Below are 70,543 nucleotides of genomic sequence, written 5' to 3' on the forward strand. Positions count from 1 at the left end.
TGTCACCAACAGCAGACCAACATCGCTAATAGCAAGTAGAATGTCATCCACATACAGGATTAGGAAAATAAATTTTCCATTTCTGAACTTTGCATAAATGCAATTGTCGTCCTCATTTTCTTTAAACCCAAATTTCCTTATGGTTTCATCAAACTTTAAATACCACTGCCTAGAGGCTTGCTTTAATCCATAAATGGATTTCTTTAAGCGACACCCCATATGTTCTTTTCCTTTCACGACAAAACCTTTCAGTTGTGCCATGTAAACATTTTCGTACAAATCCCCGTTAAGGAATGCCGTCTTTACATCCATCTGATGTAACTCTAAGTCATAATGTGCCACCAATGCCATTATAATCCTGAAGGAATCTTTACACGAAACCGGAGAAAAGGTTTCGTTATAGTCTATCCCTTCTCTTTGCGTAAAGCCTTTTGCCACGAGTCATGCTTTGAACCTTTCTACATTCCCTTTGGAGTCATGTTTTATCTTGTAAACCCATTTACAGCCTACTGTTTTGGCTTCTTTAGGAATTTCCTCTAAGTCCCAAACACCATTGGAACTCATTGATTTCATCTCATCCTTCATAGCTTCCAGCCATTTAGATGAGTGAACACTTCTCATGGATTCTTCATATGAAGTGGGATCACCCTCTATATAAATTTCTTCTGTATTATAAACTTCATAGTCACTAGAAATAGCCGACCTTCTTTCTCTTTGTGACCTTCTAAGGGCCACTGCCTGTGGCACATTTTGTGCCTCAACTTCTTGCACATTTTCCATAGGGGGCTGCAGCTCCTCCTCCTCATGTCCAACCGCGGGTTCAGGCGGTTCCTGGATGACAGGTTCCAAACCTTCGCTCACTGTTGGTATGGGTGGAGTTGCGACAGGTGTTGTCACCGTAATATCTGGAATAGTTGGCGCAACAACAACCGAAGAAGGTACTGGCATCACTATTTCAGAAACTTTTGGTGTAGCATCAACAGGTAGTGAGAAAAATGGCTCTTGAATCATAGGAGTAGGCACATACACCCTCTTCTCCTCAAGGTCAATATCTCTATGTACCATGCTCCCCCTTATCATTTCATTTTCTAGAAAGACAGCATGTCTCGTTTCTACAAACTTTGTATGTCTGTCTGGACAGTAGAAACGAAAACCTTTCGACTTTTCAGGATAGCCTATAAAATGGCAGCTTACAGTTTTGGGATCCAGTTTTCCAATATTTGGATTAAACACTTTAGCCTCAGCTGAGCTTCCCTAGACCCGTAGGTGAGTCAGTGAGGGTTCTCTTCCCGTCCATAGCTCATACGACGTTTTGGGCACTAATTTGCTTGGCACTCTGTTGAGAATATGGATGGCGGTTTTTAACGCCTCCATCCACAGACTCAATGGCAATGTGGAATAACTCATCATACTGCGCACCATATCCATTAGTGTACGGTTGCGCCTTTCAGCTACTCCATTTTGCTGAGTCTCCCCCGGTGTAGAGTATTGGGCAACTATACCATTTTTCTGTAAAAACCTCACAAAAGGTCCAAAAACTTGTACATAAGGGGTATGTCGACCATAGTACTCCCCTCCACGGTCTGATCTTACTGTTTTAATTCTTTTGTCAAGCTGATTTTCAACCTCAGCTTTGAATATTTTAAATTTATCCAATGCTTCAGATCTTTCTTTAATTGGATAAATGTAACCAAAGCGGGAGTAATCGTCTGTGAATGTTATGAACGAATCATAGCCATCCACACTTTTCACAGGAAACGGTCCACATATATCAGTGTGGATTATTTCTAATGTTCCTGCGCTTTGTTTGGCACCCTTTTTTATTTGCTTTACAAATTTTCCTTTAATGCATTCGACGCATTGTTCAAGATCAGAGAACTCTACCTGAGGAAGAATTTCACACTTCACTAATCTTTCAATTCTCCCCCTCGAAATATGGCCTAAACGACAGTGCCATAATTTCGATGAAATATCTTGAGTTCTCTTTCTTTTCTTTGTTTCTTTCTCTGACAAGGATTCATTTACATTAACATCACATACAGAATGCACTTTATCACGCATAAATAATAAATAAAGATCATTATAAAGGAAAGCATCACCAATACAATTATTATCAAACCATAGTTCACATTTGCCATTCGCAAAATGACAACCAAAACCATCTGTGTCTAAGCGTGATACACTGATCAAGTTTCTTTGAAGCGAAGGAACAAATAAAACATCTTTTAATACAAGCATGAAACCATTAACTAGCTCGAGGGAGACATCGCCAACAGCTTCCACATCTGCTTGTACTCCGTTCGCGACTTTAATTTGTCTTTCGCTTCTTAGCGTAGTCCTTGTCGAACTGAATCCCTGTAAAGAATTTGCAACATGCACAGTTGCACCAGAATCAATCCACCAAGTAGATTTAGAAAACTATATATACAAATTCATTAACAAATGAAATTATATTCTCACTATTCTTTGCCATTATCATCTTTAAGTAGGCGGGACAATCTGCTTTACGATGCCCCTTGTCATAGCAGTGGAAGCACTCATCTTGAGCTGGAGGGCGCTTCTGTTGCTGATACTTCTGTGGCATAGGGGCTTTGTCTTTGGCTTTAGAGGAAGAAGCAGCATGGAAAGGCATTTTCTTGTTATTATGCACAAAATTGATAGACCCATTATTTTGTTTCTTGAGTCTATCTTCCTCTTGCGCACACATGGCAATTGCCTTTTCCATATTCCACTTCTCTGGCTGTGAGTTATAGTTTACAACGAATGTTGCAAACTCTTTTGGCAGAGAGGCGAATACCAGGTGCACCATAAACTCTTCCTTGAGATCCAAGTTCATTGGTTTGAGCTTGGAGTTCAAGGCGCACATCCCCATGATATGATCTCTTATAGTACCGACATTGCCATAGTACCTCTTTGTGACCAACTGCTCTATGATCTGTGTGGCATATGTCTTTGAAGAACCAGTAAACTAGTTCTTTATCTTTTCAAGGTACTCTGCAGCTGAATCACACTCTCCAATTGAACCCAGAATGTTAGGATCAATTGTTCTTTATCACTGCCACACATTTCTTGTTGGCATTATTCCACTTTATCTTTTGGAGATCATAAGCCATCTTTAAAGGGGCATAGTCCCTTTGCTTTTCCTGCCACTCAGCATCAGTATCAGATTCCCCTCTCACTGGAGCCGGTGGCTCAGTGGGCTTTGGAGTGGTGATCATCTCATCCACCTCTCCACAGACGAAAGCAAGATCAACCTTCCTGATCCATTCGCCATAGTTGTCTCCTTTTAGAGTTGGGATGTGATTGATGAATCCTATCAAGTTCATCCCCGCTGAAAATTTCAATAAATAGTGAGAACATAATAACAACAATTGCATGTAATAATTCCAACGTTGGTCAAAAATAGAACATACAACTGTTTATGCAATTAAATCTATATCACCGTTGGGCAGAAATAGAAATAAATGCACAAGAACTATGAAATTACAGTATTGTAATTAACAACGTTGGTCAGAAAATTAACAATACCATAATCCTCAAAAAATAACCTTTTAATCATGCTCTTAAACTTTAATTGTCTCGTTGGTTCTAATTAAAGTATAAAAGCACCTATATAAACTTAGCAGCGGAAACATGTAGGAATTTCTATTTCCCGAAGCAAAACTATAAACTTTTATCTCTAAACAATAAACACGTTGATGCAAAATTGAATAGAGATCAAACTATAAGCAAAACCATTCAAAAAAAATTATTGAAATTGCTTCTGGAAAATAGAAAAAAAATAAAACAAAACACTGATCAGGCGGCCCAGAAGCAAAATCGGCCCGCGGCCTGCTCGGCCGCCTCCTCTTGGGCCCGAGGCCCAACAGCCAACGGCCAGGCCGCCGAATCGGCCCGCCGCGGTATCCCCTCCCCCGCCCGCATGGGCCGGCTGCCGGCCCAAAAGGCGAGGCGCTTTCTCAGCCGTCGATCTTGATCGGACGGTCGTCCGCATGTTTCGCCGGATCAAAACCGACGACGCGGTCATCCCCAAAACCCGAGTTCATTCGCCCCCCTCCTTCTCTCTCTCCACTGCGCAGCGGTGACGACCACTGGCCATGGTGGCCGGGCGGAGCGGGCGGGACGGCGCCGCCGCGGCTTGCTGGCCGGCGCGCGCACTCGCCAGAGGGTGAGCGCGCCGTGGACGGAGCCACGCTCTCGAGCCCCGCACGCGCGACCCCGGCATCCCGGAGCGGCGAGCCGGCAGCTCCACTGTGCCGTGAAGTCCGGCGAGCGGCGGCGCAAGCGCGTCACGTGCACCGGCGACGGCAGTGGCGCGCGGACCAGGTAGGTCCCGCGCCCTTTGATCTCTAGGGTTAGGGTTAGGGTTAGGGTTTCACTTTTGAGTTTGATTTGCCATCGATTCTTTCTTTTTTCTTTGATTGCTTTCGGTTCACAGACGAATCCAACTTTCCCGATCTCGATCTACACGTGTGTAGGCGACTAATACCATTGATAGACTTCTAGGATCACACAGTGCATGAATCGAGTAGGATTTCTCTCTCTTTCTTGATCTGAGTACAACAAAGTCCTAGATCTACAACGATGACACAGAGAAAAGTGAGAGAGGAGCAAGATAGAGGACCTTCAGTGCCTGCAGAAGAGCTTGGTCCGGCCATCACGGGTTCGTTGATGGAGATCCGCTCAAAGGCGGCGACGATTGGTGCAGTGAAGTCGATGCCGGAGCGATGGCGTTAGGGTTGAAAATAGGACGGGAAAATCCCGTCCCGACCGGCTCCGTTTACCGTTTAAACCGACCGTAAACCGTTTCCGCGAAAAAATGGGAAAATGGGAAAACAAAACGGGAAAACGGGCTGGAACGGGAACGGGAACGGTTGGGGTGTTTTCCCGACCGTTTTCACGGTTCTCGTTTTCAGCCGGGAAAATTCCCGCGGGAATTCCCGTATTTGTCGTAGTCGGCTGTGTTACCTGTGTTGGAAACGTGAATTGTTGTTTGCATGTGTTCCAACGTGAATTGTGAATTCGTGATTCACTTTACCTGTGTTTCTTAGTTATACGAGTCTTGTTTCCATGTTATTTATGCATAGTTGTAATTATTTTATCGAGTTAAATGTTTGAAGTGGTTGTATGTATTTTCCCGTTTTGAGTTATCGATTCCCGATCGTAATCGGCATGCTCCTGACCGATTGATTCCGTTCCCGATATCCCGTAATACCGATTTCGTTTTCCCGTCCGATTTTCCCGTTCCCGTTTCCGTTCCCGACCAAAAAATACAGTTGCGGGAACGGTTGAGGGGTTTTCCCGACCGTTCCCGACCGTTTTCATCCCTAGATGGCGTCGTGGACGATGGCGGCGACCACGGGACAGAGCTGGCGGCGGTGAATGAGATGAAGGTGAGGCTTCCCGCTGCTCCAGCGCTCCCTCTAGATCGGCTAGGGTTTAGGGATGTGGGTGAGGGTGCTGGCGGCGCGGCGAACCTCGTACTGTGTGCCCGGCCCCTCACCCCTTTTTAATCTAGCGCTGTACAGCGGGGGCCCACCAACCATTAAGGGTTGGACGCCCCCGATCAGGGCGCGGATCAAGAGCCTAAAAGGCCGTTGGGCTTATTCAGTAGGAGATCAACCTAACACCACTAGCAAGCGTAGCATATTACGTAGAAGCGCCGTGCCGCCATCTGCAGAAAGAAGTGAAAAAAAAGAGGAACACAATGCATGCCAAAAAAAAAAACAAATTGTGTACAAGACCCTGCCACTGCAAGTCTCGCCATCGTAAACAACACAACAAAACAAACACACCCATGCATCCGAGTGGAAAGAGTTCAGGCGTGTTTGGCAGCATTGACTCCAGAAAATCAGCTCCAGGGTCAACAAACCCCGGAGCTCTAGGAAAATCCTGTAGTTGGCCTCCAACTCTAGGATTTTTTAGGTTTAAATTTTTTGTAGCTGGACACAATTGGCAAAAAAAAAACCTTGGAGCGGAGTTGTAGCAACGCCCTTATATTATAAAATCTGGTTTAGAAGAAAAATATATTATATAAAATTACATCTCACTATCTTCATTAGTCATTTCATGAAAAACAATAGTCACTCCGTGTACTTTTCGTGGGTGCATTTCCAAGAAGCACAGAGACAATTGTAAGAGCATTTCCAAGAAGCACAGAGACAATTGTAAGAGCATGGCTAATAGATTTCGGCTGCTGCCGGCGGATAGCAGCGCCTTGTCATCAGTGTTTTTTTATTCATTAGAACTTACGCCATTTATTACTTATCAGCACGATAGACTAATAGGAGTAGCAGGAATCCATACTCGCCCGCTAGAAGCTGGCGTTTTCCGAACCGCCCGCTCCATTCTCTCTCATCTATTCTCACTCCTCCACGTAGAATTTCGACTTATCATAATACTTGCTCTAACTGTCTCATTACCTCAAACATCGTCCCTGTCCTTTTATTTCACGTTTTAAAGTTCGTTCCATTGGCTGCATTGTCACACTTTGCTTTTCGTTTGCATGTCAGGTCCGTAAGACATGCAAACAAAATTTGGGACGAAGAGCCACGCAACAATAACTTATATCCAGGTCAACAACTATACATACTTGTCCGCAACTATTTCTTTTTTGTCAACCTCAAAGCCTCCTTCACCATATTATTGCTCACGCTCAACACATGGATCTCATCCTAATCAAGAAGTCAAGAAAAACCATAGATCTCATCTCAATCAAGAGGCCACGAAAAAACCATACTTAAACAATGAACCAATCCCACGGCTTAGTTTTGTTGACTCTAGAACTCTATTATGAAAAAATAACTTATACTCAGGTTCAACAACTATGCATACCATGTCTGCAACTATATCTTTTAGTTATTTTTCAGTCTCAAGCCTCCTTCGTCATATTATTGTTCATGCTCAACAAGTAGATCTCATCTTAATCAATGAATCAAGAAAAATCATAGATCCCAGCACAAACAAGAAGCCACAAAAAAAAACTATACATCAACAATGAACCAATCACAAGGTTTTAGTTTCGTTGACTCTAGAACTACATTACGGCACCCTTCCAGATGCTGTTGGGGTCTTGGCCCTTTGGGGGACATGAGAAATATTAAATATAAGGACACGACAACAATTTGAGAAGAGAGGGAGTATACAAAATTCAGAACGGTCATATGCATCTTCAAATAAATACAATAAGGCCATGAGCACCCTGCAGGTCTTTGGGTGCCAGTATGGGTGTTCATATTCAATGCCAGTAGCATTTTATGGCATGTATATATGGTCAGTTTCGTAGTAGTATAGCTTATCCAAAGGAGTACTGCTCTGCTCTTGATTACTGTTGACTCTCCTTGAAGCAAAATATTTGTTCAAAATATGTAAAATTATAAGTTGTGTTAAAATTTTCTTTAATGATGAAACAAACTATAAAATATATGATAATTTCTAAAATCTTTTGAACAAGACGAATGGTCAAATGTAGCAAAAAAATCAATGGCGACGGGAATTTAAGAACGGAGGGGGTACTCTATAAAGTGCAACAAAGAGTAAATGCCACTTCATCTGAAAAAAAAAGAGTAAATGCCACTTTGATATTATCAATCTGGTTGTGTTTGGCACTGCTTATGGAAGTGCTTATGCTTCAATAAGCACTTTGGGTTGCCAAACACCGAAACAAAAAAAGTTCTTATGAGGTATAAGCACTTTTCAATTTTGTACTAGCATAAGCACTTTGGGCAAAACACCAAAAGGTAGCTTTTAGTGCTTATAGGTGCGAATAAGCATAAGCATAAGCAGTTTTGCCAAACATCTAAAGTGCTTATGGTTACATAAGTAGAATAAGCACTATAAGCAATTTTGACCCATAAGCACTTCAATAAGCACTTGTTTTTTTTTTTGCGAAAACAGAGTATGAATGAAACACTGCACAACTGTGTGCTCTATACAACAAAGAACAAAAAGAATGTTGATTTCCATAGTTGTGATTCCTGAGTAAAGTCTCAACTGAATCTCAAGATCAGGCCTAGTAAACGTGAATCGAGGCGTTGTGAGAGACAGGATGCTCATCGCGTAGCTGGTTGACATTTGTTTTTAGAATTCTAGTACTATGTACTTAAATTCCATCGTCTCCAGAGGGCCCCTTGCGACCTTGGGGCATAGTTGACCATGGGGTTATCTCTAAAACAATTGCTGCGAATCCCGGAAGAACTCACACAGTTGCATAGTACAAAACAGGCACGTTTAGACCAAACAACAAGCAAAGCAAGCCTGTGTAGAAGGAGCAAACATGGCGTTGAGAGGCTTGGCAACAGCGCTGCTCCTAATCAACTCCTCCTCTTGTTATCTCTCTACTCCATCCTTGGCCACCTCCGATGGCTTCATCCAGTGCCTGACACAGAAGATACCCAGCGAGCTGATCGTCACTGCACGCCGGGCTCCAGTAACTTCACCAGCGTGCTTGTCTCAACGAGCAAGAACTCCAACTTCTTAACCAACACCACGGTGAAGCCGATTTGCATCGTCACCGTGACAGACGCCTCCCACGCGCAGGCCGCCGTGGTGTGCGGGCGTCGGAACGGCGTGCGCCTCCGCGTGCGCAGCGGCGGGCACGACTACGAGGGCCTGTCCTACCGGTCGGCGCGGGCCGAGGTGTTCGCGGTGGTCGACCTCGCCAACCTCCGCGCCATCACCGTGTCCACCGACGAGGAGTGTGGGCCGACTGCGTGGGTCGACTCCGGCGCCACCGTCGGCCAGCTCTACTACACCGTCGCCAAGACCAACCCGGAGCTCGGTTTCCCGGCCGGCGAGTGCCCGACTCTCGGCGTCGGCGGCCACTTCAGCGGCGGCGGGATCGGCATGATGATGCGCAGGTACGGGCTCGCCGTCGACCACGTCGTCGACGCCAAGCTGGTCAACGCCGACGGCGAGCTTCTCGACAGGGCAACCATGGGAGAGGATCTGTTCTGGGCCATCCGAGGAGGCGGCGGGGAGAACTTCGGCATTGTCCTGTCATGGAAGGTGGGCCTCGTGAAGGTCCCACCGACAGTGACGATGTTTCGCATCCCCAGGACGCTTGAGCAGGGCGCCGTGGACATCGTGACCAAGTGGCAAGACGTCGGGGCAACCCTGCTGCCCAGGGACATGAACATGATGGTCATTCTGCAGGGTCGACAAGCCGTGTTCCAGGCCCTGTACCTGGGCAGGTGCGATGAGATCCTGCCGACCATCGCGTCCCGTCTCCCGGAGCTAAACGCGACGAAATCCGACTGCAAGGAGATGACCTGGCTTGAATCGATGGCGTTCATCGGCTTCGCCGGCAACACCAACACATCGGCGCTCCTGGACCGGAACATCGGCTTCCATGCCTTCTTCAAGGTCAAGTCCGACTACGTTCGACATGCCATCGACAAGGAGGTCTGGCACAAGATCTTCAGTTGGTTGTCCATGAACGGCTCCGGGTTCCTGATGTTGGAACCCCACGGCGGGTTCATCGGCACCATCCCCACCGGGGCGACTCCGTACCCGCACCGCAGCGGTGTGTTGTATATCATCCAGTACATCACTTCCTGGCCTACTGGCAATGAGGGCTCGACTGCGAGAAACTGGGTCAGAAACTTGTACAACTTCATGGGGCAGTACGTGACCAAGAGCCCCAGAGAGGCGTACATTAACTTCCGGGACCTAGATATCGGCGAGAACACGGTGGTGAGTGACGTCAGCACGTTCGATAGCGGTAAGGTGTGGGGTAGAAAGTACTTTGGTGGCAACTTCAGAAGGCTCGCGACGGTGAAGGGGATGGTGGATCCGACCGATTACTTCAGGAATGAGCAGAGCATCCCGCCACTGCTCCAAGGCTATTGAATCTAGTGAAGTGTGTTTCCCGTATGCGTTATACTATTAGTGGCGCGAGTGCTTGCCTTGGTATTTATGTCTTGTGATTGTGCCAACACTCCAATAAGCGCGTTGGATTCTTGATGTGTACTTATATGTTGAAATTTCAAAATTTAAAAAAAAAAAAAAACTCAAAGCTCCTTCGGTATGTTTTCATCGGTCTCCTGCTCCTTCGCTTTCGCCCTTCCCGTTCCTTCTCTGCTTGAGCCAATCGGTCCAGCAGCTCCTGGCAGCCATACAAGATGAAGCCGGCAATGCGGCAATTGGGTCGCTGCAGGAGCTGGTGGCAATTGGCGTTCCTTTGTACCGCGACAAGTCACCTAATTTCTTTTGCCCGCCTGGCTCGCCTCGCCAGACCGGGATTGTTGTAATTTGCGCCTCTTGCACATGTAAGAGCCTGTTTAATTTGTTCGCGCCTCTCTTCTTGCTTATTAATATATGCCGGGCAAGTCCCGGGTCTTTCCAAAAAAATGTACATATCTTTACTTTTTTCGCAAATTCTATAGTATAACGCAGACACTCGCATATTTATATATAGTTACCTATTCACAAGACAATTGAATATTAATGTAAAATATTGGTGTAACAGTAACTACTGCACGAAAAGCACATAAATACATATTAACTTACTTCATTAGTTAGTTAATACTACAAATATAATTGAAATGTAGCAATTCATGTTGAGAAAAATAAAAAATACTAATCAAGAAAAAGTGTACGTTAGAAACTAGAACCGATTGCTTATCGACTGTTCTTTGTTCACTGTATCAGCAGTAAAACAACTGTGGAGAGGAGCTGTTTTCACATGAGCGGGCCAAGCTGAAATTTCTGGCTTGTCGCTGCTTACTGGACTGTAGCTACTAAAGTTGTTTTCAGTGAATCCGCACCAAACACGGCCTGAAGCTCAAGCTGTTCAAGATATTGACATAGTACATTCAAGATTGAATACACTTTCATACATCTACCAATGCTCTGCTCAAAGGAATTCCATAATACACTATTACAAGTGCAGGCGACGGTTCTGCAGAATAGACAAGTGTTCCACAGAAGATTACTGGAGCAAAGTAATTTGATATAGAGCAACAATAGACCATTGTTGTATTTACATGCCCATTTACATAAATGGCTACCTAGTGGCAGGCAACCATTTTGTCAAGCAGGAACAACTTCACCTTGATAAGTCAAGAAAATATATTCTCGTAACAAAAAGAATACAGAGTAGTAGTATATCACATTTTCTGAAGTTTACCTTGGGTACTCTATAAAAGTAACAACCAGCTTTAAACCTTGAAGTGTCTTTTTATGGATGGAGGCCAATGCTGATTTTTGAAGGCCCTGATACACAACTCCACACTCGGGACTGCATGCTACTTGACACGCCTTTCCCCAACTTGGTACATCAACTCCTCCTGTTTGACTGGATGCTACTTGACACACCTTTCCCCAACTTGGGCACAACACCACCTCCAGAAATCTGGCTTGCATAACCAATGACATCCCTGACCAAACCTCTGACGATAGTCATCGTGTAATACCTTGCCGATTCAAGGGTCATATTGCTCGGAAAACCTATTATGACGAAGAAGGCAGTTAGGCAAATATGTTATCAAGTAGTATATTTCGTAAGACCCGGGGAATAGCAGCGTACCCATGTTACATAACTGTTGGCATCAAAGGCTGAATCAGATGCATGCCTTTGCTATATGTTCGCTGCAATACCAGCAGCATGGCCATTTGGAAATGTCAATGTGCTTTCCCTATGCCACTGTGCTTTTCATTTTTTATATGTGACAAAAATCAAGCATGTCACATTTGCAGGCACAATAGTATCAAGTAGTAGCTAATTAGGTATCACTGGTCATGTCATGTTACTCAAAGGAGTAGGTTTTATCTGATCCTATCAACTAGCTTCTTTTTACATGAATTAATATTAGCAACTTGACATTTCATTTTTCATGATGATGTTAACACTATACAAACACAAGCCCAAGCTCCCACCAATGGAAGAATTCACCCAAAGCGTTACAGCAAGAAGAGTTGAGGGCATGAGAACAGAGCAGCACTCACCCCCGCTTTGGTCGTTGCTCCTAACGAGGACGTGCTGCGGCAGGCCGATGCCTACGCCGGCGAGCGTGACACCGACGCTGAACCCCACGCCGCAGCCGGCGCCGACGTACCCAATCACCTCGGGGCCGAACCCGGGGCCCCAGCCGACTCCGCAACCGAGGCCGAGCCCCATGCCCCAGAACGCGCCGGCCGTCGGGTGGACGGGGTTCCACCGCTCGTACCGCCCAAGAACCCCCTTGATGATCATCTTCGGCTTCAACGGAACCTGAAGAATGACAGAACAACAGCCTCAGCAAGATTCTGTTTTTTTCCAGGCAAACATGAGAAAGAAAGGAGAAACCAGAAATTTTCTGGTGGAGGTACCAGGTTAGGCAAGGCATTTGCTGCTGCTAGCGCGACGCTTTTTTGGTCGGTAGGAGGCGGCGGCGGCGGCTGGTCGAGTTGTGGGGAATCGGTCATTCGCAGTGGCTGCTGTGAAGAAGCCTCTGGGTTGGTCTTGGCACTGCCTTGTGCCTTCTGCCTTCGCCGCCGTCCGTGCAACAGGCATTGTTGCACAGTATCGTCAAATCTTATCCTATCTCCTCGTCGCCGGAGTTTTGTCCGAGCCCAACCCGTCGCCGTCGTGGGGGCCTTTTCCGGCTAACGCTAGTAGACAAGTGTAAGGCCGAGCACTTTACCTTCTCCGTTTGGGCTGACAGGATCTGGCTCGCTTGCTTGTTGGTGCAACTTTCAGCCTGCCTCGCTCATATTGTCTTGTCTGTAAACTGTAGCTGTCCTGGAACTGGAAAGAGTTTTAATCTGAAATTAACAATTTCACGTCATGGAGATCGTCAGATCGAAGAACATCATCTAATCTATGATGTTTTCAGAATCCTATGATGATCTTGAGATCAAACATATCTCTAAGCACCGTACAGGTACACAGCAAAGAAGGTTTCTACTCCGTACATTTTAGGAGAACAGGGACAAGCACAGATAGTCAGGTCCACAACACACACAGGCCGCCCCGCACGCGCATACACACAACTATATATATACAAAAAGTTTCAAACAAAGCTACTACAAACCAGCTACACGTATTTAGGCCAAGTGCAACCAAAATGGAGAAAACAGCTGGTGTTACAAGAGCTGTACAAAAGAAACTTCCGTGACTCTCTTATCATCTGGGGTCCCTAAAGTTGCCTGGGTTGCCAAAATCTCAATTGCCAAAACCTATCAGAGCTCCTAGAGTGCTGAAAGTCAAGTCACCGCGGCTGCTGAAATCATCTTCCCCAAAGTCGCTGAATCCATTAGAACCACTGAAACTAGACCTGCCAAAGTTTTTGGCAGGTCGTCAAAAACCACCAGACCTGTCACGATATCTCGAACCAGAGTCACGGGATCCACTGAAGCTGTCAAAGTCGCCAAAGCCACGCAAGCGCTGATCATCAAAACCACCATAACCTTCACGGCTGAAAGACGACCCGCCCATCCTTCTGTTTCCAACTGATCTGGAGCGAGTATCTCTCATGACATTAAACATATCTGCAGCCTCGTCTACCACTGGCATCTTTGGAAGCTGCATGTAGTTAACACAAATGAGTTGACTGATTCCTTCAGTTAGACCAAAAAAAAAACCTGGGTACTTCCTCATGATTCAAGATGCATGATCCCTAATCTACTTTACCTCTGTGAACCTGCATCCTATATCCTGCTCAATGACTCTTGCAGCTCTAGTCTGCTCATGAGTGTATATCAAAATTGCACTGCCTTTCTTCCCCGCTCAGCTGTTCGTCCAGATCTATGAACAAATAACTCTAAGGTGTTTGGGATTTCAAAATGTACCACCTGAACAGATAGGGGGCGCAACATATAGTTAAGACTTAAATCCATGCACATCAATAGTCACTGCAGACATATTTCTCGAGCAATGAAAAAGTTTATGTCTTAGGTATCACGCCGGCCCTGTTTAGATCCCAAGTTTTTACACCCAAAAACATCACATCAAATATTTGGACACATGCATGGAGTACTAAATGAAGTCTATTTACAAAACTGTTTGTACGGATGGGCTGTAAATCGCGAGTCGAATCTAATGAACCTACTTAATCTATGATTTACAACAGTGATGCTACAGTAACCATCCGTTAATTATGGATTAATCAGACTCATTAGATTCGTCTCGCGATTTACAATTCATCCATACGAAAAGTTTTGTAAATAGACATTATTTAGTACTCCGAAATAGTAAGATTCCGGTTCAAAAAAATTTGGCCAAAAGAACTAAACAAAGCATTTCAAAGGAAAACTTTGATGCTCAAGTACTGTTTTCAGCTTTGATGTTCATTTCAAAGGAAAACTTTGATGCTCACACAACAGTTCAATAATTGTTTCTGATACCAGGAAGACCTATTCCAGTCAACAATTCATATACCAATATGAGTTTTGTTTTCCGATGTGCTCTGATCAATTAACATGACTCCAATCCGTTGGTATAATGGGTGTGTTTAGTTTGCTACTATGGATTACCTTTCCAAATTTTGGCATGCAGATGAATTTTGGTCTGAGTTTAGCTCGTTGACAAAATTTGGTCTGCCAATGAAATATTGGCGTTACCAACACTGTCTCCATTACCAACGCGGGCGAATCCATTGGCGAGCAAAACGATCGCCCGCGTTTTTGGCTGCTTGGCCAAAAGTTGCCAAGCTACGTGGCAGAAGCCTAATAGTTGCACGTATCCCAATATTCTTTGCTTAATGATTTTCAAATGACAATAACTCATCATCTGTTACTCGAAATTCGGATATGATTTCACCATCTTGTTTCTTACAATTTAATATATAAAATAGAGTAAATTGTACCCTAAGTCCTCAAACTTGTCCCAAGATTTCAGTTTTTTTTATAAAGGATGAAACATCCGGACTCTACGTCCACAGATGTACACAACCAATTATTACAGAGTTTGCCAAAACACAAAAAGAGCAAGACCAGTCTCTAAGACGGACAAAAGAACTAAAGCAAACGATATATATGCTTCCATCCTCCATTGGACAGCTCCAAAGCAATCATCTCAATACTTTTGCTCATCAAGGAGAGTGTGTTCTTGGCTTGGTCATCACGCTGCAGCTGCGCCCAGAAACGTAACCAGTACGTTCCCCTGAAGATAACCTGCAACATCGAATTAACTTTGATTTTGTTAAAAATAGTATCATTTCGACATCGCCAAATGGCCCAGCATACAGCAGCAACCCCAACCCAAATCAAATTTCTAGTCTTTTTATGTTGATTAGTAAGCCAGGTGCCAAACATATGGGTTATTGATCTAGGTGGATTCAGACCAGTAGCAAAAAAGATAATCCTCCAAACCATACTCGCATAAGGACAATCAAGGAAGAGATGTTGGATAGTCTCATCACTATTACAGCCACAATATTTTTGGCTTCCTTTCCAGTTTTTTCTAGCGAGATTATCTTTAGTTAAAACAACTCCCCTTTGTAGATACCAAAGGAAAATCTTAATCTTTAGAGGAATCTTTAACTTCCAGATCATCTTATGTTGAAATGGTGGTTGTGTGTCAATAAGATGCAAATACAGCGATCGAACAGAATATAACCCAGATTTGGTTAAGTTCCATCTAAAAGTATCTGAACCCTCCACCAATTCAACATGATTAATCTGTGCTACCAGATTATGCCATTCCACAAGTTTGTTATCCACCAAAGCCCTCTGAAAGAAACATTGAGGGGACTCGTGGCCATTACTTTTGCCACCGTTGCATGAGGATCACGCATAATATTATAAATGGATGGATATTTAACTTTAAAAGGCAAATCCCCTACCCAAGTATCATCCCAGAACCGGGTTTTGCTCCCATCTTTAATATCAAAGGAACCTTTGGCCAACACCTCATCTTTGATATGCATAAGACCCCTCCAAAAATGGGAGTCAAAAGGTTTGGCCTTTACTTGAGTGAGAGACTTAGATCTTAGATATTTATTTGTTAGTAAAGTTTGCCACATGCCATCCGTGTTAAGTAAATCTACCAACCATTTAGCCAATAGGCATTTATTTTGCAATTGTAAATCTAAGATACCTAGTCCCCCTTGGTCTTTAGGACGACATAAAATGTCCCATTTTGCAAGTCTATACTTATGTTTCTCAGAAGATCTTTGCCAAAAAAATCTTGACCTGAAATGGTCAAGATTTTTAAGTACCCCTTTAGGGATTTCAAAAGAGGACATCATAAACATGGGTAGGTTGCTAAGTACCGAGTTTAGCAAGACAAGACGTCCACCATAAGAAAGGTACTTAGCTTTCCAGCAAGGGAGTTTTTTTTTGAAAATATTCTTCAACTTTTCTCCATTCAGAATTAAGGAGTTGCCTATGGTGCATTGGAATCCCTAGATATCTAAAAGGGTATTCACCTGCATTACAACCAAAGAGATCAGTATAAGACTCTTCCATCTCTTTAGCCACACCATAGCAGAAAATTTCACTCTTGTGAAAATTGATATTTAGCCCTGATAATTGCTCAAAAGCACAAAGCAAAAGTTTTAGATTCTTTACTTGTTCCAGGTCATGATCAAGAAAGATAATGGTGTCATCAGCATATTGCAAAATTGACAAACCATCATCTAAAAGATGAGGGATGACGCCTCTTATTTGACCATCGGCTTTTGCTCTGTTAATAAGGAGAGCCTATGATACGCGGATACTTCGCAAAACTCACGTACCGGTATCGGATACCGTATCGGATACCCGTACTCCACGGATACTCTCGGATATGTATCCCGTAAGTATCGGACTATTTAGGTATTTTCAAATAATAAAAATAAATCGGATACTCATGGGATACTTGTGGATACCTGTCTGATACCTTCAAACCCTAACAACACTACTCAATCGCTTCGTATAAAGGTCCTCCGTTCAGCTGTGCCACCTTCTCATCCCCACTCGCGCAGCCGCAGGCCCGCAGCAGCCTCGCATGGCTCCCTTGCTGTCACCGCCGCTCGGCCACCCGCCCATGCCTCCTCCTGCTCCTTCCCCGCTGCTCATCGCTCCCTTGCCGTCACCGCCGCCCGGCCACCCGCCCGTGCCTCCTCCTGCTCCTTCCCCATCGCTCGTCGCTCCCTTGCCGTCACCTTCGCCCGCCCACCCATCCGTGCCTCCTACTGCTCCAGCGGCTGCGCGGCCTGTCCAGACAGAGGCCCGCACATCTGTTAAAGCACTATTTAGGGTGGTGCTGCGCTGCTGGAGCTCGCCGCTGGCGGGCCGCCACGGCCGCCGGAGCGCGCCTCTGGACGGCCCACGTGGCCGCTAGAGAGGGAGAGGATGAGCCGCGGCCTCCGGAGAGAGAGGAGGAGCCGCGGCCGCCGGAGTTGGCCGCTACATAGAGAAAGAGAGAGAGAGAGAGAGAGCCGATGTTGGGGAAGAAGACGACCGACATCCATTCGTGGAACAGATGAACATGTAAAATAAGGTTGGTTCTTTTTTCCTTTGCCCCTTCCCTTTTTCTAATAATTATAGAACATATGAATATATGAGTTTATGACGCATTATAGTCCCTGGAACTTCTATTTTCTCACATTCTAGTTCCTGAAACTTTTATTTATTTTTATTTTTTATATATATATTGGCGTATCCCCGTATCCTTGTTTTTGGAAAAATGGCGTATCGGAGTATCCCCGTATCGCGTACCGGTATCCATATCCGCGTATCCGGGCAACATAGAGGAGAGCTAGCATATCAGCAACAATGTTAAATAAGATAGGCGATATAGGATCTCCCTGACAGAGCCCTCTCTTAGTTGGAAGTAAAGACCAATTTCGTCATTAACTTTGATCCCCACACTTCCACCGGTCACCATTCCTTCAATCCATCTACACCATTTCGGAGACAAACCTTTCATGCGTAGAGTTTGCCGAAGGAAGGACCATTTCACTTTATCATAGGCCTTTTCAAAATCAATTTTGAAAATGACCCCATTTTGCTTTTTATATGTAACTCATGGATAGTTTCGTGTAGTATAACTACTCCTTCCATGATATTCCTGCCTGGCATAAAGCCAGTCTGCGTTGGACTCACCATAGTCTTAGCTACTTTATTCAGTCCATTCGTGGCAACTTTGGTAAAAATTTTAAAGCTGACATTAAGGACACAAATTGGTCTATATTGTTGAATTTTGATACCATCTTGGATTCTAGGAATTAGAGTAATAATCCCAAAATTCAAACTGTAGAGGTTTAAATCCTCTATGTGAAAATCTGAGAAGAGAGCCATAAGGCCGTTCTTAATTACATTTCAAAAGACTTGGTAAAATTCAACTGGGAATCCATCAGGACCTGGAGCCTTGTTATGCTCCATTCGAAAAACAGCATCCCTCACTTCAGATTCAGTGAACTCACTGATGAGCACATTATTTTCCTTTGGGACACTTGTGGAATATCCAAGATTTGATCTTCCATAAGTGTAATCTCCGAAGTATCTGGAGTCCCAAAGAGGTTTTTATAAAACTGAGTGATATGGCTTTTGAGTTGGTCATCTCCAACAACAGCGCCTTGGTCATTTTCAAGTTTATATATATATATATATATATATATATATATATATATATGTGTGTGTGTGTGTGTGTGTGTGTGTGTGTTATTTTCGATGCTTCCCATTAGCCACTAGATGGATGAACCTTGTGTTAACGTCTCCCTCTAAAAGAGTCTTGACCTTAGCTCTCTCATACCACTTGATTTCTTCTCTCAAAAGAAGCACTAAATGCTCTTTTAGATAATGTTTAAGATTAATGTCCTGATCGGACAGAGGGGCATTCTCAGCCTTCTTATCTAGATCGTCTAAAAGAGCTAAAAGTATCTTCTTCTCTTTTCTATAAGCCCCTGCTGTATGCTTGGCCCAACCTCTGAGATGTTGTCGGAGCCTACGAATCTTATTCTGCCACCGCTCTAGTGGAGAACGTCCAGAGTTCTCTGATTGCCAAATATTTGCAACCACATCATAGAAACCATCCCGTATTAACCAACCTCTCTCAAATTTGAAAGGTCGTTGTTCGGTTTGGTGAGTTGACGCCCCCGTGTTGAGAACTAGAGGGGTATGGTCAGAAATATTCCTATCTCTTGCTTCAACCGTCGATAGAGGGAACTTATCTTCCCAGTCCGTACTTACAAGAACTCTATCAAGCTTCTCAAATGTCGGATTGTCTCCAGGTCCCGCCCAAGTATATTGGCGGCCTGACATAACAATCTTCTTGAGATCAAGAGATTCGATAGCAGCATAAAACAAAGTTGGCTATTTAAACTCAAATTCCCTGGAGCTCTTATCCTCTGGTCTTCTCATTATATTAAAATCCCCCCCCCCCTATGAGATAAGGGAGCGATTCCTTTGAGCAAGTATTAACCAACTCTGCTAAAAGGGCTTGTTTGTTATGATATTGTGCTGGTCCATAAACTGAATAAAGCACAAATTTGAATCCATCAGCTTTACATCTTAAGGTAAATTTCACATAGAAATCTCTCTGAACTATAGCTCCAATATCAAAAACATTTAAATCGACACCAAGAAGGATGCCTCCAGATCTACCGTGCGGTGCCATACTATGCCAAAGGAACTCATGTCCCCCACACAAGTTTTTAAGGATGTGATCTGGGAAGTCATCGCGACCTGTTTCGGAAAGAGCTATAAAATTAATTTGCTCCTTCTTAACTAATTCAGCCAAAAATCTGTGTTTAGCCAAGTCTGCAAGACCTCTGCTATTCCAGAATACCCCTTTCATTTGAGAAATTTGAGAACAATTTTTGAAGGGGTTTTTGGCTTTTTGGGAAGTCTGCCTTTGTTAGGATTTTTGGCAGTGTTATACTTTTTCTTACGGCGGACAGGAGAAAGATCAATAATGTGATCATTCTTCGTATCCTGCATATTCTCATTTAGAATACCACAAGCGTGGCTGAGAAATGCATCCAATCTATCTTTCCTCTCAACGTCACTCTCAACTTGTAGATTATTAGAATTTAACTTACTCTTTTTTTGATTAGCAACAACCACGAACCTATCAACCTCTAGATTTTTTATAGTAACTGTAGAAGCCTTAACAACATTATCAGTTGACCCTAGGTTGATGCCTACCCTACCAAGGTTTGAAACAATGCGCGAATCAGGAAAGCTGGTAAAAGAAGTACCTGGAGATTCGAGGTCCTTTTTCGCAGCCATCCGCGCTGTTTTCTGCAGAGTATGTTCATCAGCCTTTGCTTTGGATCGAGTGCTTCTACGAACTGTGGTTTGCTTGAGAGTCTCATCCTCCAACTTATTCCCGCCCTTGGCCTTTGGCCTAGTAGCGGGCAGCTTCTTAGCAGCTACATCAGTCGCCTCTGAACCTGTAAAATAGGCTTCTTGTACAGAATCTGCTTGCACCTCCAGCTCCTTTACCTCCTAGTCCTGCAACGAGAAAAGGGGAACAGGCCCCCCCCCCCCCCGCCTGCGCCGTGTAGCAAGGACACCATGGAGTTGGCGCCGGACACCACCGAAATGCCAGGGGGAGCGGGCGACGAGCCACCCCCCCGGACACGGATTCAGTGCCGTGGCTCCTTCAAGGCACGTTATGCCTTCTCGTTCCATATCTACCGTGAGTTAGACATCCAACGGCCAGACTAACATACAGCCCAAAACATTATCCATCCACCGATGGCGCGAGGCAGGGAGGTCCGCGCGCTTTCTTCCCGCGCGCTGCGTCGGTCTCCCGCGCGCCCGGGCGCTGCGCAGCCGCCCTCCTCGGCGTCCCCCGCGCGCTGCGCGGCGTCCGTCCTCCTCGACGCCCCCCACGCGCTGGTCCGCGGCCACCCTCTGCTCCGCGCGCTCCTCCGAGGAAAGGCTGCCCTCTGCGCCGCGCGCTCCGACAGGACGCCAGGAGGAGAGGAGGAGAGGAACGCGGCTACCGATAGGACGCCATTGCCAGGTATACTAGCAAGCTATTTTCCTTTTCGTGACCTAAGTATATGCGTAAGACAGCTAATTTGCTATAGAAGGTTAATTTTTCAATTGTATGGTAGGAAAATCATGTGCTCTAGTTGATTTTGGATCATATTTGTGCAATTGTGAGTTCTGTGAAAGGCAATGGCGGAATTTGAGAAGGGGACACCTCGAGTTGGTTTAAGATTCAGAAATCCAGATGAGGCTTGTAAGTTTTGGGTTGCATATGGGGGTTGATAGGCTTTGATGTGAGGAAAAGATATGCAAATGTAAGCAGCTATGATGGCAAAGTGACTTCAGCCAGATTTGTTTGTTCTAATGAGGGTCATCGAAGAAAAGGACAAATAAATAATGTGACCAAATGTTTTAGAGCTGAAACAAGAACTGATTGTAAAGCTCGGATGTCTCTTATGTTGAACCGAGGTTCAGATGATTATGAAGTCAGTGATGTTGTGCTTGAACACAATCACTTTCTTCACTTACCAGAAACTCGCCATTTGATGGCAACACAAAGAAAAATTTCAGAAATACAAGCTTTTGAAATCGAGGCTGCTGATGATTCTGGAATTAGACCAAAAGATGCTCATGAGATGGCTGCTCGTCAAGTTGGTGGACTATTTAACCTTAGCTACACTTGTCGTGATCGCAAAAATTATTTGCGTACCAAAAGACAAAGGGAGTTGGCTTTTGGACAAGCTGGAAGTATGTTGAAGTATTTTCATGACAAAATAGCTGAAAACCCATCATTTCAGTATGCTTTGCAACTCGATGTGGAGGAACATATAACCAATATTTTTTAGGGTTGATGCTAAAATGATCCTTGACTATGCATATTTTGGTGATGTGGTCACATTTGATACTACTTTTGGCACAAACAAAGAATATAGGCCTTTTGGTGTATTTCTTGGGCTCAATCAGTTTAGAGAGACCACTATTTTTGGTGCTGCCATCTTGTTTGATGAAACAGAGGAAACTTTGTACATGTTGTTGCCACTCATAGCTAATTAATGATATTTTCATTGGCAGAAACGAAAGCAAGATGATGGTGTACAGCCCCCAAAGGAAGTGAAGAATAATGCCAGCAACAAAGGAGCAATTATACAAGTTGAAGAGTACAATGTTATTGGCAATTTTACCCAACTTGTAACGGCTCCAATTTGTGATGATGATATTCTTCATGTTGGGGATCTGTTCTAGTATGTGCAAGGTGGTTAGGTGGTATTTTGCTAACCATAGTATTTTGTGGGCTAACTATAGCATTTTGTGGCTAAATTGTACATGTGAATGGCCAAGTACTACAATATCAATTTGAGTGACTCAAGTGCCATGTATCGGTGCTGAACTATGAACGTCACTTACAATGAATTAAAATTAAGCTTTGTTTTATGTTGTGTGTTTGTTAATTTTGTGTGCTTAATTTTCTATTTGTATGCTAAATAAATACGTCATATGGCTGAAAAATATTAAGATATATTTCATTTGCCTTTGGGAGCCGTCTAAGCAAGGGGACCAGGCATAGATGGGTGGGAGAGAAAAGATTGGTGAAGCAAAGGTACATTGTGCCTTTGCCAAGCAAAGGCACTGAATCCACGTCCCCCCCCAGCGCAGCAGCAATCAGCTGCTGGGAGCCAAAGGTCGGAGATGAGGCATCCTGCAGCGAGGCTAGCGCCCCCTCTCCTGCCGAACTCGAGACCCGAAGAACAGAGCCTCCGGAGGGGCTCGACTCCACAGCAGATCGGTCCGAATCGGCCGACACCTGGAACTCCTCTGCCGCGACAAGGCCTCCGGAAGAAGCCACCTCGGTAGCAGCGGAGTCTGGACCTGGGCATGGGCTGCCCGACCCGACGGACCCGACCCAATCCGCCCGAAAATAGCCTGACCCAACTCGACCCGAAGAGTTTGATGGACGGGTTTGGGTCAAAAATTTTGACCCGGTATGACTGACGGGCCGGACACGGGCTAAAAATTCTGACCCGAAACCCGAAGAAATCCGACATTTTACATAGGCTCGGCCCGACCCGACCCGAACCCGACCCGACCGGCTGTCGGGTCGGGTGCGGGCTCAATTTTACGGCCCGGCCACCGGGTCAGATCGGGCACGGGCCGCTAAAAAAACACCGGATTTTTTTTGACCCGACCCGAACCGGTCCGGAGGATGCCCCGGTGTAGCGGAGTCAGATGGCGGTGAAGAAGCCCCCGCGCAGATAGACTGAACCCGAGGCGAGCCAGACACAGAAGGGGTCCCTTCACCCGCACTGGTGCCGTGCGCGTCAGCCGAGGTCTCCACCTCTGGTATCTCCGTCCTGGACTGGAAAAAAACAGTAGAAGAGTGTACCTTAGGCCCTGTTTAGTTCCACGAGGTGTGAACGTAAATTTTTTTCGACGGAATCTTACCAATTTGAAGTATTAAATGAAGTCAATTTACAAAACTTTTTCACAGATGGATTGTAAATCGCGAGACGAATCTAATGATGCTAATTAATCACTGTAGCAAAGCATCAATTAATTACCGTCATTAGATTCGTCTCGAAAAATTACACCCATCTCTGAAAAGATTTTACAAATAGACTTCATTTAGTACTCTATGCATACAAGATTCTCTTATCGAAAAACATGTGCGAAAAATTTTCTCGCTAACCAAACACGGCCGAAGGCTCCGCAGCGGCATCCAAGTTGACAGCCCCTGCCCGGAGGACGCGTACCTCCTCCCGAAGCCTGTCCATTGCCAGGAACAGCACAGGTTGAGCGCCGGATGGAGCCCCATGATTCCCTGCGCCGCTGCCTCTGGACGCTTGAGCACCTCCCTGGCCGGCGCCCGAGTTACCTCCCCTGGGAACGGCACCACCCGAGCCCCGACCACCTTGGCCATTGCCAGAGCCTCCCGCACCAGCGGCCGCAGATCTACCTCCTCCTCCTGGGCCGCCGCGACCACGCTGACAGCGGCCAGGAGCCACACCACGGCCAGGCGGGCCATGGCCCCGATTTCTTCCCCGATGTCCACCTGCCATGAGCGCAGCGAGGTATGATCTCAAAGATGAAATTGGGAGAGTTGAATTGGGTACCAACGTAGGATTGACGAGGCGGCGCTTAGGTTTTCCAATGACAGGTTCAGTTGCGGCACGGAGCGGCCCAACCCGAGGCGTGTGGCGAGTCGACCCCGAGTCTGGTCGGCCTGACCGATTCCAAAATTGAATCCGCAGAGATTTCGGATCAGCGCAATCACCACCCCTCTAACCAGAAGCTCCGCCGCTAGCCATCTTCAATGCCGGGATGAGGAAATCCCCCAAAGTCCTCGCCGGCGTGGTCCTCAGTGGAGGTAGCGGCCCTTTCCACATCTTTTTCCATGGTGGCTAAACCCTGCCAGGAGAGGGCAGTGAGGATCCATGCTCCTTCCTCCTCGCCTGAGATGGAGGAGACGGCGCAGTATCCTTGCCTGAATGCGCCGCAGCGGGTGGCCGCGAAGCCGGAGAAGGAACCGAACGCCGGTGCGACTGAGCCAAGACGTCAGCATCACCAAGGTGGCCGCGAAGCCGGAGAAGGAACCGAACGCCGGTGCGACTGAGCCAAGACGTCAGCATCACCAAGGCCCTCACAATCAGAATCGGAGTCAGAATCCCAAAACTTCCCTGTTCGTGCGCAAAGAGGCGCACTCGAACAGAGCAAAATCTCCTCTCTAGCCAAGAGCATCTTCTGCTTGTCGAACTCAAGATCGAGTTGTCGCGATGGTTCCTTCGCCGTGACTTGTCGCAGCGCCTTCCGAACCGACGGGGCAACCGGCATCACCGCGGACACCTACGCTCGCCCCGGCGCCCTTCGGTTGATCTTCGCCACTGCGCTCTCGACAGGGCCGCCGGTTCCAAGATTGTCCCTAAACTTTCAAATCGTGCATAACTCTGGTAAGTGTTTCATCGGAGGCCCCAAAAACGCCACGCAAGCGTTTGAAGACAACATGACATACCACGTGGCGCCATGGTGGTAAAAATTTACAAAAATCCTCCCCAATTTCATGGCATTAAAACACATGGCACATCATCAGTTTTTGCTGAGTTGGCGAGGTAATTAAGAGGAGAGAGAGGTGAGAAGCGTTTCATGGTGATGAAACAATGTTGGCCCGATTACCAAGCCACATGAAACCGAACGAAACTCCCACCGAGACCCTCTTCGTTTCATCGCCGGATCTCCTACTCCGGCTGCGTGCGCTCGCGCCGTCTCCACCTCCGACCAGTCCACGCCAAATCCCACCCTCCCCGCTTCCAAATCGCCGGGCAAATCACGCCCTACCCGCTCCCCTTGCTCACAGATCCCCTTTCCTTGCTGCAAGTGCTCGCCGACTGGCCAAGTTCAGCAACGGTCGTCCCTCACCTCGAGCTTGGCGTAGGGGATATGTCTTTCCATTGCCAAGGCAAACGACCTTCCCTGCTCGGACATGGCTCGGCAAAGCGTGGCGCCGCCACTTATTCTCCGACGGCTCCAACACTGGCGGCGGCAGAGCCACCGCAGCCCACCTCCCAACTGGTCCATGGTGGCCTGGATGTGGAGTTAGCAGCGCCAACTCGTCATCCCCACATGAAAACCATCCCTCAAATCCATGGTAATCTCTAGAAACGTAGATTTGCTTTCCATTTTAATTTAGCCTCGTGCTAGTAGTTGTATTGTGCTCGTTAGCTGTTGGCTGAAATGCCTCCGTGAATGCCTCTGTAGTCTGTACTAGGCTAGTTAGCTGTTGTACTGAATGTGTGTTGGTTTAGTTTTCTCCCAATCTTATGAATGTCTTGTAGATCATACAAATGTTCTGCCTTAAAATTGTCTCTTTTTCCCCAATCTTTACAATGATGATCCTGTCCTGCTCATCTGAATGCTACTCACGCCGGACCCCCACCGGGAAATTGATCACCTGTACATTGTTTACTTGATTTCATATGATGGTGTTTCTTTATAGTTCACTAAAATGTAGTGGCACAGATGACCAAACATTGCAACTTAGTAGTAATAGACATCTATATTTTGATGTATCAATTGTATTCACATTGTAGCAAAAACATTGTTTCAGCTTCAATGTTTGGCACTTCGGAGCATCAAGTGGTTTGTGTTTTTAGGGAACAAAATGGCAAGAAAAATGAAGATGGAAGGCTTGAGGAGATGGACAAAATTCTGAATGCCATTTGGTCCATATCCAAATGTGAAACAGACTTTAGCTATTTAGTTCAATACTTCGTATCAATGCGAAATTGATCCATATCCAAATGTCAAACTGCTCTGAACCTTGGTAGTGCATCTTGTCAGACACGTTAAACTGCTCCACTTATGAATTGTGAGTTGCCTGACATGGTGATAGTTTTATCCGAGGAACATGAAGACGAAAATCCAGCATGCAACACTATTGATCACATAAATCACATGGCACAGTTGATCACATCACTATATAAGAATTAAATGTTGCTTTGTATCTATAAAACTGTGTAATGAAACTATGCACTGAGAAAAATCGTTTCATCCTAGTGTCAAGCTAACATAGCACTCTTGGTAACAGTGCGATGAAATCAAGCACTGAGAATGGCCTTAATGTCTTCTCCCTCCTCTCCTCCCCCTCCGCAATCTCATGCTCCTGCCCGAGCTTCCCGAGGGTAAGACAAGCGCGCCTGTTGCTCATCCTCCGCTCGACATGGTCTGCCTCCGTTGCCGGCTCGTCATCCTCCTTCATGACGCTCATCCTCGTTTCTTCTCCGTCGATGGGCTCGCGTGCCGCAAGCATAGCTCCATCATCCAGCATGCCCCCGACACGGCAAGGCCGCCGCCCTCCTCCCATTCATTCCATCCTGCCGACACACTCCCACAGGCACAGCCGCACGGCATCCCGCCCCAATCTCGCCCATGTGGCCGTCTTGGGTGAAGACACGCAGCTCCGACTCTGCCGCGGCGTCCACCTCCAGGCCCTCGTCACCGCCGGCTTGTCCCCGCGCCTCTCCTTCGCCTCCTCGTCCCTCAAGGACCTCCGAACGCTACTCACGCCGGACCCCCACCGGGAATCCTCCACCTCCCCGTCGCCTCGCGTGTTCCATCGCATTCGCGTCGCGGCCTCCGCGCTCCGAGGGCTCTGCACGCTCCATCTCGCTTCGAGTGGCCTCGAAGAAGCAGCGCGCAGGCCGCCGCCACGCCGGCAGTGCGGGCCGCAGGCGCTGCGCAGGCTACCGCTGCCGATTGTGTGGGCCGTCGCCGCTGCCGCGCGCAAGCCGTGCGGGCCGCCGTCGCTGCGCCAGCTGCCGCTGCGTCTGTCGTGCGGGCCTCCACCGTGCGCAGGCTGCCGCCGTGACGGTCGCAGCTAGAGCGCTAGCACGAGCTTCGCCATGGCCGCCGGGCAGAGGTGCTCCACGGAAAGGAGGTAGAGAGAGAGAGAGAGAGAGAGAGAGAGAGAGAGAGAGAGAGAGAGAGAGAGAGAGAGAGAGAGAGAGAGAGAGAGAGAGGGAGGGAGTGAGGAGGAGCAGCAGGTGGGCGGCGCGGAGCTCGACGAGCGGCTTCGGTAGGTGGGCGCGGAGGGCCAGGCATGGTGGGGCATCGCCAGCGGGCATGAGGCCGCCGCCGCGGGCCTGCACACCGTGCTCGAGTAGCTCCTCCTCCCGGCGCGCAGATGCGAGGCCGCGGACCTCCGCGCCGAGTTCCGGGAGCACACTGCACACCCATGGCTGTCGCCGGTGCCAGAGAGAGAGAGAGATTGGAGAGCGAGGAAGAAATTTTGCAGGGGGATTTTTGCAGATGCTTTCCACCGTGGCGTCACATGGCCCGTCGTCTTCGGACGTTTGTGTGACATGTGTTTGGGACCTCAGATGAAACAATTAACCGAGTTTAGAAATCTAGATGCACGATTTGAGAGCTCAGGGACCTAACCGTAATCTCAGGACAAGTTTGGGGACTTGCGGTGCAATTTACTCTACAAAATAAGATTTCACTTGAGTATATTTCATTAAAAAAAGTATTTATGACATACAGGTCCCACATGTCATACATGCAATGTTGGCAAGTTTTGGTATAGTTATAATCCAAACATCCTTTTCTTCACATTTGCCCATGAATTGGTATGGTTACAAACCAAACTCTATTCTTTTGCCCGTGATTTGGTAACACCCACGTTTTGGCAACACCAAATTTTGGTAAGGCTCATACGCGTAACAAACCAAAGAAGCCCAATATGCATGTTTGTCATGAGAGAAGCTAGGATAAGTAAGGAAAGGGAAATAAAATCACTCACAAGGTCAACCACAACCGGATCTTTTAAGTACTCGCTGGAAATTTTTCTTATCCAAGAAGGCATTGTTGCAGAAAACAGCATACTCTGACGGTTCTGTGGCAAATGCTCCATGATCACCTCAACATCTTCATCAAAACCCACAGCCAGCATCTGGTCAACTTCATCTAGAACCACAAACAGGATCTTTGAAAGGTTCAGAACACCTCTTCTCAAAAGATCGATAAGCCGACCTGGTGTTCCAACTACAATGTCCACACCGTAGTTAAGACTTCTCATTTGCTGATTGACGGGAACACCTCCATAGACACAGAGAGTGTCCGATGGAGCAGATTCTCTAAATTCCTTCTCAACCTGTCGGGCGAGCTCTCTTGTCGGTGCCAACACTATGGCTAAAGGGTTCCTGCCCCTTCTGCGAGCACCTCACTATGTAATTATTACCATAAATCCGACCCTTTACCTGGAAGGCAAATGAAAAGGATTGTGGAATATGAAAGAGAAACTAACCCATGCTTATCATTTTGTCTGATAATTCTGTCCATGATAGGAATACCAAAGGCCAAGGTCTTTCCGGTCCCAGTTCGAGCGCGGCCAATCATGTCTTTTCCTTGCATAGCCGGCTCAAGAACAGCCCTCTGGACAGCAAAGTAGCATGCTAAGAATCATACTGCAAGTCCAACATCATGACATTTAAACCATCTCTATAAATAAGATGGCGGGTAGATGTTCAGCACTTGCTAGTCTGGTTTTTTGCACATTACTTACAAATCAGACTAGTTATATTTTGCACAATATTCGACAAACACGTACCAATGGAATGGAAATAGTGCAGGGTAGAATAGAACCTAATGATTCCAACCTAACAGTTCCAAACAGTTGGACAGCCTAGAATTTCCAACGAAAACAGCTTCTGAGACCAAATTAGACATTTTCTTTTTTTCTTATTCATTTTTTTTCAGATGAATCGGTCGCTTGCAAAAGATACAGTAGTAGCAGCGCTCAGTTAGACAATATACAACTGCGAAATTCGATTGAAGTTCGCAATTCAGTAGCTTGTGTGTGGATGGTGTTCAGAGCTTATAATATCGCAACTAGCATTTCCTCTGACAAGTGCTGCCATATCATTGGTACGCTCGACATTCGACAAGTCGAACACGTGACGCTGTTTCGGAGTGCTATGCTTATTCACCTGCTCTGTTGTTCTCTGCAGCACTGTCAGTTACTCAACAAAATTACAGCAAAAACCAAAGCATGTTGTGTTGCTGTCTGCCTCGTCTCCAGGAGGAAAAAGAAGAGAACAGCCAAAGTGGCTTTTGATTCCATACCATACAAGCATCTGCGCTCCTGCAGCGGCACTTTTTTTTTCTATAACCCCAGAAAGAACTAAAAATGGATACACTTTTCTGCGTCTGTAGTCTTCTTTCAAGTGTTATTTTTTTCTCAATGCATTAAATTAGAAGAAACAATGTAAAAAACCCCTCAATTTCTCAATTAAATACTTCCAGTGTACTAATCAGAAAACACAAACATGATGTTTCCATGAAACTTCCATGATCGGAAGCAATAGCATTATCCATTTGTATACACATAATACAACATGCAAGCCAACATGATACAATGGACATTACATTCCTCCGTAGGTAGGAGAAAACTCCAACTTAAAAAAGACTACAATTAGTTAATGCACGTAAGCATACATCTCCTGTGATCTAACAGCCCACATGGGCGCTCCAAAAAGCTACCAAAAACAAGATCTAATGAAGGTCATTGGAGCTGTAAAAAATCTGGAGGAGAAAAAGTACTACCATGCCACAAAGTTTCACCAAAAAGTACTTCTACTATATTTATAGTATTTGAATGTGATGATGAAGATTGAGAGACTCTAAGCGACAAGGAGGAAGATACTAGAGATATGAAAATAGAGTCTAGTCTTCATGAAGATGAGCCACAAGAGTATGTGGGAGACAGAGAGGGAGCATTGGTGATCCATGAAGATTTGAAAACATGAGATGATGTGAAGAAGCTTCGGGAAAGATATAGTTGCAAAGATCTTAGGTATGCCAATACGTCACGAACTCAGGTAATTTTGCCTTCATACAAGGAATTATTTAGAGGGCAAACAACTAGAAGAGTAAAGAAGAAAAAGGAGATGCATATTTGCACGAAGTATATAGGGAAGCTCCAACTAAAGGTTGAGAAGTACGAGTCAACGGAAGATCGATCATATCACCAGGACAAGAGAAGAAGAAGGTTCGAAACGGCATAGCACAGAAGATGCAAGGGGCGGTGCGCAGTGGTTTGATCACCAGTGACAAGTATGCATTGAGGGGGAGTGCTGAAATATGCAACCCATACTTGGAACATTCTAGAAGTTTGTGGAAATCACAAGAAACTAACTTTGCAATGCATGAGGATAAGATCATGCTAAGGTAAGAAAGAGTGGAGGCAAGTATGGGTAATAGTTATCATGCTTCATGGTGAAATATAGAATTCTCTAGAGGAAAGATATTTGTATGATAGGATAAAGATGGAGAAAACTATAGAAATGCAGAAGAGTGTAGAAGGTGGACACATAGTAACACCATATGAATCATGGAGTCCTATAAATAGGGGTGTCCCCCTTCCCTTGCCATACCATGGCATAAGAGATCTCAAGTAGGAGATGGCAAGGTAGTCATGTAGTGTAGTGGTGTTATGGTAGGATAGCTACATAAAGAGTGTAAGTGTCATCTTGTGTTGTCAAGTTGAGTTGTGAATAAAAGTTTGAGTTCCCTTGTAAGTGTCAGTCTCTAAGTACTTAATGTATAAGTTGTGATCTATTGTAGGCTGGCTCTACCACCGGGATCACAAAGGGTATGGGCTTCTTCTGTTGGTAGGCTCTGCCACCCGGAAGTGAGAAGGCGACTATGCCGTCGAAAGGACTCTATACACTAAGTAGCTAGAAATTGGAAAAGTTAACCGATTCTAGAGTGAGTTGGTGTGTCTTAGGTGCAGGTCTCTGCATTGTGAGTATTAGGTGTACGGAATAGGAAGGAGAGGAAGGCAACCTACCCTTGCTGCGCGCTCGGACGGCGAGTCAATCACCACGTGCGGTGGGGAGGACTGCATGGCGCCTTTGAGATCCTACAAAAAAATTTCAGACCCACCATGTATAGGACCAGGCACAAAACTGTAACAAAATTTCAGACCCACCATGTATAGGACCAGGCACAAAACTGTAACAACCTCTTCTGCAAATTTGTGTAATGAGCTAAAAGTACCAAATCCCAGAAGCAGGATAAAATACTTATGCTGCAGCTCAGAAAAGTGATTCCACAAACGAACAAGAAAATGGGCCACGCTAATTTACGGTCAACCGTAGGGACCCCTTCCCTACGGTCGATATTCCGACCGTTGCTTCTTTTCCATTTATAGAAATTTTTTTGTCGTTTTCTGATTAAAAAAATACAAGAAAAAATTTGGAGACCAAAAAAACATTTCAAGCAAAATAGAGAGCAAAAAAAAATTTCAAGAAAAAAAATTGGAGAGCAGAAAAATTTCAAGAAATTTTTTTTTGCATCATTAAAAAAATATTCATCCGAAAATCAAAGGAATTCAAAAAAATTTGTGAAATTTTTTTTGCAAAAAAAATTTGACTGGGCGCGGCAGCTCGCCGCACCGCCTCCCTGCCGCGGCCCCGGTGCTGGGGGCCGCGGATCCGGGGCCGCGAGCCCCTGCCGCCGCGGATCCGGGGCCGTCGGAGAGAGGCTGAGGTGCCCGCCGCCGCAGTGCTCCCCTCCATCCGCTCCGCCGTCGCCGCTCGCGGTGCCCGCCGTCGCCGCTCGCGGTGCCCGCCATCGCGCCGCTCGCCTGGGTTGGGGGGAGGCGAAGCTCCCGTCCCGGGATAGTCAGATTCAGAGGGAGAGTGAAGAAAAGAGAAAAGAAAAGGGAGGGGCGCGGGCGTGAATGGGTGGGGCTGCACGCGAGCATGAGTGGGTGAAAATCGACCGTAACTTTTGGAAGTCACGGGCGACTGCAATTTCAGCATCGCGCAAGAAAACCCACTTGTAATACTTTTTATGAAATGCAATAAATTTTGAGCCACCCATGCCAGAAGCACATCACAAACAGATGCTCAAAACTTTCCTGCTAAGAGCTACAATCAGCATGCAACCAAATTAAGAAATTGAGATCTAGCTGTGAAGCCGTGCCACAAGAACATGACAACCTAAGATGCATAAAATTCTCTGGTCACCAACTTCCATGCTGCAGTTATAACAGCAAAAACATGATAAGAGTAATGTAACCAAATTTAGAGCTAACCATTGCAGAAGTGTATGATAATAACAGAACCACAACAGTAAGAGTAACAATATTATGAAAGGCCCACACCATGCGCAACCAACATAGCCTAACCTAAAATATTCCCAGGCAGCAGCTAATTCCCACATAAATACACCCCTAATCTTAATAGACAAAACCAAGAAGCAAACTTGCTATACAGTCTTCAATAGACAGTACTGTCATATCATCACAAGGCCAAATTGGGGACAGGGTAGAGCGAATGAGAGTGTGGACTTCACCTTTTTGAGTTCAAGAAGCTCATCCCAGTCGACATCAACAAATTGATACTCAAATTCAGCAAGCTCGCAATCAGCAAAGGACAGTACTGTCATATCATCAGTTGAAGTAGGAGCGCGACCAGCATGTTTTTGGCAGAATCTTGGTTTAAACAACTATGTTAAACTTACATCCAGATTAAACAACAATTATCAACTACTAACTGTATCATACGACAATCATAGAGAACCAAATTACGGCTTACTGATTCTAGGGTTTAGTAGGATGCAAATTAATGAAGGGATGAGTGTGTACCAGGTGACGTACGGTGCAGGGTACCAGAGGGCGGCCGACCGCCGGGTGTTCATGTGGTGCTGCTCTTTTCTCCTCTGGAGGCCGGCAACAGCTTGGAGGGAGGCACCGTCCTCGACGCCGGCCGGAGCAGCCCGGAGGGAGGGGCGCGGGTTGGAGGCCGCCGGGAGCCCGGAGGGACGCGACGACATGCTGAGCTGCGTCACAGGGCGGCGGGGCGAGTGTCCAGGCCTCCAGGCGAGGGCACGACGTCGGCGGCGGGCTGAGCGGAGTCACAGGGCGGCGGGGCGAGCGTCCAAGCCTCCAGGCGAGGGCACGGCGTCGGCGACGGGCAGAGCGGCGTCATAGGGCAGCGGGGCGAGCGTCCAGGCCTCTAGGCGAGGTCACGGCGTTAGCGGCTGGCTGAGCGGTGTCACAGGGCGACGGGGCGAGCGTCCAGGCCTCCAGGACGCCTAGGCGTTAGTGCCCTTTTTTATTTGACAATGTGCAATGACAACAATGCCCTTTGAACAATAAAATCAACAAAAAAATTATTTTGCAGAGGTATTGGGTGGTATTAGGAAGTATAGGAAAGTATTTCCAAGCATGGTAAAAGCGTGGTATTGGGTGGTATTAGGAAGTATAGGAAAGTATAGGAAATTATTTTGCTGATAGGTATTCCTTGTATCGTGGCCAATCACGCGGCCCGCAGTTCGACAATATCCTATCCCAGTCCCATGCTCTTTCAAAGAGCTCTGAGCAAGACAGGGAACGATGAAATAAACAAACGGTAAGCATGGATGAGTGAAAAGGGAAGCAACCAATCATCCCCTCTTCTTCTCCATTGTAATGGCTAAACAGGGGGGAAACAGAACTGCATCGTCACATCATCAATAGCAAATCAAACAAACCGACATACCAACCTGGGTAAGCCAACATCTCCAGAGGCGGTGGGTGAATGTAATAATCTTCCTTGCGATCTTCACAGTGTTTCGCCAATCTCTCCATCAGCAGTGGCTCTTTGCACTTTATGCCTTCCCAAATACTCTTCTGCGAAGCTTCATCCATCACAAAGTCCTCCTCCTTCTCCGCCACCACGTCATCCACCTCCTCCTCCTCGTCCCCAGTCCACCAGTAGAGCCGCCGCGTGTCATGGAGAATGAAGCATTTGATTGTACCCGGATCTAAGCTTTTTGGGTGGGTGGGCGATTTGAGGGTAGAGTAGGGCTGATATTCTATGGATTGGGGATGAAATTAACCACCGGCGGGGGATTGGAGAAGAACAAGATCCCTATTGGACTGCTGATGATGAGAAGTTGATCCAACCTCCATCTCTTTGAGTTTTCGAAGTAGGGGCATGGAAATGGTTACCTGCAATCTTGGATTCTTGGCAGTGCACGTTCCAGTTTCAGCCCGTTATACTTCTTTCTGGCCCATTCCGCACGATTCGTTTTCTTCTTTTCCGGGCCAGCTAACTTTTCTCAGCCCCTGGGGTCTCTCTTTCTCTCTCAGAAAAAAAAAGAAAAAAAAGGACATCAACTGGGTTTATCATTTATCCTCAGCCTGCATCATTTTTCTGATTTACATTCTATTTTCTTGTATATTTATTACTCACCTCCGTTCATAACTAATTGAAAATGTTGATTTTTACCGTTCATAATTTGACTGATAGTAATTTTAGAGACATTTAGTCGACCATGGTGGTAGTATTGGATTGTACTTTTAACATGTATGTCTTCTATTGTATGTAATTGCACAAATATTTGTCAATTATACGAGAGAAGGTAATTGTGGAGTCAGTCAATAGTTAACATGCTTAAGGTGGGGACTGGTTGGCATTCTGCCGTGAGTTCTATTATTCGGGAGGCTTTGCGTTTATGTAATGGGTCGCCGGAAGTTAAATGTTAGGCCGTGAGAAGAGAGCGGAATATGGTAGCACACAAGCTCGCACAGTTGGCGAAACGCACGGTCCACACAGCAGTGTGGCGTGTGTAGGTTCCCCGCTGTATCAAGGAATTGGTTACTCGCGAATGTAATTTGCAAAATGAGTGATCAATAAAGCTCTTTTTTCATCGCAAAAAAAGAAGAAAAACTCTGTGCGTGAGTCCGGTCTGTGTGTTTTGTAAACCTTGAAGTCTGGAGGTTTTGTGCTCTTTTGCTGTGCACGTAAGCTGGAAACCCCAGCAGGCTCGAATGTTGCTTTCTAATGATAAGAGCAGGACCGAAAAAAAAAAATAGCGTCGGATGCGGCATTTGCCTCTGGAGCGGTGGAGCCCCTGCACAAGTAGCTTAGGCAAGTAGTACTTGCTGTGAGACCTGAGACTGATCCTTTGGAGGGCCGGGCGAGAGGCGAGCGATTACGGGGAATAGGGCTTCGTGCACCGCTGCCGCTTCGATGAGGGCGCGGTCATCATCGCCGTGACGGGCCTCCTGCTCCACGTCTGGTCGAGGCGTCGGGCCGATAAGCTTGTGCTCAAGAGCAACGATGACGAGCTTCGCCGACTCCATGAGACGCTCACGCTCCAGAGCGATGAGCTGGAGGAGTACCGCTAGGCTGCACCTAGTGACGGAGCTTCCTCTTTGGTAATTTGGCAAGGAGGGTCAATTTAATATAACTTTTGTCAAAGTCAAGATAAGTTAACTTTGACTATATTTATAGATAAAGTTATGAATTTCTAAAACTTAAAACAAGTAGATCATAAAAACAGAATTTACGATGAGTAGATCGGTCTTGATAATGTTCATAGCAGAAAAAACTCTTTCCACAGATGCTGTTGCTACTGGAAGGAGCAATGCTAGCTCAATTAAACGATAGACCAAAAGAAACATCAAATGTCTTTCAGTTTCAACCATCTTCACCGACAAACTCCCAAAATCATGACAGCTAGTAAAATCATCAATTCTTCTAACATGACGAATAAAGGTTTGAAGTTGATCCTTTATATTTGAAAGATCATTAGTGGAGAAGTCTGCATCATAAATCCCTGCTACCATAACAAGTTTGTCAACATTGAACTTAGAGAAAGAGTCTCTTGGATCTAAACAAGAAAAGCATTCAAGTAATTCAGAAGAAACTTCATTGAAGCGATGATTCATTTTTGTGTTTATAGCATCTACAACAGCATAGAAGGTGTCAATACGATAATGATGCTCTTCAGTGACCATGATCCTTTTTTCTTGCCTTGAGTGGCCCCATCTTGGTCTTGGTGCATTCATAGATGGTATCTCAATTTACTTTGGATCACAAAATGCTTTAACTTTAGAAAATAGTGCCTCCCAACCATTCTCTCTCAAGTCAATCAATCGTGCTTTCACATCAACAGGCAAGATATGGCTTGAACAATATTTTTATCTCTCCTTTGCAAGAGAAGTGACAACTCATTTGTAATGCGAAACAATTTCAGCATCATCTTCATAATGAACACAAAATTAAAACTCTTCATCTTGTGTACCAAACCTCCAGCATTGTTCGGATTCCTTTTATCTTGACTAACAAAACTCAACACCGGTAGAATAGCATATCACATTGACTCAATATGAAGTAATGTAGTAAAGTGTGAACCCCATCTAGTGTCTCCAGGTCTAGTCAAGGTATGGCGGCCGCCACGGCTTGACAACTAGTGGCTCCGTCACTGGTACGACTCAATGTTTGCTGCTGGAAGCGTGAGCCCATGTGAATAAAAATCAAGCATTGTGATTGGATGAAAAGAAAAGTCGAATGCAAGCCGGAGGTGACAGTCGGATGTGTAGCAGCTCTCTGCAAACATATACTGTACTAAATTTTACCATCTGATCATGATTTAAAGAGTCTAGTTACTTCCATAATCCCATATGCACTTTTTTGGAAACACCGCCAGTTATCTATCTTTATTTTTGAAAGTAATGAAAATCTTTAGATCAAGATCTAACGATAGAAATTGCATGTATGCACCATTTCACTTAAATTTTATTTGCACTAAAACCAACAAATAAGATGCTCAGTAAGGAGGTGCACGGTAGATATAAATTGCCGTACGTGTGGTGTACTTATGATACAACCGCCGACCAGTCTTTGATGCTTCAGTCTGGATCCCCCCACACCACCCTCACACTAAAAAAATAAAATGGAGCCCACAATTGTTGGCGCGCTGCAGCGATGGGTCACTATAGGTATTTTGTTTAACGTAGGTACTTGGTTCGCACGTGCTCTCGAGTAGTTTTTATTTTTATAAGGAGACGGTAGAGTAAGTTGGTTGACTGGTTGGTGCGCACTTGCACAATTTAATTTTATATGTTATTATATTATTTTAGAAGTTATCATTATATTCTATGATTTTGCGTCTAACTTAATTTTAAAAACTATTGTCTTAAAGTACAATTTTGAGTCAAACTAATTTTATGAGTTATAGAATATAAGTTTGAGTTAAACTTAATTTTGTAAATGATCATAAAACGTATATTTACAACTAATCGGATGTTTATAATTTTAGTCGAACTTAAATTTATGAGTTATAGAGTATAAGTTTGAGTAAAACTTATCTTTATAAGTTATCATTAAACTTATGTTTTTTGTCGTGGTTTGCATAGATTTTCACAAAAATTGCAGTTTCCACAAAATATGTTCTCTTATAAGTTTGAGTCAAACTTAACTTTATAAGCTATCATTAAACCTATGTTTTACAAGAGCAGTGAAGTATAAACGCTTATACTCATATGACGTTTGAATGAAAAAGCAGGTAATTGAATCTCGAGGTAGGCAAAATAAAGTGTAAAAATAAAATAGAAAAATAACAAAATAATCAGAAATAAAAAATCTGAAGAAGAAAAAAGAAAAATAAAAGACTGTCAGGTATCCTTGAGCAACCAGCTCGCGAGTACCCGTGCAATAGTGGCCCCCTCCCTCTCTTCTGAAGCCCCGATCCGCTTGTCCAGTGTTAAAAAAAAATCTCAATCCCCTTCACTCGGGCTCGATCTACCGCCGCCATCGCCAATTCGCCATCACTGGTTGCTCCCTCCCTACCGTGTCTTCCATACTTGCTGGTCAGCGAGGACGTGACCCAGATGAGGGCAAAGGGAGGGTCTGTATTGCTGGTGAGCCACGATTCCCCTCCTCTTAGATTTTTGTTCCTTCTGTGCTTGCGCCGTCGCGCGGCGCTTCTGGGATTTTTAGCAACGGGGTGTTTGGCAGGCAGCAGTACACATGGGCGGTTGAAATTTTCCTCTAATCTTTTTTTTTGAACAAGAAATTTTCCTCCAATCATAAACCCTAAACCCTAGACGATGAAGAAAACTGCTGAAATTTTTCACCTACCCCTGTTCTCCCGTCCTTTGGCAAGTGGCAACCCGAAATATTTCCTATACAAAACTGCAAATGGTAGGAATTGCAATTTTTTTTATATTAGCTAACTTCATCTATCAGCTAGCTGATTTGTTCTGTGCACTGTCGTCAAGTCTTTCCGATTTGCAATTTATTCCATGAATGGAGTGCGAGTGCTTAACGGGTACATTGTTATCTGCAGGTTAGCTGAAAAGCATAGCATCACCTCTTATCTTTATGCGAAGGTGAATTCCTCCCCAGCAAGGTATTCTGGTTGGTGGAGACTGGAGGTGCTGCTGCGGCACTTCCCGCAAAGAAGCTACTAGTAACTCCTTGCGCATTGGCATCTCATAGCTTGCCAGGTGAGATGCTTCGTGCCAATGTAATTTTGTAATTAACTTGATTCAACTGCCATCTGACATGTCTTTTTGGATGTAAGCTCACGATGACTGATCAATGTAGTTTATGTCCGCAAAAGAACTTTTTGTTTGCTCAAACTTATTGTAAAATGAAGCCTGGTTAAATTTTTAGAACAGAATCCCTTTAGTATTAAAATAGTTACAAGTTGAATAGTTAAGCACTTCAGCGGATTCTCCCCTACGTGCTATGCCATTTGAAACTTAGATAGCAGCTTTATTTTCAATTGTGAGACTAAAACAGTCTTTGGGTTTCTCACAACATCTTTTCAGTTACTGATGGGAAATCCCTCTGAATGATGTATGCATATCGCATCTGATTCCAGTAGGGTGCCATACAGGGAAACACTAAAACAGTGTTTGGGTTTCTTACAACATTTTTTCGGTTACTGATGAGAAATCCCTCTGAATGATTTATGCATACACTCCTATATCATTTTTGGGAAAAAAATGCTCATTCTTTGGTCCAGGAATGTAAAAAGAACTTCAGTTCATACCAGGAATGAGAACAGTGTTAGTAAATAAAAGAAACCTTGTGTTAGTTTGTCTGTCTTTGCTGTTTCATCGAGTCTGTTAGAGGGACTAGCCCAGTCAAGTGTCTTTCTCTTTCAGTTATTAGTGGGAGCACTAGGACCAGGTTATGCACCATGTTCAGCAGCATGCCTGAAGAATAGTAGCGGTAGTAGTGCGGCTAATGCCTGCATGCCCGGGCATGATCTCCATCACTGGGCAGTTGTAAATAGGCCTATATATATTTGGCAATATATGCAAAAAATGCTGCAGCTCCCACAGCACCAAAATCCACAGAGTTCATCTGTTTTCCAGCTTACATTTGGTAGTGAGAGCTTTGTTGAGGTCCTGAGATGGCGGATGGCCCGTCTGCGACTGCGGCTGCAGACCAAGCGGCGGCGGCGGCGTTGCGCACTGGAGGCAATGACGGCAGAGGCCGTCGTGGAGATGGAATCCCGCGCGCCCCCGTCAATCCCAGCTTCGCTGGAAGCGGCGTCACCAGGGACTCCGATCAGGCAACCAGCGGCGGTTCCAAGTCATCGCGCGCTGGCAGTGAGCGCAGTGATTGCATGATCTCACCCTCGCGACACCGAGGGTGTCGCCACGACCGGCAGCCCGGCCGTGCTGCGCATCATCAAGGAGGTCGCTGGCGCCGCCAACTACCCGATCCTGACCAAGATGAACTACAATCGCAGTTAGTGTTTCTTGAAACCGAAATATATTTTACCCGAATTAACCGCACCAAATTAACGGTATTAACCGGACGCCCATGCCTACTTCCTCCCCAATCCTCTTGAGAATCCTCCTTCCTCTTGTAGCTGACATTTAGGCTGAATGTAGTGTTGATGGGTTGATCCCTGCGTGAGGGATGGGGACATGCAGATTTCATCCTAGGTAGGGCAGCCGCCCTTAGTCGCCCTATTGCTGGGTCCACGGCTACCTTGCGCATGGGTGTCTTGTAGAAATTTTGTAAGCTCACCTGAAAATGAGTTGCTTCAGGGGGAGTGAATTGTTCTGTTCGGAAGGAGCTGCATCATTCTGTATATTTATATGTATTTATGGTATGAGATAGCATATCAATTTCTTTATCCAAAGTTCTGTTTTTGCCTGTTTCCCTTTGAAGGGATGATAAATCACATTCACAATGGCTTAAATCTATATGCAGATAGAGGAGAAAAGGCTGAATTTGCACACGGTTGAGATTAACAAGAAAAATACATGGAGGGAAAGTGTAAACAAGCTGTGCTCTCACTGCCAGCTCAAACTATGACGGAGAGGAATTTGAAATCTGACCAGGTTAGAAACCTACAATTGAAATTAGTTTGTAATGAATAAATAAAGATTCCTGAAGCCGTCATAATAGTTTTTTTTTGTACAATAACATGGATCTTCTTATTCAATTAACATCGCAGGAATGTGAAACACTGATGACAGTAGAAAAGGAATCAACCATGGCAATTCTTGCAACGGAGGTAAGGAAAGAGAAGGCATGTATCTTTTTATGATAACTAGCAATGAACTTACATCGTACCTGCAATTCAGTTACATTCGCAAGTGTTCCATCTCTCTGTTTTGCACGATGTCAGTTTCTTCCAGACAATGGCATTTGATGGTTCCATTTGTTTCTCTTCTAAAGCATATCAGGAGTCCACCAAACCTCTTAAACATTCTTTTTGTTCGAATGACTCCGATCATTTCGAATGACTCCAATAATCTGAGAGCAACTTACCCCAGGACCTGATCAACACCGCACGCTCAGTAATCAATATGTGCCGCCACCCCCACCCCCGGCGAGACGCCACCATCTCCGCCCACGAAACCTTCGCCGCCTACCCTGCCCACGACACAACCACCGACGGATGTGCAAATGTTCATGTGCATTTTACTTTTTTTTTCAATTGTTCCAGAATGTATTGCTCTGATTTTGTCTAAATGTTCCTTCCACATACAAAATGAGAATACTCAAATATAATATTTTAATTTAAATACATAGAAGCCAGTGATAGCATTCAGATTTCAGAATCACAAAAAGGGGATTTTAACATATGCAGGAAAGTAGCAGAAAGGAGACAAATTTGGAAGAAAGGTATGGAATCATGGTTGGTGCTGAAAACAAGGATGGACAGTCTGGAAATCCAAGAGCTGAAGAAAGCTTTCAGGTGTTATTAAAACTATTGACTCAAGTATATAATCTTGCATAATTTGGCAATGTAAGCTTGATTCCAATGACGCTTCTTTCAGCAAGCACATCTATTGAATAATTCGGAAATTGATATGCTATCAGAATTACAGGCTCCTGAAGCTGCTGAGACATTTAGTCAGGTAAAGTTTTTACCCAAATTATTTGTTGCATTTTAAAGTTTTAAGGATGATTTTCTTTGGAAGTTTATGTTTCGCAATTATAGGAACATGAACAAGATAATGGGAATCTTGTTGGTAACGATGATGGAGAGGAAGACATCAATGAATTCCAAAATGACGGAGATGAAGCAGGTGACGGTGAGGAAGACTATTTTTTCCCAACTCCAGAAGATGCAGAGCAGGCTAGGCCCCCGGAGATTGGCATGATATTTGCTACACTACAAGATGCACATCGTTTTCTCAATGTCTATGGGCTAGTTACTGGATTTGTAATGAAGAAAGGAACTAATTACAAGCACAAGAAGATTACATTTGTGTGCAACAAAAGTGGGAAGATGCCAGAGCGTGGAACAGGAAATAGGAAAAGGAGATCCAATGCCATTGACAGAACAGAATGCCGGATGAAGGTGACTGTGAAACTTGTTGCAGGAAGATGGGAGATTAGAGCAGTGAATAAAGAACATAACCATCCACTTGTGGGTTTACCTTCACTCACCAAATTTTTTATCAGCCACAAATACATGTCCGAGGAAGAGAGAATCTTATCAAGAATATTGCAAGAAAGTAAAATTAAGCCGGCAGAGATAATGGAAATCTTCAGGAAACTAAGGTCCAGGTTAAAGAATATACCTGTCCAGAAAATGGATAACTGCATGAAACAGTCTGAGAGGCAGGCTGTAACTAAGAATACTGATATAGAGAGCACACTAGAACATCTCCGAAGATTTCAAAAGGAACAACCGGGTTTCATCTATGCTATAAATACTGATAATGGTAACACTGTCAGAAGTGTATTTTGGACAGATGCGCTGGCTAGATTGAATTATGCCTTGTATGGTGATTTCATTTCATTTGATACGAGTTATACCACTACTGAAAACAACATGTTGTTTGCACCACTAATAGGAATTAATGGCCATGGTAAGGCAATTGTTTTTGGTTGTGCTTTGCTTGAAAATGAGATGGCTGAGACACTCACATGGTTATTCAGGACCTTTCTGGATGTGATGGATGGGAAGAAACCGATTACAATAATTACACATCAGGGATTTGCTATGCAGAAATCAACTGCAGAGGCATTTCCTGATGCCTCGCATAGGTTCAGCATGTGGCATATGATGAGAGAAGCTGCAGCTGAATTTGGTGGTTCAATGGCAAATAGATCTGGATTGCAAGCTGAGCTAACACGCCTGGTGACGAATTCTTTAACTGCAGAGGAATTTGAGGATGGCTGGAAAGCAATGCTTCAGAAATATGATGCAGCATCAAATGCACACCTGAATCTCATGTATCAGACAAGATTAATGTGGGTGCCAGTTTACTTCAAACATGTGTTTTGCCCATTTATACGTTCCTCTGAAGGGAGCGACAACACAAATTCAATCTTCAAGGATGATGTTCCTCTGCAGGATACCATTGAAAATCTTATTTATCAGTATGATATCTTTCAGAAGGAGGTTGCTTGCATGGAACATGGATATAGATCTCAGTCTACTCCGAAAATACCGATGTATTGTACAAGGCAACCAATAGAAAGGCAAGCTGCCGAACTTTACACAGTGGGGTTATTCTTAAAATTTCAGAAAGAGCTACTTGATGCATCAGCTTTCAATGTTTTTGAAACGGATAAGGGCAGAATTTATACAGTGAAAAAAACACTGGATTATGAGGAGGCTGAATTTCTCAGCGATTCCTTTCCTATTGAAGTCGACATGAAAACCAACATGTTCAATTGTGTATGTTCAAAGTTTGAACGAGATGGAATACTTTGTTGCCATGTACTAAGACTTTTCACACAATTTGGAATTAACGAGATACCTCAACACTATATTAAGCAAAGGTGGACCAAGAAATATAGGGAGGAGGGATTACTGATTGCTCAGAGAAAACAGGATTGGATTGTTTCTTGAAAGGCCTTGATTTTTTGGTTTGATATTGATCAGTGATGGCAGTAATTTGTGCAGAAGTGAACATGGATTTAATCAAAGTAAAAAACTGCAGAGGAGCTTGAAAGATTTGAGTAGAAGCTGAAAAGGGGGCAGAAACAAAGCATATGAACATGGGGAGTGATGGCAAAGGGAATACCCACAAACTGCAAGGTGAATGATTGATGTGGGTTGGGTGTTTTGAAAGATAGGACATTTAGTTAGTAGGTATTAGTTAGATGAATTGTACAGCTCTCTAGATCCAGTCTGTTTTTTTTTCCTCGAATATGTTCCAGTCTGTTTTGTTGCCCGCCCCCCTCACAAATGCTGCATCATGATCCTCACTAGGCAATAAGAAACGTGGAGTTTCCTAGACCCCAACTCATACTGTCATTTTTGGTGTAGCTGTGGTTTCACTAATTAGGTTCGCAGACATCTAATTCTGATCCTTATCCATGAGGTGTTGATACAAAGTCTTGGTTAGTTTACCTTGTATGTTCACCGGTTTTTTGTTTGGCATTGTACTGGTCCTCCAAAGGCAAATTTTTGACCCCTAATTGTACACCCTTCAATTGTATGAGATTTACATTTCACTCCAACCCGATTTTGTTTTCTATTGTCAATGTAGTCCACGTTTACGCCATTCGATACACAATTTAGTTTACCGCTTAAGACTAGGTGCTCCATATTTTAGATAGCCTGGAGAATTGCCAAAGGGAGAAGAGTCGTTCTTTGCAAACCATTTGCCTGGCTGTATTTGTGAAAAAACATAGTGAGGAATGAAGGTGTTACAGGGATGATGATTCTCTTACCCCGTGCCTAAGGAAATACTCGGTATATAGGTACTTATGCTGCCTGCCTGCCAGCCAGCCGCGCCTTGCACATTTATTGAGTGGTGATCATAGGGTATATGTGCTGGTGCGAGTTGAGACACACAGCACTTGCGTATTATTCAAGGTTACCTTAAAAGTTTTGCATTAAGTACAGAAGATACTCTTCGAAGGTATCAATTCTAACACATCAATTTTCACACAAACCGAGCATATTGGACGTCAATTTTAACACAAACTGAGCATATTGGACGGGTAGAAGTACATAAAGGGTATGTATGTGCAGGGTATTTCTCTCCCCCCTAGTATTTGTTGTATCTGTAATCTATTTTCCTATTCATTCTATTGATGATGCTCAGCTAAAGTTTTTGTACTCAACGACACCAAAACTGGGGCACTTATGTTTCAATCAGATATTTAGATAAACAGAGAGGCAAATGATAGAGATCCCACGTGAGGCTCATCTTGTGAGTTGTTATCCACTTGTTTCTAATGTTGCACTCCGTCTGTTCTTAAATTGTTATCGTTGGGACAAAAGTTTTAGTTTATTTTTGAACTAGAATTGTTGTTCTAACCACAATTTAAAAACGGTGGGAGTATACCGTTATGCATGCTTGCGGATGAGAACAAGATACCTGCAAATTCGAATCTGTTCTATATGTTCATAGGTTGCTAATTGCATACAATAAAAAAACTGCAAATTATTATCAAACCGTAGCAGTTGAAAATTGGAAATAACATAAATCATCTTCAATTTCACGTGGCAATGGCGCCAGTGGACAAGGAAGCGTGCAGCCAAACATCGTAGAACACCAAGTTTCTTGAAGAATTACAAACCAGGTAAAAGAAACCAGCGACCTATTACTTGGATAGCTATGAAACACAGTCCAGGCAAGCATATATGTCAAAATTATGGATTTAACAGAAACTTCAAAAGACCAAGTAGTAGATGATAGTTTTGGAAATTTCAGAAACCAACATAAAACTACAAGTTATAGGCGATAGTTTCGGAAAAACTCAAGTATATAACATAAAACTATGAATTTTAGAGTCGGCCCCATATGTCAGTCATGCATTTCAGGTGGGCCCTACAGACGGGTCTGGTAATTAGAAATGTGCGACTGACCAGTGGAAACGGCTTGAAAGTTGTAGTTTTTTGTTACCATGGTGCAATTACATGTAAGTTTCTGAAACTATTCCCCAATACTAGTTTTTTGTTACAAAGCTGCAAACATTCATGTTTCTTTTCTGGACATGGGGTGGCACCCCGTTTCCATTACTTATAAAAGCAATGGAAAACAAAAGTTTCCGAGTACAATCACAACAGATCTTCAGAGGTATACGGAAAGCTACTAGACCCAAATTAAGTTCAGGTTACAGAAAACATTGGAGGCAAAATGGAGAACGACAGCTTCTCATCATCAGGGCTCAGATTCCAGTAGGGTTGTTTGACGTTTCTTCATCATCTTCCTGATCTCCGGCCGGTCATGGAGCTGCATCGAAGGTGAGCACGTGTGAGGGGTTGAATTGTTTGTATGTTTCTAAAACGGAACAATAGCGCGTTTGACCCTATTTTAGAGGTGTTTTTTGGGGGGGGGGGGGGGGGGGGGGGGGTTAGGGTCAAACATGCAACAAACACGGTTCCCAAAAAAATACAACCATAAAAAACGGGGTCAAACGTGCAAGTCACCTTTAAAATTGGGTCAGTTTCGCAATTGGCCCTTCTAAAATTTACTCAAATTAATAATACTGATTGGTAGGGTGTACCCCTGAACTCACTGATGATTTATTCATTCACTCAATGAAAAATCTCTACTTTCATTAGAGCTTCAGAAGGTTGTGTAGATCACAACCAAGAAATAGTTTATCATATTTCCAGATATATAATGGTGAGTCCGTTCTCAGCTGAGGGGAGGGGGGCATTTGGTTCAGTTATTTAGGCCCAAAGAGAAATGAAGCGATAGTTAGAGAAGAGATTCATAACAGGTTGGCTGCAAAAGTTTTTTGCTGATTGCTCTTGGGTACCCCATTTTACTTGAAAAAAAAGGTGAAGGCAGGGCATTTGGTTCAGTTATTTAGGCCCAAAAGAGAAATGAAGCGATAGCTACAGAAGAGTATGATTCATAACAGACTGGCTACAAAATTCTTTTGCAGATTGCTCTTGGGTACCCCATTTTACTTGAAAAAAAAATGAAGGCAATACATCATGAATTGTTAATGCTAGGACAAAATAGACAGGTAACGACGGGAAATAAAATAAAGTGGCATGTGGGAGACAAGACAATTCTAACTGGTATTGTAACAATTTGGTGATTATGAGTACTAGGGCCTATGCCATAGAAAAGAATTCTAAGGGTAACCATACCAGTTTTGTGATTTATATACTTCATTTTGAACTGGCACATGTAAAATTCAACCCAACATATAAGGTAAGGTACTCATAGGAGGTTAGAAAGTTGAATCAGATACTTATGTAAATCCTTAAAAAGGAAAATCACAATACAGTTAAATGGCAGTTGGAAGTTAAGATTCTTACCTATGAAAAAAAGACTTGGGCATGCGGTGAAGCTCTCCGATATGTATTTACCTGTCTCAGTGCACTTTCAGTAGACAGGTAGCGTTCGGAACCAAGACTATAGACATTGTGCGAAGAGCTGTAGCTTTGGATAAGACAAGCTCTATAAAGCACATTTCATTTGACCGAAAGCAAATACCATTCATCTTGACAACCTGAAGGGTAGGGCACATGCCATCGGTCCATTGTGCATTCTGGAATTCAGCATTTGCTTCGATTTCCTGATCTTCTTCCTCAGTGCTCTGGAAAATAACCAAGAGATGAATCAAAAGAATGAAATGAGGAACTCCAAAAATTGCAATGGCAATGCATTCCATGAGGTTTGCAAGAAAGAAAGGCATGTACCATTATTTCGAGCTCATTGAGGTTAGGAGCATTCCTTAGTAAGGTAAAAGTTGACAAAATGGCATGCATCTCAACAAACTGGGTGTAGAGAAATAATCTTCTTAAATTGTGAAAGGTGCAACAAAGATTTTCAAGAGGATTACGTCCATTGAACTGAAAAAGAAAAGAAAATGTTAAGCAGGTGAAACTCAACGACAATGTGAAGGAAACTATTTCATGGCTCGCAATATTTATTACACACATTCTCAAAGAAGGCTATTCTGGTGATGCTAAATTATAAGAAAGATTATTAAAGCAGTACATATCTTTCAAATAGATAATAGAGGTACGAGGTAAATAAAATACCGGTTCATAGCAGGTCGAGAGATTGAGGTTCTCCACATGAGCAATAGCAGCAAGAAGCTTTCCAAAATCACGAGGAACCACATATTCGACAAGGTCGATAGTGGCATCAACAAGGCGGGGCAGTTCCCCAAATCGCCAACCATCATAAGAACATAATGAAAAGATTGTGAACCTACGTAGATTGGGTGCCTGAATCACCCACTCCGACTCCTTCACGAAGTTCACATAAGAGAGCTCCAGAACTTGAAGCGAGGGTGATAGACGAATGATAGTCTCCAATTTCACTGTTTTGTCGACCGACACTACATTGGTGAAGTTTAGCTCTTCGAGAGAGGCAAACCCAGCGAATCCCGGAGGGAGGGGTGGAAGACTGCACTTGTGCAGCTTCAGGGTCACAAGGTGGCCGCATGAGAAGATGGACGAGTGGAGTCTGAATTTTCCATTGGTGCTACGGAGGTCGATGGACTCGACACCGCGGCGGGATAGGGCGATCAGCCAGTAGTCGAGGCCGACGGATTCCGGCTGGACTGTCCACGAGAAGCGCGAGATGCGACCAGCGTAGCGGGCGAGGACGCTGTAGACCCCCCCCAACGGGGCGTGTCGGGGCGGTCGAGCAAGCAGAGGGAGAGGACGGGGAGCGACTCCCAGCGGAGACGCCAGGCTCGAGAGAGCGCGGAGGTACGGACGATGCTGCAGAGATCAAGGCGAGTGAGGATCTTGTCTAGCAGGTGCGCCGGGAGGGACATCAGCGCGTCCACCGCTGGCGAGGGGCGCGGCTGTTTGTTGCGGCCCGAGGGCTCCTGGGGTTCCGGCGATCCTTGTCTTGAAATATCCTAAAAAATACCACATATTTTATAAAGAATTGTAGTGCAATTGGAAGATCAAAATCGGAATGTTTGAATGTTCAAAAGAAATTAGAGAAGAGAAAAGAAAGAAAGAAAAAACTTACCTTGTACCCTAACCCGGCGCCCCCACAGGACCGAGCAGCCCCCAGTCGCCTCCTCCCGTTTGAAACCTTCTCGGCACCTCCGGTCCTCCCGACGCCGCCCGCCGCGTCCCCTGGATCCGAGCAACGTAACGCCGGACGCCGCCCCTCCCTATTTCTGCCGGCGCGGGTGACGAGCAGCCCGGCGAGGCCGCTTGCTGAGGCGGCGCGGCTAGCCGCCCGATTAGTCGGAGAGACGGCAGTCAACCGGCCGTGGACGCCGGCTAGCCGACTGGAATCGCGGTTTCTCGAGCTTAGCCTCGCAGGCGGCAAATTTGCAAGTCGAGGCCATAGTTATTTTTGAGCCCACCCGTGAATAGCCCAAATAATTCTACTAGAACTAAACATGTAGGTTATTTTAGAGTTATTTGGAAATAATCTACCCCAAAACTATCCCCTAAAAAATATCATTTGAGTTATTTTTAGTGGAGTCCACACAAAAAAGTTAATCTCTCTCCCCTCACGCACAGCCCCGCAGGCTGACCCGCACGCCTCCTCCTTCCTTGCGCCGCCTCCTTCCCCAACCGGTCGCGCCGCCGCCGGTTGAACCCGGCCGCGCCGGCACCTCCCCCAAGTGGCTGCACCACCGCCTCCCCTATCCGGCCGAGCCACTGCTGCTACTTCGACCCGCGCCGATGCCTCCACCATCCGGTCGAGCCGCCGCCCCCACTTCGACCCACGCCGGCGCAGTCCTGTTACAGGAGCCGGCCCAGTCCAGCGCCTCCTCACCGACGCCGCGACTCCGATCCGCGCCGGCGCTCTCAGTCCACCGGAACCGGTCCTCCTGCAACACCCGGAGTCTCAGTCCACCGGAGCCGGTCCTCCTGCAACACCCAGAGCCTCCCACCCGCGCTGCCCCACTGGCGCGGCTTCCTCCTGGCACCGGCGCCTGCTCCTGCATTGCAAGGCGCGCCTCCCCCATCGGATCGACCCCGCGTCTGCTCCCATCGGCGGCAACGTCCCCATCAGAGCGGCCCCGGCTGTACCACCGAATCTAAGGAAGATGGAGGGCGGCGGGTTCGATTTCTTCTCCCAGGAGCCCATGGCATCGGCCGGTGCGGCGCCGATGGACCTCAACTCGCAGGCATCGCCGGCCGAGGAGTTCCCCTATCTACAAGACTACGGGGCCTACCTCCAGGGTGACGGCGTGGAAGGCGCTGGCTGTGGCCGGGGCTCTGATCTCTATCTCCCTCGCGCGCAGCGCTCTTTAGGTCTGCCGAACCAGCGTGCTGGAGGAGGTGCGGGCTGACCGGCTCGAGGTGCGCTATGGGGCCGGCAACTGAACTTCGGTGTTTCATCGTTAGCAGGCAACCATGGTGTCCAAGGCAACACCATGCCGCCATGTCCTACCTACAGTGGAGGCAACTACGCCTTCCTCTTCGCCGGGTCATCCTCGAGGGCAGGCGGCGTTGGCCGTGGGCATAGCGGTCATCCTCGAGGGCAGGCGGCGTTGGCCGTGGGCATAGCAACTCTGCATCGGCCGCACCGAGCCGCCGTGGGGTCACGGTGTGCGTGCCACAACGTCTAACCGTGGAGGTACCCACGGACGTGGGGGTCGCGGTGCGCGTGCAGCGAGGAGTGCTGGCCCTCCGCAGGCACCCGGCGGCGACTACAATGACACTTATGAAGAAGGGGCATGGGACGAGGAGGTGGAGGACTTAGGCAGCTCCGGTGACCCTCCGGTGAGCAATGGCTCTCGAGCAAATTGGTCTGATATCAATAATAGTTATTTGACCTTGTGCCTAGAGAAAGTAAGAGCAAGACACTACAATGGTGGTCAAAATGACTGGTGAAGGGTACCAAGCTATAGCCGATATTTATAATGGATGATCATCTCTAGGGGGAGCTATGCAAGGATTGATTAATTGAAGCATGGTTATTCTCAATGATGAAGGTTCCCATAACAAGAATCTTCATTCTCTACGAAGTGCAATCATGACATATGCTAAGCAATGCTATATGGTAACATGCTTGGGGTTCCCATAACAAGAACTCTAGACATGTGGCTTCTTAAGTGCTAAGAGCTCCCATAACAAGAGTCTCTAAGTATTTTGAGTTGCTAACCTATAGTACCTTATGGTCATGGTTCATGGGTACATGTCTTCAAGTGCTTATGGATTTCTTGGAAAGAGTTTTGTTCTTACAAGTGGTATTCTTTGCTCTCTCCAAGATGGTTTCTACAAATGGCATTATCTTCACAAATGGTATCTCTTCCAAGTTCTTTTTACAAGTGGTTTTTTTGATCAAAGTTGCAGGAGCACTACAAATGATAATCTCGCAAGTGGTTCACAAGTTGATCATATTTCAAGTGGTTTCTCTACACTTTGTTTCATCCTCCTCATCTTGATGTCAAGGAGGGTACATGACAAAGAAGAAGAAGAAGAACCGGTATGCTCTATCTTTTGTCATTTAAGCTTTGTGCTACTAACTATTCTTTTTGGTGCTTAATGTCATAGGGGAGAGAATTCGGTGACAACAAGTGTGACAACAAGTGGCAACTCTTCTTTATGGATCAAATCATAAATGTCAAAGGGGGAGAGTATTAAAGGAGGAAAGATTTGGTGACAATCAAGTGGGAGATTCCTCTATCTTATGTTGAATCACTTATGGCAAGTTGAAGAGGAAGAAAGATACAACCCCTTGTGCTCATTGGTTTGGTTTCGTGTTAAAAGGGGAAGATAAATGTCAAATGGGAAGATCAAATGTGATGCAAGTTGGGTATTCACTTCAATGTTCATAACTTGCTCACATCTCCACCATAACAAGGTAATATTGTGCTTTGCCCTAGCTCTTGTTGTTTATCTCTTTGGCTTTGCGCATTGTTCTTTCTTGTATTTCCTTTGTGCCTTGTTTTGGTTGTTGTTGTCACCATGGTTGCCATCAATCACCAAAAAGGGGAAGAGTGTAAACTTCATACCATTGGACCATTGGAGCATCATGGTAGCTTGCAAACTCCAAAGGTATGAACAATTTTGGTGATTGATATGACAACCATGGCACTAACCTTTGTGGTGATTGGTTCTTCAACATCTACGCCCCGAGCTGTTTAAAAGTCTCTTAGGAGGTGCCGAACAAGATTAAGGACCACTTTTTTGTGGCTAACAAGATTAAGGACCACTAGGAAAACCGGTACTATTAAGAGGGCAAGGGCTTTGCCTATCGTGTCAAAGGGTCTATAAGAATGTCTATGGTCATATCACAAATCCCTAAAAGCAAAGCTCAAGTTGAAGACTGTTGGTATTTTGCAACGTCACGAATAAAATCCGCAAGCGTACCAATACCGATGTAGCTTTCACCCAAGAGTATTCCAGGGTATTGTATCCACTGAGGAATGAGTACGCTATCTACAGGTTCAGGCTCATCCAAGAACACACGCGCCGGTGTGGAGAAGACAAAAGAGAGGACTTTCTATATCTAGAATCTATGGCTAGAAGAAGAGATCACGTCGCCGTTATACTTCGAGCTAAAGGTATCGACCGACTTATGCAAACTGGTAGTTCCAATATGTGCTCTATCTAATATCCGAACGTGGAGGATTACTAAAAGGCTCGAACAGGGCTGTCACCACCTGCCGACTACCTCTACAAACTATGGGACTATCAGACAACTGAGTGGTATAGTCCAGCCTAGACACCACGTCTACGCCTTTCTCTACTAACCTTAGCCCTGGCCAAGACTACCCTTTTCTATCCGGGGTCTTAAGCTAAGATCAAATGCTACTCGCTAGCATACACATCACCTAATATAAGGCAGAGATGATAACTTGCGATCTAAACTCTAACTCCAAATAAACAAACAAAGAAAGTCTCGAACACTTACAACCGAATAAGCATCCATCGAGGTACAAGCGGAGAAGAGTGCTGACAGACCCGGCACTTCCCTTGACTCCTCCTCACTCTCCTCCTCTTCTTCTACACCTCCTAGTCTACCCAACAATCTAGGATGAAGGCCTCAAGCTCCAAGGGAGAAAGGTGAGTTGAGAGGGTGTGATGTGTGTGTCCATTCCTCTACCCCCTCCCCTTGTATTTATAGGAGGGAGCCACGAGCTGAAGCACCTGGAACCGACTTAAGCAACCAGCAGGGAGGCGCCATGTGTCGAAGCTGAGGCGATGGGGCCCATGGGCCTGGTTGGCCGACCAGTAGGTCGGTCGGCCTGCCAGGTGGGCCAACCGCCCCCAGCTTCATCCAGCAGGTTGTCCTGGGCCTCCTTGTCTTAATCCAGTTGGGCTTGGCCTGTCTTGAGTGGTCTGAACTGGATTCTTGGGCTACACTTGGTCCATTTGAGCCTGAATCGGTGCTCTGCTAATTTCTGCGATTTATGTCGGGCCAAAGTGTACTTGAAACCTGCAAAATTAGTTCAAAACCACCTGCACACATTCTCAAGCACCATATGTGGAATTTGTTAATAAATAAACCCTATGCTAGCATTTATTCCACTTTGTGGTTCCCTTTTGTGCAGGAGTTGACGGTCAAAATTGGTCGTTAATGACCGTCAACAAGATCCCTCACACTTGGCCCTTTGCTCGTCCCGAGTAAAGGTCAGGACTAAGGTGAGCCGATAGCTTCCTGATAGAATATCCTGCACAAAAGTTATTTCATACCTTGCTCTTGCTTGTGAACTTGAATGTGTCTATCATGATATCTTGAGTTGTTGAAGAACAAAATGATCTTGGCTTCAAGTGTCATCCTGTCATGTTGCCAGACTTGGGGATTTTGAAAAATATTATTATAAAATTGTTCATTGTCTTACTCTCCTCCATGGGTCTCTCAGAATCGCTCGTAGCCTCTTACCAGCATTTATCCCTATTTTACCTCACCGGCTCTGATGGTATAGATGGAGTTTCGATGGATGAGGTAGAATGTCGTCTGCTTGGCCCAAATCTGTTGCAAGATCAAAGATTGGATCCACAGGTGTATACTGATATTTATGACTGATCAGGTTAGTGCACAGATAAATATGTGCTCCTTTTTATGATTGATTTTATTTGCTGGGTCATGCTTCTTTGGCATGCCATCTTCTCTCTCTCTCTCTCTCTCTCTTTTTCGATAACATTGTCAGACAGTGTTTAAGGAGCACAAGATTCATCTGAACATAAAACCTTAAATCAAGTGCATAAATAGAGCAGAACCATGATCGGTCACAAAATTTGATCAAGCTCAATCATGTAGCCGAGAGACATAGCATGGGATTTTTATATGGCTCTGGTAGCATGGTTGATAAAGAGATAAGACCAAGAACTTAGTTTTCGTTGTTTTTTTAACTAAGAATCCCAGACTGGTCAACATGAAAGAAACGAACAACGTTAACCAGACATGTCACGTTAGTCAACAATTAAGCATCATGGGTCCTATAAAATATGGTTCACAAACCTAAGTGCGGTATAGAAAATATTTATGCAAGGCATCTATCAAGAGCTCTTATTAGCAAATTTCTTAAACATGTTCAAGGATTTGAAAAGATATGCTCATGTTTAGAAATGCTAAAGGGAGTAAACAAGTGAGGTAGTGCAAACTTGGGAGGTGCACGTGACGTGTGAATGTGATCGTAGATGTGTAGCGTCGTGGGATCTCCCCCACTCTTGTTTTTGACCTGCTCTTCGATCATAGACAAAACAAACCAAATATGAAAGATAATGAGGCTCTGTAGGCATTAACACCGGGGAGCCAAAGTTCACAAATCTTGATGAAATAAAGACCTGAGCGCGACTAGATTGACCTAAACCTAAATGACTCGATTAAGACTAGCGCCCTAACTAAACCTATGATAATGACCTTTCTTAAGAAGTGACTCCTAATAGAGGTCCTTGTGACCCGTAGCAAGTCCAATGCGGATAGCCCAATGCGCTCTGTGCTCCAGCTCTACGGGTAAGTGGCAAGTTTTCCCGTAGACAAGCTGATAGGATGACATTCCAATGGGTGTCTTGTATGCTGTACGGTATGCCCACAATGCATCCGGTAATTTCAGCTTCCATCCCCTCCCCATCTCATTCACGGTCTTCTGCAGAATATTCTTGATTTGCTTGTTAGATGTTTCTGCTTGACCGCTGGTCTGAGGGTGATACGGAGTCGCGATGTTGTACCTTGTCCCTAGTTCCTTGAGAAAGTTCCGGAAGGCCGAGTCAATGAAGTGTGACCCTCCGTCACTGATTACCATCTATGGTGTGCCAAACCTTGGAAAGATAATCTCTTGGAACATCTTACGGGCATGCTTTGCATCAGCGGCTCTGCATGGCATGGCTTCGACCCATTTGGAGACGTAATCTACGGCGACCAGAATATACTCGCATCCTTGGGATCTTACAAAAGGTCCCATGTAATCAATACCCCAGACATCAAAAAGTTCGACCTGAAGATTGTAGTTCAGGGGCATTGAATCGCGAGCTATGATCCCTCCATGCCTCTGGCAGTTTGGACATCTGCGGATGAAGTTCTTTGTATCTTCATACATAGATGGCCAATAGAAACCACTCTGCCAGATTTTCACTTGAGTGCGAAATACACCATAGGGACCTCCATATGGTGCCGCATGGCATTTCTCTATGATGTTTTGTCCTTCTGCCGTGGGTACACAACGTCTAAGTAACCCATCTGCACAGACTCAGTACAGATATGGTGCATCCCATAGGTGGCGTCTGCTCTTGTGCACTAACTTCGTTTTGCTTTCCCCTGGGGGTATATACCCCGAAACCATGAAATTTACGATATTCACATACCAGGGGTGCGAAGCTGTTACCTTGAGAAGCATATCATCCCGTAGGAAGTCATTTATCGGCGGGTCTTGGGTATTCATATTGGTCATACGCGATAAATGATCCAGCACTGAATTCTCTACTCCTTTCTTATCTTTAATTTCCAAATCAAACTCTTGGAGTAGAAGAATCCATCTAATCAACCTCGATTTAGTATCCTTTTTAGTGAAGAGGTACTTGAGTGCGGCATGGTCTGTATAGACGATGACCCTGGTACCCACTAAATAGGATCTAAACTTGTCGATAGCGAAGACAACTGCTAGGAGCTCTTTTTCTGTTGTGGCATAATTGAGCTAAGCTCCAGTAAGTGTCTTGCTTGCTTACGCGATCGCGTGATGCTTCTTATCCTTTGTTTGACCAAGTACGGCCCCCACCGCGTAATCACTAGCATCACACAAGATCTCGAACGGGAGCTTCCAATCTGGGGGTTGAATGATTGGAGCCGAGATGAGTGCCTTTTCGAGCGTGTCAAAGGCTTTATGGCACTCATCTGTGAATTGAAAAGGAGCATCCTTGGCTAGGAGACTTGTGAGGGGTCTAGCAATCTGGGAGAAGTTTGCGATGAACCTTCGATAGAATCCGGCATGGCCAAGGAAGCTTCTGATTTCTTTCACATTGATGGGAAGCGGAAGTTGTTCAATGACTTCAATCTTCGCCTTTTCCACCTCTATCCCTCTTTTGGACACTAAGTGTCCTAAAACGATGCCTTCACGGACTATGAACTGACATTTCTCCCAGTTGAGGATCAGGTCCTTCTCTTGGCATCTCTGTAAGACTCTGTCTAAATTTTCTAGACAATGATCGAAGGTCGTCCCAAAGATCGAGAAGTCGACCATGAAAACTTCCATAATTTCTTCGATCATATCTGAGAAAATGGACATCATGCATCTTTGGAATGACGCGGGTGTGTTACTGTCGTGGGCTTTTGGGGGTACCCACAGCTGGGTGGCGGAACGCACCCGCCTATTCCCTGAGGGGGGGGGGGTACTCGGGGAAGTGCTAAGCGATTAGGCCGATCTAGCTTGGGGGCATGAACACAAGAACACACGGATTTAGAGTGGTTCGGGCCGCCGGAGCGTAATACCCTACATCCACTGTGTGGTGTATTGCTCTTAGTATGAATGAGTCTATCCTCTGCCCAGCCCAGGCTTCTCCCGGGCCTGAGTCCTTCTCTAACGGGCGTCTCCCTTTTATAGAGCAAGGAGGACGCGTACACAGGCGTTGGCCTCCGACAGGTGGGCCCAACAAGGATGTATACTAAATTAATGGTGCTACAATGATGGAGAATCTCTTGCCGGATACGCTTCTCCGTCCTGTAGACTCACTGACCGAGGGGGTCTTCTCCTTTCCCATTGGTAAGGCGCCCGTTGAGGCAATGTAGGTTGTGGCGTAGACTGTTGGGTCTACCGCGTAGCCGTTATGATACTCCATCACCGAGTTGTCGTGTCTAACTGGCGTAGAGGACTGACGCACGTGGCGTAAGTGGTGCCAGCGGCTGTACTGTGCACCTTGGTAACGCGCGACCAACAGTACAGCCTGTCAAAAGTCTCCTCGGGCTCTGCTGCGGCAGAGCACTTCTAAACAACCCGCATTAAATGCGGTAGGTGGGCAAGTCTTCCAGAGGAAGCTTGGCAGCCGCGTGCGTGCTTGCGGACACGTGGCGGCTTCGGACCCCCCAGGCGGGGTGTCTGTTCCCTCCCGGAGAGGGGCCCGGATAGTATATGGGGGTCCGGGACCCCGTGGGGGGTCCGGGCCCCCCGGCCATTTTGGTCCTGAGCGCTTTCTTCTCCAGGACACATGGTGACACCGGACCTGTCCCGAGCGGGAAGCGGGTCTGGGGCTGTTGGTCCGGTGAGATGGAACCGGACCCCAGGGATCCGGCTGCTCAGCTCCTTAGGGCGTAGTTACGAATAACTACATGAGTCTTGACATAGAAAGAGGGGGTACCCCAGACCTGAGGTACCGACAGTGGCCCCCGGGCCCACCTCGGGAGAGGTATGAACCCGCAGGTGGGGCCATTATCATGACGCAATGCTGATTGCGTTGGCGTGCCTATGTCGAGAGCGGGTGCTCCGGACCCCTTCAAGGCCGTAGCACTTGTCGCCAGGTTCAGGTACTAGAGTGCTCTCCATAGGGTGGCGAAGGTGCAGGCTTAGTGTACGGAACCGAGCTAAGCGGACCTCGAACTGCCCAAGGAGCAAGCACTACTTCCCCGGACCCGGCTTCAGGCGACCGTGGCGAGCGGTCTCCGCCGGAGCGGGCCACCGGAGTGGACTTGGAGCGACCGTGGCGAGCGGTCTCCGCCGGAGCGGGCCACCGGAGTGGACTTGGAGCGACCGTGGCGAGCGGTCTCTGCCGGAGTGGGCCACCGGAGTGGACTTGGAGCGACCGTGGCGAGCGGTCTCCGCCGGAGCGGGCCACTGGAGTGGATTTGGAGCGATCGTGGCGAGCGGTCTCCGCCGGAGCGGGCCACCGTAGTGGACTTGGAGCGTTGCCATCGATCCGTCGAGATATGTATCCGGACCTAGTGGTATAGTACTGGAAACCAAGCCTTATACTAGAAAGGAGCCCGGGACCCCTAGGAACAGCAACCTCGGATACTAGGGTACTCGTAACAGGGCAAAGAAGTACGTAGGCTTAGGGTACATTACTAGGCTAAGCCACGCGGAGCTTCTCTTCCCCAGGATATGGGCACCACTTCTCCTGAGCAGGTCCCTAGGGGTCTGAACTACCTTCCAGCTAGAAGGGGCATTCCAACCTGACCACTAGCCATCAACTCTATTTGGATCATTAGTAAAAAATGCAAGCTGATCAGGCGAGTGCTGTTAAGTTAATGTAAAGATAAGGCTGAGGAAGCAAATCTCCTTTATTTCTTGGCTAGTGGTGTACATCAGAGATCGGGTTTATGAGGGCGGACCTCTACCGCTCTGGACCACTTGTTGGTGTTGCCTGATGAAGCTAGAGGTCGGGTTTACAAGGGCGGACCTTTACCGCTCTGGACCACACGTAGGCACCATGTTATTACAAAGGAGAAATACATTCAACCCTATCTAATGTTAACCTTCAGCCGTCGCCCTGTGAGTCATGCTCGTCCCTGGTCGGAGTGGAACTGCCACCTTGGGAACTCCTCAGTTGTTGGGGGCGAAGTCGGTCTGGACGTGCCTGTACAGCATCATCCAGCATCACCTCGGGAGCTTGCGGGGCCCTTCCAAGCACAAGAACTGTCTCATGCTCAGATAGCATGAGAACAAATTCTTTGGCTTTGAATGGGAGTGGCCCTGCCGCTGCCATCTGCCGTCGGAAGCCAGCCCGATGATTGCTTAGCATGAGCTGGGTGCTTATTTGGGTGAGCACGGAGCGTGGAGAAGGGCGGTCGTTCGCCGGCTCGACCTTGGTGCTGGCATTAGGACCCCGCGCCTGGTGGTGGAATCCTGTCTGCAGCAGCACCAAGAGAGACTCGGTCCTGGCGAGGGAGGAGACGACGGTAAACTTCCCCCGGGCCACAGTGGTCGGCCCCAGGCTTCACATTGAGAGAAAGCCTTGAGCCGATGCCATATCGCCGCAGGGTGGCGCACAGCGGGCGTCTCTGCTGCGCGCCACTGCGCCGGCTCTGAGGTGTCGCAGTGGCGACGCACAGCAGGCGCCGCTGCCGCGCGCCGCCGCACCGAGGGCGCTGCTGCCTCGGCGCTGTGACATGCGGCGTAGGTGCCTCTATGCCCCTCTTCATCTTCTCGTCGCCGTTGCAGAGGATGAGCTCAGCCTCAGAAGCCTGGAGATCTAGCCAACACTTGCTCCATCCCCACGGACGGCGCCAAATGTCGTGGGCTTTTGGGGGTACCCACAGCCGGGTGGCGGAACGCACCCGCCTATTCCCCGAGGGGGGGGGTACTCGGGGAAGTGCTAAGCGATTAGGCCGATCTAGCTTGGGGGCATGAACACAAGAACACACGGATTTAGTGTGGTTCGGGCCGCCGGAGCATAATACCCTACATCCACTGTGTGGTGTATTGCTCTTAATATGAATGAGTCTATCCTCTGCCCAGCCCAGGCTTCTCCCGGGCCTGAGTCCTTCTCTAATGGGCGTCTCTCTTTTATAGAGCAAGGAGGACGCGTACACAGGCATTGGCCTCCGACAGGTGGGCCCAACAAGGATGTATACTAAACTAATGGTGCTACAATGATGGAGAATCTCTTGCCGGATACGCTTCTCCGTCCTGTAGACTCACTGACCGAGGGGGTCTTCTCCTTTCCCATTGGTAAGGCGCCCGTTGAGGCAATGTAGGTGGCGGCGTAGACTGTTGGGTCTACCGCGTAGCCGTTATGATACTCCGTCGCCGAGTTGTCGTGTCTAACTAGCGTAGCAGACTGACGCACATGGCGTAAGTGGTGCCAGTGGCTGTACTGTGCACCTTGGTAACGCGCGACCAACAGTACAACCTGGCAAAAGTCTCCTCGGGCTCTGCTGCGGTAGAGCACTTCTGAACCACCCGCATTAAATGCGGTAGGTGGGCAAGTCTTCCAGAGGAAGCTTGGCAGCCGCGCGTGTGCTTGCGGACACGTGGCGGCTCCGGACCCCCAGGCGGGGTGTCTGTTCCCTCCCGGAGAGGGGCCCGGATAGTATATGGGGGTCCGGGGCCCCGTGGGGGGTCCGGGGCCCCCGGCCGTTTTGGTCCTGAGCGCTTTCTTCTCCAGGACACGTGGTGACACCGGACCTGTCCCGAGCGGGAAGCGGGTCCGGGGCTGTTGGTCTGGTGAGATGGAGCCGGACCCCAGGGATCTGGCTGCTCAGCTCCGTAGGGCATAGTTACGGATAACTACACGAGTCTTGACATAGCAAGAGGGGGTACCCCAGTCCTGAGGTACCGACAGTTACATAACCCCAACGACATTCGTCGGTAGGCATATGTTCTATAGGGGCATGTGAACGTGGTCTTGCTTTGATCTTCGGGATGGATGGGTATTTGTTGGTAACCAGAACAACCATCAAGGAAACAGAAGTAGGAGTGATTCGCCAACCGCTCTAACATCTCATCAATGAAAGGTAGTGGGAAGTGATCCTTCTTAGTGGCCTTGTTGAGTTTCCTGTAATCTATACACATCCTCCATCTCGTGACGGTTCGTTGGGGAATTAGCTCGTTCTTGCTATTTTCCACCACCGTCATGCCTCCTTTCTTGGGCACAACTTGGACTGGGCTTACCCACTCACTATGCGGAACAGGATAGATAATTTCGGCATCTAGAAGTTTAAGAACCTCTTTCTTTACTACCTCCCTCATAGCATTGTTCAACCTTTTTTGGGGTTCCCTAGAAGGTGCTATTGCGGGATCCTATGGGATTCGGTGGGTGCAGAGGGCAGGACTAATGCCCTTGAGGTCTTGTAGGGTATAGCCTAAGACCGATCGATGCTTCTCTAAAACAGCGATGAGCTTATTCGTCTCCTCTTCTGAGAGTTTGTCGCTGATGATCACGGGAGACTCTACATCGCTATTCAGAAAAGCGTATCTAAGCCCTGAAGGTAAAGGCTTTAGCTCGATCGGAGGTCGTGATGGCTTCTCAGTCACGAGCAGTTCAGAAGTTTCACCGGATTCTTCTTCTGCATCGCTGACTTCTTCCGGCATTTCTTTGATATCCTCCTCGAGGCCCAAGTCAAAAAACTCAGAGGTGGAAGTGGCCATTATTTCCTCGATCGGCTCTGGAATAGGGAGATCTTCCACTAAGCATGTCAATGCTCGATCCACGGGGATGTGGAACGTGTCCTTCCCTAACTTGATGTTTAAACATCCGTCCTTAGGAACATCCGAAAAGAGAGCTTTAAGGGGATGTCCTATCAAGAAGTCGAAGTTGAGATCTTCGAAGATATGGAAGTTCAGACGGATTTTAACATCATTGTGCCATAATGGCACATCGGTGATTATCTCGTAGCTGCTTGTAAGAGAACCTGAAGGTCTCATGAGCTGTCTGTCTGTCGGAGTGAGTTTGTAATTGTCTAGAAAAGCTACGGCAAACTCATCTGACACGAGATTAGCTCTGACAGCGGGACTATAGAGAGCGTCCACATTTTGATTTTGGAGACGGCAACAGAATGATGTGGAGGGAGAGTTTAGATAAATTGGAGATACGGATGACTCTCCTTCATGCGGCCATTCGTTGCTGATCAATGTTGTCAACTCTTGAACTGCCTCCCGAAGAAAATTCTCCGCTAAGGGATCCGTAGGAGTGACAGGGCTTGGTGGTCGCTTCTGGCAGAAGTATCTTGAGGTGTTGCCGAAATCTTCAAAGACATCTGGCTCGATACTTCGGAGAAATTTCGGAGGTAGAGGGTCTTCTTCCTCTGATGTTTCGGATTTATGTTCAGGGGTGGTCTCATAGATCGAATCTACTGATTGGCTTTCAGGAGATTCCGATTCAATTTCTGAACGCTCCGCTTGACGCATCTCGGGCTATGTGGGGACTGGCTCGTGGATACAAACGAAAGAGGTTCTGTCCAAGATTTTGTCGAGGACTTCCCTACTTTCGGTTGGGGTAAGATGAGCGAAAGATCCTCCAGAGGTAAGATCGAGATGGTGTGCAGACTCCTTGTCAAGACCAGCATAAAAATGCTAGAGCAATAAATGCTTGGGTAATGACAAGTCTGGGCCTGATTTTACCAATAAGGTAAATCTAGCCTAAGCTACACCGATTGATTCCTTATCATTCTAACGGAAAGTTAAAATTTCCGTTTGTAAGACGCATATTCGTGAAAGCGGAAAGAATGCAGAACAGTCTGTCCCGAAGTTCAATCCAACTTCCATTCACACCGCCTACGACACGAATGTACCATTGCTTCGGTTCTCCCGAAAGGGAAAAAGGAAACAATTTCCATTTAAGAGTTTCGTGTGTCATGCCTGAAATTTTCTTGCATGAACATACTTGCTCGAACTCATGCAGATGATGGTAGGGATTTTCACAATCCCTTCCTGAAAAGGAATTTTCCTGAATAAAGGCTATGTAGCCTGAGTCAAGTTCATAGCTAGTAGAAAGAATTGGGTCAGCGGAGGGTGCTGGCTCGTAGAACTCGCTCTTGGGTGAAGAGAGCTGTAAAAGGAATAGCTGCTCCATGGGTAGCGGGGGTTGAGGTAGAATCAAGGAAAAAGAAAAAAAAGAGATACGAGGATGACTGAGTCCGTAGATAATGTAGCTACCTTTCCCCGGCAACGGCGCCAGAAAGCTTATTGGTATTTTGCAACGTCACGAATAAAATCCGTAAGCGTACGGATACCGCTGTCGATTTCACCCAAGAGTATTCCAGGGTATCGTATCCATTGAGGAATGTGAGTACGCTATCTACAGGTTCAGGCTCATCCAATGACACACGCGCCGGTGTGGAGAAGACAGAAGAGAGGACTTTCTATAAGCATCTAGGATGAATGCCTCAAGCTCCAAGGGAGAAAGGTGAGTTGAGAGGGTGTGATCTGTGTGTGTGTGTCCATTCCTCTACCCCCTCCCCTTGTATTTATAGGAGGGAGCCATGGGCTGAAGCACCTGGAACCAACTTAAGCAACCAGTAGGGAGGCACAATGTGTCGAAGTTGAGGTGGTGGGGCCCATGGGCCTGGTCGGCTGACCAGTAGGTTGGTCGGCCTACCAGGTAGGCTAACCACCCCCAGCTTCGTCCAGCAGGCTGTCTTGGGCCTCCTTGTCTTAACCCAGTTGGTCTTGGCCTGTCTTGAGTGGTCTGAACTGGATTCTTGGGCTACACTTGGTCCATTTGTGCCTGAATCGGTGCTCTGATAATTTTTGCGATTTATGTCGGGCCAAAGTGTACTTGAAACCTGCAAAATTAGTTCAAAACCACCTGCACACATTCTCAAGCACCATATGTGGAATTTGTTAATAAATAAACCCTATGCTAGCATTTATTCCACTTTGTGGTTCCCTTTTGTGCAGGAGTTGACGGTCAAAATTGGTCGTTAATGACTGTCAACAAAGACCAAGATGAAGAAGATGAGAATTGGCCAAGTCCATCAAGATCAAATCTGGAAGTCAGTTCTCTCGTAGCCACCGTAGGATACGGTGACCCCACCGTAGGATACGGTGAGTCCTAGTTAGTGAAGACAGATCTGCATAGCTCTCTGGACTCAGCTGGTTCAAGCCACCGCATGATACGGTGATCCCACCGTATGTTACGCTGAGGAGCTCCAGTGCAAGATCGGGAAGATGGCCCTCCGGACACAGGTATGAATAGGCCATCGTAGGGTACGGTGATGCCATCGTAGGATACGGTGGGCTGGCCTGAGACTTAACAGAGAAGTGGACCTCTCTGGATTCAGGCAGCCCATCACCGTATGGTACGGTGAGTACAGTACCCACCACATGTTATGGTGAGTCTCAGTCCAGAGGACATCAATGGACGGAGTCTCTGAAAACTCACTGAACCTCAAACCACCGTATGATACAGTGAGGCCGTCGTATGTTACGATGGTACCTTGTGAGTTCAGACCAGATGAGAGGCTCTCTGGATATGGATATATGGAGTCACCGTATGTTACGATGAGCAGTCATCGCAGGTTACGGTGAGTAAGAGTGAAGCTGTCCAGAGAGGAGTTGTTCTGGACGAGCTGATTTGTAGCCACTATATGTTACGGTGAAGGGGCATCACATGTTACGGTGAGCATTGCCGATTCCGACAACTAGCTCGGGATTTGAATTCCTAGACTCACCGTAGGTTACGGTGACCCTCCACCGCATGTTACGGTGACCACGATTTCCAGGACAACTTTTCACCCACCGGCTAGTTGGTTTGCTTGCCTATATATACCCATGGGGAACCTCTTGAAAATGGCTCTTGGTACTCTTCTGAGCTGAATACACCCATCCAAAGCCAAGGGCCACTCATCAATTGAAGATCAAGCAAGTTCAACACCAAGATCACCAACAAGTTGAAGATTGGAGCAAGATACATTGAGCTTTAGGGGGAGTGATAGATCACAAGGCTTCTCTAGGCTTGGAGGCCCGATAGAGAGAGTGCTTGCTATTACTCTTGTCTATTGGTGTAGCCTAGACCGGTAGGCGTTAGTGTTGAGCTTCCAAAGAAGATTGTGGAAGGCCACACAAGTTTGTACATGGCTTCGTCCCTCCATTAGAATTGGGAACCACTAGTGAGTGCCCAGGTTCCTTCCTTTGAGTTGGACTCGCCTACAGAAGGGGAGTGCCATTTGATGGCAGCATGGACGTCCCATGTCTCGACGGATTGAGACCAACCTAGTGGGTGTCACGCATTTTGTGACAGGAGGAGTCAAGGCTTCAGCGGAAGTGGCTCAATGAGGATTAGGGGGAGGCACCAACCTCTCGATACCTCAGGAAAAATTCGGGAGTCTTTCTATCCTTGCTCTTTACTTTCATGCATTTACTATTCCACATTGCTCTTCCTTGTCTTGCATGTTTGTGAGTTGCTTGCTAGTTGTTGTGATTTGCTTGCTTTACTCTTCACCACTTGCATGGATAGGTTGTCTTCCTTTTGCTCTCACTAGAATTGCATAGGGCTGTTTTTGGTAGATCATTAGGCTTGGGTGCTAGCAATAAAACCTGGCAACAAGTTTTTGATAGTCCTTAGGATCACCGATTCAATCCCCCCCCCTCGGTCACACGATCCTTTCACAACATCCTAGACATCGGTGATACATTCACATGTCCCCTCACAAATAGAGGCTTTATATGATTCTCCGATGCTAAGGGCTTCTCAAAGATGGCCTTGTACGGTCCGAAGTCAAATTAAGCTACTTCGTCATTTCTACCAAGAAAAGTGTAATCGGAAGCAGACAGATGAATCACATTAATGTCCATATCATGAGGTGGATATGGCTCATAGTCAACCATGTCTTTGTTCTTCTCTGGTACAGGTGCTGAAGTCATCGCAGAAATCGAAGAAGATGAAGCGATAGCCGAAACAGGAGCTGTTTCGGCTGCTGGCGAAACCGGATCATCCGGTTTTGAAACCAGATGGTCTGGTTTTGGTGTCTGGACCAAGACTAATACTGGCGTCTCTCCTATCACCTTGAGCTTCCAGATCTTCTTTGGCTTTGTTCTTGGCTTCAATTCTTCTAGAAGGTCATCCCTTATCTTCTCTTGCTCCTTTTCCTTGCTTTTCTTGATTTCGGAGATGTTGCAGCTTTCTCTTTTGAGTCTTGGTCAAGCCAGAGGGACACCACCTCGGCTGTGAGTACTTGGACACGTCCTTGCTGCTGCTAGTTGTAAGCATCTAGGCCCTCAAGGTATGTTTCGGTGATTAATGACAACCATTATTGTGACTAATGAGTTTGTGCAGCTTAATAGATCATTATCGCTCATTTGGTCATATGTCAAAAGAGGCCCCTCAATTTCATTATTCAAAAAGGCGATCTCGGTATTCAACTCAATTTTATGTCAAGACTAAGGATCTTTCTAGTCCTAAGTGTCATAAGGTTGAGAAGGACACTTAGGTTAGTATATGCTTTATAGTTTTGTAGTGATCGCACTATTAAGAGGGGTTAAGGCTAAGTAACTTGAGCATGGACATGATCATTTGAAAATGAATGCACACTATGGTCACTCAGGTTTCTAGAAGTTCAAATAAGTGGTTCTCAAACTATATCTCAAGAATATTTGGATTTCATTCAAGACTCAAATCAGAAAAGACAAAATCAGAAAAAGTCTATACACCGGTTTAACCGACACTCTCAATTTTCTATACGTCAGTTAAACAAAGTCAGCAGAGTCTGGACAAATTCAATACTCCGGTTAAACCGACGTGTTTGAAATTAACGTCGGTGCATTGGTCCAGAGTTGGTTTTTCCAGGGTATTTCAAGTTCTATACACCGGTTAAACCGACGCTGTTTAAATCAAGACGTCGGTGCAATTGACCAGTGAGATGGTTTTTCAGAGGAATTCAAAAGTTGTACTCACCGGTTAAACCGACGATAGGTTTGAGTTAACGTCGGTGCAGTTGTCCAGAGACTTGGTTTTTCAGTGGTTCAGTGGACAACTACACTCACCGGTTAAACCGATGCTACGTCGGTTAATCTGCCCCAGTTGTAACGCCTAGTTTTCAGAAGAGGCAGTTTACATTCACCGGTTAAACCGACGATGACAAATGGAGGGACGTCGGATTAACCGGCGCTACGCAGTTTTCTGGCAGCTTTTCTCCAGCGGCTCTATTTGTGTGAGCTGCCTATATATACCCCTCCAATGGGTCATTTCGCCCACTCTTGACACCAGGCAACATCCATACACTCATACTATAGTCAAGAGCCACATTGAGCTTCATCATTCACATACTTGTGCATTCAATCAATCAAGAAGCAAGATTAAGGACTTGAGTAGAGAAAAGCTAGTGTGCATCCGTTCTTGGTGATCGGTTCTTGCTCAAGTGAAGGCCTTAGCTTGTTACTCTTGGTGATTGGCATCACCTAGGCGATCTTGGTGATCGGGGTGTTTCTCGCGGAGCTTGCCAAGGATTGTGGGAGCCCGGAGAAGAAGATTGTACGTGGCTTGAGCTCCACCACGCCGGGATGGTGAACGGAGACTCTTAGTGAGCGCCCAAGTCTCGGTGACATGGGAGGTGACAAGACTCTTAGTGAGTGTCACAACGTGGACTAGGGGTGTGTGCCAACACATCGACACCACGGGAAAAAATCCGGTCGTCTCTTGTCCACTCTCTTTATTCAAGCATTTTCTTTCATGCAATTTACTCATGTGCTTGACTTAGAGATCATAACTTAGCTCTACCTTGCTAGGCTTTACTTTGTTTTTATCTCTCTTAGCTTGTGTAGGTAGCTTAGTTATCCGGTTGGTGAATTGGTGCCCTACTAGTATTGCATAGGTTAAGGTTGCTTTACCTTGTTTTAGAAATTGAAAAAGGCCCAATTCACCCCCCCCCCCTCTTGGTCCATCGATCCTTACACTAGTCTCATGATCATTAGCTCTGGGAGGAAAATTAGTGGTCTTCTTGGCATCTTCAGTCTTGACCGGATTATCGTTGACAATTGGCCTTTAGCCATCTTCTTTGATCGGCACATCAATGCTCCCAATCTTGATCACCTTCTCTATGGGCTTCTCTGCATCTAAATCCATCTTGGACGCCCACTCATCAACAATCTCGCTCTTAAGCCGATAAATTTGCTTAATCGGCTTTTTCCCAGAATATGTCGAAATCAGACCATTCGGTTTGGGAAACCGGACTGTCCAGTTTTCCTAGCTAGCTGAGCCAGAACCAGTGTTGTCTGTTATCTTCTGTGCTGCTTCTGCCAAAATTGGATCGGCCCGGTTTTCCTGACCAGGAAATCCAGGACCTACTTGTTGTGGCCGCTAGCCTGATTGGTTCAGCTCCAATCGACCCTGATGGTACTGTGGTGATGGCCCATATAACATAGGCCCTCTGTGCCCCCAGCCTGGATGGAATAGTGGATATGGCATCGGCGGGTACGGCATCCACATCCATGGCAGCGGAGGAGGAAAATTCATCAGAGGTCCCCATGGCATTGGTTGAGCTTGAGTCATCTGGGAGCAGCACGAGTACCTTCATCTTGTCGTTGAGCCTTCCTCGGAGGTGACCATGTTCGCTCTTGCTTTGGTGGAGACCTTGGACACTTCTCACTAGGCCGATCTTTCGAACGGGTCGCTTGCTTCACATACTTGTTCAAAAGATGATCGAAAGTTGGCTTGGACTTGGGCTTCTGAATTTTTCCCACGTTCTCCTTCCAGCGATCAACTTCTGGGCTCTTGGGCTTGATCATCCGGAGTCGGCTTTTTTGCCGAAACCGGATGGTCCGGTTTTAGAAACCGGACGGTCCAGTTTTTCCTGGGCAGAAACACTGGACTTGCTTGAACTCTTGCTAGATTGCCCCCCGAGTTCAGAGGACTTTCCAGCGGCCTTGCTAGCATGCTTCCCATCATCTTTGCCCGAAGTTTCAGATTTCTTGGCGGGCTTTACTTCACCAATGATCATGTTCTTGCCTTCTGCTTTATCAGCTTGATGGGGCCGAATAAACACCTTCAAGTTGGTGAGATCAATGGTGTTGACGAGGAAGGGCTGCTTGTCTATCTGCATCTCCTTAAGACTCAACCAACCTTCATTAATAGCCGATTGGACCTGCCGACGAAAAACATTACAGTCATTAGTAGCATGTGAAAAAAGAGTGATTCCACTTACAATAAGAATGATGTTTTAACTCATCGGCCGGAGGCAATGTGTGATTCATTCTAATGCAACCAGCTTTATGTAATTCATCAAATGTCCGATCCCATCTAGCTACATCAAATGTAAATTTCTCTTCTTGCCGATTTTTGCGAATCAGCTTAAGAGCTTCACAAGAATAAGATTTAGCTTTATTGGGCCATACAAATTCAGCAGTGTAAACATCAGCAGAATCATCATCGAAATCTTCCGATTCACACTCTACCATGTTTACATTACGTCTAGGAGGTTTATATGATTCTTTAATTTTTTTACCCCAGCTTTCATGAACCGAAGCACGTTGTTGCAATTGAGTTAAAGTAAGAAAATCAATACCTTCTAGTTTTTACTTAAGATATGAACGGAATCCATTGAAGGCCAAATTAGCTAAATCTTTTTCAGAAATAGTCAAATTAAAACAACGGTTCTTCATATCTCTAAATCTTTTCATGCAATCGTTAACAGATTCATCACGACCTTGCTTAACCGATGTTAAATTCGACAACTTCATTTCATTATTTCCATTATAAAAGTTATCATGAAATTTACATTCTAATTGTTCCCAAGTAAATATAGATAATGGAGGTAATGAAGAAAACCAAGCAAAAGCAGTTCCGGTCAAAGAAAGAGAAAATAAACAAACTTTTAACGCCTCTACGGAACTAACCTCGCCTAATTGAGCCAGATATTGGCTCACATGTTCCCATGTGGTTCTCCCATCTTCCCCACTAAATTTAATGAAATCGGGAAGCCGCCAGTTTGTGGGATAAGCTATAGTATCAAAGAAGGTAGGATATGGCTTTTAATAGGTCCGATTCTTAGCCTTAACATCTACACCCAAACTCTCCCTAAGTATCTGACTAACGGTCTCCTATATCTGGGCAGAGCGATCCTCTGATGTGGGTGCATAAGTCGGATGTGCAATGGAATTACCCTGAAGAGGAGGAGTGGGCTGCGATGTAGTCCCATATGCTCTATGTTGCTGAGCGGTCAAATACGGCACACCATTACCTTGTGGAGGATAAGGCAGAACAAAATAAGTCATGGTCTTATATGGTGGCTCAAAAGTCTCCAGCTCATTAGTTCAGCTTTTGGCGGCCGAACTAGGAGGTATGGTCTCTAATGGTTTAGGAGAGCTAAAAGTCACTATTTATTTGGTGTTCGTCTTAGATGGTGGTGTTGATTGACAAGAGAAAAAATTAGGCAGCATACCATACTGTGGTGTACTCTCAGGTAATGTAGATGGTGGAGCCGATGCCAATGGCTGTGCTACACTAGAACTGGATGGATTTGTATCTTTATTAGTCAATTTAGCCTTAGTAATCTTATGATCCATCATATTAGTCATGAGACTCATCATAGGATTAATCGTATTTTGTAAATCCTCATGAGTAACAGGAACAGGACCAGTTGATACCTTGGGTGTTACCTCGGGTTCAATTATAGGAAGAACTGGTTCCTTGATCATGGAGACGGTGCCAGATCTGTCTTTCTTGAAGCAGCTCAGAAAAGCTTGTACATCGGCCTCATCCTGAAGCTTCCTGCGTTCTTCTTCTAGTCTCCTGCACTCCTCTTGGGTTCGCTGGAATTCTTCGTACCTCTTGCGCTGATCTTCAGGAAGCTCTTCAGGTGTCGCCATCACGATGTTGCCTGCATGGACGTTGCTCTTGTCGGTGTTGTCACCGGGCTTCGTCTTGGTCGGAGTAGATGAATTCGGTTGATAGACCAGAATATCTTCCCCAGCGGAGTCACCAAAAAGTGTGTTGACACTAGAAAGTTCCAATGAGACATGATCACGTCGCTACGCAGGCCTGCATCTGAAGTCACAGAAACTGGATGCTCCTGTTTTGAAAACCGAAGGGTCCGATTTCCCTGCTGCGTGCCGAAGCAGGGAAGACCGGAGGGCTGCCGCATTAGGAGGGACCCCATCGGAGGGAGCGAACCTACAGGTTGTGCTAGCGCCGTAAAGCAAAGTGAGCTTTTGGTGGGATTATCATGACTTAATGATGGAATAAGATCAATGAAGCCGCGGACAAGCATTTTAAGAGCTTTGAG

The 70,543-nt window shown here is 46.1% G+C and overlaps 3 protein-coding genes, 2 long non-coding RNA genes and 2 pseudogenes across 12 annotated transcripts; 3 read left to right on the forward strand and 4 right to left on the reverse strand.

Annotated features, from left to right (window-relative positions):
* The first annotated feature begins 8,196 nt into the window (after window positions 1-8,196).
* On the forward strand, window positions 8,197-9,912 carry LOC120676488 (annotated as a pseudogene).
* A 952-nt stretch (window positions 9,913-10,864) lies between these two features.
* On the reverse strand, window positions 10,865-12,518 carry LOC120676540. Of its 2 annotated transcripts, none has more exons than XR_005675857.1 (3): window positions 12,310-12,518; window positions 11,528-12,211; window positions 10,865-11,448 (listed from the first exon to the last, which is right to left on the reverse strand). XR_005675857.1 is itself a non-coding variant. In XM_039957867.1 (3 exons), the coding sequence occupies exons 1-3, from the start codon at window positions 12,403-12,405 to the stop codon at window positions 11,279-11,281; spliced, it is 531 nt and encodes a 176-aa protein (XP_039813801.1). In that variant the 5' UTR covers window positions 12,406-12,517; the 3' UTR covers window positions 10,865-11,278. The 2 variants fall into 2 exon arrangements, 1 of the variants encoding a protein (XP_039813801.1); XM_039957867.1 differs by having other exon boundaries at window positions 11,947-12,211; window positions 12,310-12,517.
* A 626-nt stretch (window positions 12,519-13,144) lies between these two features.
* Window positions 13,145-14,577, reverse strand: LOC120674569 (annotated as a pseudogene).
* Window positions 14,578-23,579: 9,002 nt separating this feature from the next.
* LOC120676585 lies at window positions 23,580-26,232 on the forward strand. 3 transcript variants are annotated; one of them, XR_005675906.1, is made up of 3 exons: window positions 23,580-23,912; window positions 23,984-25,483; window positions 25,943-26,232. It is a non-coding gene; the product is annotated as an uncharacterized LOC120676585 (long non-coding RNA). The 3 variants fall into 3 exon arrangements; XR_005675905.1 differs by lacking the exon at window positions 25,943-26,232 and having other exon boundaries at window positions 23,984-24,343; window positions 24,411-25,742; XR_005675904.1 differs by lacking the exon at window positions 25,943-26,232 and having other exon boundaries at window positions 23,984-25,742.
* A 2,821-nt stretch (window positions 26,233-29,053) lies between these two features.
* Window positions 29,054-33,297, reverse strand: LOC120676596. Its single transcript, XR_005675917.1, has 2 exons — window positions 32,695-33,297; window positions 29,054-31,255 (listed from the first exon to the last, which is right to left on the reverse strand). It is a non-coding gene; the product is annotated as an uncharacterized LOC120676596 (long non-coding RNA).
* Window positions 33,298-37,803: 4,506 nt separating this feature from the next.
* Window positions 37,804-44,027, forward strand: LOC120676466 (protein FAR1-RELATED SEQUENCE 9-like). Of its 5 annotated transcripts, none has more exons than XM_039957757.1 (7): window positions 37,804-38,032; window positions 38,461-38,620; window positions 40,350-40,480; window positions 40,597-40,671; window positions 41,236-41,343; window positions 41,426-41,506; window positions 41,590-44,027. In XM_039957757.1, exons 3-7 carry the CDS (start codon window positions 40,403-40,405, stop codon window positions 43,453-43,455), a joined length of 2,208 nt encoding a protein of 735 aa, XP_039813691.1. In that variant the 5' UTR covers window positions 37,804-38,032; window positions 38,461-38,620; window positions 40,350-40,402; the 3' UTR covers window positions 43,456-44,027. The 5 variants fall into 5 exon arrangements, with proteins under 5 accessions (XP_039813691.1, XP_039813694.1, XP_039813693.1 ...); XM_039957760.1 differs by having other exon boundaries at window positions 41,477-41,506; XM_039957759.1 differs by having other exon boundaries at window positions 40,597-40,656.
* Window positions 44,028-45,439: 1,412 nt separating this feature from the next.
* On the reverse strand, window positions 45,440-49,472 carry LOC120674570 (putative FBD-associated F-box protein At5g56700). Its single transcript, XM_039955733.1, has 5 exons — window positions 49,221-49,472; window positions 47,566-48,255; window positions 47,221-47,373; window positions 46,837-47,117; window positions 45,440-45,793 (listed from the first exon to the last, which is right to left on the reverse strand). Exons 1-4 carry the CDS (start codon window positions 49,470-49,472, stop codon window positions 46,893-46,895), a joined length of 1,320 nt encoding a protein of 439 aa, XP_039811667.1. The 3' UTR covers window positions 45,440-45,793; window positions 46,837-46,892.
* Between the last annotated feature and the right edge of the window lie 21,071 nt (window positions 49,473-70,543).

Source organism: Panicum virgatum, chromosome 5N (genome assembly GCF_016808335.1).
Source record: "Panicum virgatum strain AP13 chromosome 5N, P.virgatum_v5, whole genome shotgun sequence".
Taxonomy (NCBI): Eukaryota; Viridiplantae; Streptophyta; class Magnoliopsida; order Poales; family Poaceae; genus Panicum; species Panicum virgatum.

Bases quoted from the DNA above. Each gene is read 5' to 3' on its own strand.
- LOC120676540 (XM_039957867.1), bottom strand. From the start codon at position 12,405: ATGACCGATTCCCCACAACTCGACCAGCCGCCGCCGCCGCCTCCTACC. The intron at 12,212-12,309 runs GTACCTCCACCA...GTCATTCTTCAG, and splicing joins CAAATGCCTTGCCTAACCTG to GTTCCGTTGAAGCCGAAGAT. The intron at 11,449-11,946 runs GTGAGTGCTGCT...TCGTCATAATAG, and splicing joins GAGCAACGACCAAAGCGGGG to GTTTTCCGAGCAATATGACC.
- LOC120674570 (XM_039955733.1), bottom strand. From the start codon at position 49,472: ATGGGGGAGGCGCGCCTTGCAATGCAGGAGCAGGCGCCGGTGCCAGGA. The intron at 48,256-49,220 runs GTGGGGGCGGCG...TGATCTCTGCAG, and splicing joins CTGCGCCGGCGTGGGTCGAA to CATCGTCCGTACCTCCGCGC. The intron at 47,118-47,220 runs GTACATGCCTTT...GTTATTTTCCAG, and splicing joins TCAATGAGCTCGAAATAATG to AGCACTGAGGAAGAAGATCA.
- LOC120676466 (XM_039957757.1), top strand. From the start codon at position 40,403: ATGGAGGGAAAGTGTAAACAAGCTGTGCTCTCACTGCCAGCTCAAACT. The intron at 40,481-40,596 runs GTTAGAAACCTA...TTAACATCGCAG, and splicing joins GGAATTTGAAATCTGACCAG to GAATGTGAAACACTGATGAC. The intron at 41,344-41,425 runs GTGTTATTAAAA...CGCTTCTTTCAG, and splicing joins GAGCTGAAGAAAGCTTTCAG to CAAGCACATCTATTGAATAA.